This window comes from Varroa destructor, unplaced genomic scaffold (assembly GCF_002443255.2).
Source record: "Varroa destructor unplaced genomic scaffold, Vdes_3.0 BEIS01000005.1, whole genome shotgun sequence".
In the NCBI taxonomy this organism is placed as follows: Eukaryota; Metazoa; Arthropoda; class Arachnida; order Mesostigmata; family Varroidae; genus Varroa; species Varroa destructor.
Window position 1 is genome coordinate 33,891,609 of NW_019211458.1, and position 53,771 is coordinate 33,945,379.

The 53,771-nt window shown below is 38.0% G+C and overlaps 3 protein-coding genes and 1 long non-coding RNA gene across 12 annotated transcripts; all 4 read right to left on the minus strand.

Moving 5' to 3' along the window:
- Positions 1–567: 567 nt before the first annotated feature.
- Positions 568–2,951, minus strand: LOC111251130 (exosome complex component RRP43-like). 3 transcript variants are annotated; one of them, XM_022807437.2, is made up of 5 exons: positions 2,878–2,951; positions 1,994–2,143; positions 1,618–1,794; positions 1,135–1,399; positions 568–1,034 (listed from the first exon to the last, which is right to left on the minus strand). In XM_022807437.2, exons 2-5 carry the CDS (start codon positions 2,083–2,085, stop codon positions 792–794), a joined length of 777 nt encoding a protein of 258 aa, XP_022663172.1. In that variant the 5' UTR covers positions 2,086–2,143; positions 2,878–2,951; the 3' UTR covers positions 568–791. The 3 variants fall into 3 exon arrangements, with proteins under 3 accessions (XP_022663172.1, XP_022663173.1, XP_022663171.1); XM_022807438.2 differs by having other exon boundaries at positions 2,836–2,898; XM_022807436.2 differs by having other exon boundaries at positions 2,741–2,879.
- A 3,995-nt stretch (positions 2,952–6,946) lies between these two features.
- LOC111251773 (uncharacterized) lies at positions 6,947–13,805 on the minus strand. Its single transcript, XR_002673964.2, has 5 exons — positions 13,670–13,805; positions 11,843–11,940; positions 10,990–11,098; positions 9,270–9,420; positions 6,947–8,942 (listed from the first exon to the last, which is right to left on the minus strand). It is a non-coding gene; the product is annotated as an uncharacterized LOC111251773 (long non-coding RNA).
- A 10,001-nt stretch (positions 13,806–23,806) lies between these two features.
- On the minus strand, positions 23,807–42,886 carry LOC111251293 (putative glutamate receptor). 2 transcript variants are annotated; one of them, XR_015328664.1, is made up of 13 exons: positions 42,758–42,886; positions 39,866–39,957; positions 38,965–39,065; positions 38,525–38,615; positions 34,405–34,518; positions 33,909–34,012; positions 33,167–33,249; positions 31,442–31,659; positions 30,990–31,151; positions 29,702–29,826; positions 28,888–29,125; positions 28,450–28,558; positions 24,272–24,300 (listed from the first exon to the last, which is right to left on the minus strand). XR_015328664.1 is itself a non-coding variant. In XM_086990461.1 (12 exons), exons 2-12 carry the CDS (start codon positions 39,941–39,943, stop codon positions 24,142–24,144), a joined length of 1,344 nt encoding a protein of 447 aa, XP_086846587.1. In that variant the 5' UTR covers positions 39,944–39,957; positions 42,758–42,886; the 3' UTR covers positions 23,807–24,141. The 2 variants fall into 2 exon arrangements, 1 of the variants encoding a protein (XP_086846587.1); XM_086990461.1 differs by lacking the exon at positions 28,888–29,125 and having other exon boundaries at positions 23,807–24,300.
- Positions 42,887–45,415: 2,529 nt separating this feature from the next.
- On the minus strand, positions 45,416–47,706 carry LOC111251068 (uncharacterized). Of its 6 annotated transcripts, none has more exons than XM_022807311.2 (2): positions 47,571–47,706; positions 45,416–46,858 (listed from the first exon to the last, which is right to left on the minus strand). In XM_022807311.2, exon 2 carries the CDS (start codon positions 46,844–46,846, stop codon positions 45,725–45,727), a length of 1,122 nt encoding a protein of 373 aa, XP_022663046.1. In that variant the 5' UTR covers positions 46,847–46,858; positions 47,571–47,706; the 3' UTR covers positions 45,416–45,724. The 6 variants fall into 6 exon arrangements, with proteins under 6 accessions (XP_022663046.1, XP_022663045.1, XP_022663047.1 ...); XM_022807310.2 differs by lacking the exon at positions 47,571–47,706 and adding an exon at positions 47,503–47,547; XM_022807312.2 differs by lacking the exon at positions 47,571–47,706 and adding an exon at positions 47,380–47,521.
- Between the last annotated feature and the right edge of the window lie 6,065 nt (positions 47,707–53,771).

The window sequence follows — 53,771 nt, forward strand, 5'->3', positions numbered from 1 at the left end:
CTTCACCGTATCTCGCTGCAAACAAAATTCACCATGTGAAAAAAGGTTTGGTCAGTTTACTATTTTAAAAAACTTCTAAAAGAAGTATGCATCACGCCTAGCAGAACTACTGTAAGGTTGTGCATGTCTTGGATAAACAATATGTCTCTAAAATGTGTGTTTTCATTGTTGTGCAAACGTAAGCTATGCGCGTATAAGTATTAGTAAACTTAATATTTGGCGCCATAATAAACATTTCTATTTTTCTCTATACGAGTCACGATTTTAGGTGTTTGTTGCTAGCCCGGAAATAAGATTACTTAGCTTATTTTCTGGTAGACAGGATTTGCAATAATGAAGCGTCTAATATTAAAGCCAACTCTTTTTAGATAGCTTCGAAATTTCCGGTTTGTGTAGCCTGCTAACTCAACGATTTGTGCTATACATTAGAAATGACATATGTGAGGAAACCGGTTGGCCGAAGTAGGCACCTTAACATAGAAGTAGTTCGAGCATTTTAGCGGTACACCCATTTCAACATGCATACCCACTGCCCATCGTGTGAGCACGTCGAAAAAACAACACGAATTCACGAGTCAGTAAGGCAAATTTTATTTTGACATCGAAAGCGAAGACTATATAGATATAGTATATTAAGATATAACTTAATAAACTAACAAACTTCTACGGAAAAAAAAATGTACAGAAACAGGACATAAAAAAGCAATGGACAGTATATTAGCTTTCGTTTTTACCTAAAAGTGTACAATTTAGGTAAAATTCCAAAATGAAGTGTATATTTACATCCTCAATTACTTTAGAACATTCCGTATCTCTTTGGCGTGTTCTAGGGCTTTTGAGAGCATAGTAGCAATTTCTGTCGCTGGCATCGGTACGCCTCCCAATTTAGCCAAATGAACTACTTCGCCCTTCGAATCCAACACCACACAGCTTTCACCCCTTGCAAGAAGCTGTTCTTCGTGCGTCATATCGACAACAAGAGACTTGTTGATTATACCAAATGTCACTCCAATCGGCAGTTCAACTAGGGCCACCTAATCAACCATTTAGACAATGAGTATATTAGAGATACAAAAGAGATAACAAGACAATACAATCATAAACACATATGTGAAGTAATAAGGGACTGCCTACTTTTTCGTAGTTGTTTCCCACGACAAGTGTGTCTTCCTCCTCGTCGTGGCGTGCCGCTGGCAATTTAAGACATGAGAGTGCACCAGATATAGCGGCTAAACTTGCCCCTAGAAGATTGCCATCAGAATCCAGGCAGGTTATTGTGACATGCAATAACCATGAGAATCGTTCTGAGATTCTTCGCGATGGAAAAGCGGAACAGGACAGAAGAATATCCTGCAATCGTTGGGAGAGTGCTTGCTCCTCTTCAGACGGGCCAGAAGCCCTTTAAAACGAAGGCACCAAAGACAAATAGGTCAGCTAAAAGTTAAGACAATAGCAGTTGAACCAGATTTTTTGAACATCAAAATAAATTCCCAGAAATAGATAACTAAGTATTAGGATACAGCCATTATTTTGTCCGTAGCATTGGTACAGCAGGGTAAACAGAAGGCAGTAAACAACGTCAAAGCATCAACAAAATGCTAGCTGCAGATTACCCACCCGATATTCTTGAAGGGTAGTTGTGCTTGAACACTGATGTTTATATCTTGGAATGGATCGCCCAGCTGCTTTTCAGCTATTTCAGCTCGCAGCCCACATAGTACGCAGGTATTACCAAAACGGACGAGACAGGAACCGTCCGCGGTTTTTATTGGATCAAGGGTCACCTCTAATGGCCTACAACAAAAAAAATCTGCTTATGTTATGTAGACTTAACGCAATGTTTGGCAATATTATATGCTCCACCTTAACTGAGCCTAAACTAGCCTAAATTGAAATCATTCCAGATAATGAATTTTTACAATAGTGATCCTGTCTTCTCTTGATTTTCTGTACTAGATTCTTTGGTAAGGCAAGTTTAATGCGCTACCATTACCTGTGCGAATTAAAATCTCTCCCGTCTTTCCGAACAAACCTTCCTTCAGCAAGGTCAGCTTGAGCCTGAAGAATTCGGAGTTCCTCAGCCATTATAGTGTCTTTGTGCCTCGAGAAGTATCTTACGATACACAGTTGGTGGGGCACCGATCTGTGAGAATGTATAATTTGTATTAGTTCTTTCTCTGTTTTATTAAGATACTAAATACGCTAAATAACCACACGCATTTTGGTTTATTGAAACACGTAAAATTTAGAGATGGATCTTCAAATTGTCTGTGGCTCATGCAGTTTGCAAGTGCAACAAACCAAGCTACAGTTAAGAAGATGGGCTTGGCTTTCAGGAGAGTTTCTTCTGAATTTAAGAAATCAAAATGGAAAATACACAATAAAATAAACGCAACCTATACTGCTCGTCATAGTTTCCTATGCAGTTGATCACATTTCAGGACGCACAGCTTTGATAGAGATTAGTCGATGTTTATGGCACTAATATGCTAAAAAATAACATAAAAAATCCAAAGTATCGATAGGCACTCATCTTGATTTTGTCAGGTAAACAACCAACACAAGTTTTGAAAAATATTTTCATGTCAAACAAAACCGCTCTAAACCTTAGCTTCATTGCTAACTATTTATTTAGTTTGTTATCCGCGAGCACTTCTGACAAAGTTAGGGCCTCAGTTGTCAACTATACATTCGACTGTTTGTCAAAAGATATTATGAGTTTAAGAAAACTGAAACGCACATTTTTGTCTCGCTCAATTAAAGACTAGTTGGTACATCACACGGAATTATTTACTAATAACAATTCTGCCTAAGTAGGAATATAAATCATTTTACTTTTTGTTAAAAATCCTGCCACTAGCATAATAATTTGAATACCTATAGCGTTCAGAGGCCGACCCTTCGATCCAACTTCTAAATGTAAATAGAAGGAGAGGCGCGGAAAATTTCAAACAAAACACATACCGATGATTTAGGACAAAATGGCGGCAAGTAAATCAAACGTTTTCATTATCGCATTTCTTCGATACCTGTCGGGCCCAGAAAGGGAAAACTTCATAGTTACGAAAAAAAAAACATATGAGCTATGCATAGATTGCACATATCTTATTCAAGTGCGCCGGTGTGACATTGATGCATAAATCCATACCTATAACAATTGCAATCGTTCTACGAATCTGTATATATATATATATATATATATATATATATATATATATATATATATATATATGACGATTTTTTTTTAAAGCAAGTTATCTAATCCCGCTTACGAAAATAAATAAAGAATACAACATTGAAAGAATATAGAACCGATAATCCTCTGTCCCTTTATTTGTATAAAGGTAACCAAAGAGTCAGCTAAAGGCATGCAAATTTTACGACTTTTTAGGCCTTCGTCGAAAAATGAACGATGCCCCAAAGTAGCCGTAGAAAAACAAATGAATGAAGAACGATCACGAGAACATAACTAAACATACAAACTAATTGTATTTGAGGTGATGCAGAGGAGAAAACTGGCTCGCACTTAGTTCTTGCCCACCAACCGATTTTACATCATATTTTCGGAATATAATTTGTTTGGTATGCTTGCCTTTTACAGTCAACCAAGATTTGATCAAAAACTGTTATACTTTTGAAAGAGTCTTTAAGCATTTGGTGTTGAAAAGTTATTCTTAAACATAATAATGATAATCCTAGCTGTATGACGAAATGCATAGCACTTATTATTACATTACATGCATTTTCAATGTATTCAATTTAATCAATAAATAGAAGAGTGAAATTCGACATGGTGTTCAAGTAGGCACTGGCTTGTCTTCTGTTCGAAGTCCATTCATACTGCTGAAGAACCAAGAGTACGCGTATTCGGCTATGAAGGCCAGACTAGAGAATCCAAGCTTAAGTGAGAGAGAAGCAATCAGAAGAAGTAAGAGAAGCATCAGGTTCCGAAACATACCGCTTTGTGGTAATGCCTACGCAATAACTGCCATCGAATTCACAAAATCAAAACTTAACCGAATTATTGGCAAGCGTTCTTTTAAATCCAAAGAAGATAAATGTGTATATCTTCTGATAGAATTCTAAAGAAGAGAAGGAGAATAGATGCTAAAGAAGATATATATGTATATCTGAATCCTAAATAACCCTGCGTAATTAAAACAGCTGGCCTATTTAATTAGTTTATTTTAGCGAAGAACCTCATCAGATTCTCCGTAATTAGCTTAATTAATCAAAGCCTTGCAATATCCAAGGTGCATGACAAGTAGAGCAACGTTTGTTAATAATTTCTGAAGTTAACAGTTCAGCTTGTTTTCGTGCATGCCGGTGTAAGTCTGTAAATCAATGTAGCAATTGTGCATTTCCCATTCCATACTTTTTTCATAGAGGTAAGACTGTCGGCATACCTGAACCCTAGCATAGAAATCATAAAAAGGAAATTAAATCGCCAGAAATATGTTTTAGCATTTCTGCTTGACATGTAATAAATACTAGTTACGGTCCAGGAAAATATTAGTCCCAGATATCAAGCAAGACTCGTACATTTTTAAAAGCAATATACCCTTCTTTTTCGACTAACTGGAAAGTCTCGAATGGTATTTTAATTAAAAAAAAATATTATTTCTAGCCCACAGCTGAACATCCTGCTTCTGCAACAATTTGCTAAATAGAAGTTATAAATTATATAGTTCAGAAGCATTGTGATGACTCGCAATAATTTCCAATCCGATTTATTTGCGATTATCCTGAAATTGGTATCAAAATAAGTTTGTTCATCTCATGTACGTTTGCTCTGAATCAAGAAAGCCTTTTACATTTTTACATTAGGTAAATGTTTTTTTGTTAGCATTATAGAATTCTAGAGTGGTATAATGACTATTTTTGCTAGTTTATATTGCAATTTAGACTATGTCACGCTACGTCAACGTAGCCATAAACCATGCAGGCCTTTTAAGATAGAGGATACGGGACAATACAAAAACGAGGATTATTCCTGTTCTCATATGATCATTTAACGCCAAGTAGTTATGTTTTCTCTCAGGCCACGATCCAGGCTAAGAGATAAAAGCACACTTGCAGGGAGGATCCCGAATCCTCTCGTAGTAATCCGCACCTTGAAGCACTGGCCAAACGCCTGCAATCCTTGAGAAGAAGTATAGTTTCGGTGTACTCTCACAACGGGGGGTACACTTTATTACGAAACGCGTAACGAAAAGCTAAGCTTCACTTTATATTCATTTAGATGTCTCCTTCAATAGAGGCAAATATATATATACAAACAAAAAACACTTAAAGATTTAAAGTTAGACTATTAAAATTTGGTAGATAATGCGATTTATCTATATATATAGGATCATGGGATTGTGTACGTGTATATCGAGTCAATACGATTCTATATGACCTGTATACGTTTGTATATGTTTGTCATATAAAATGCCATATCATAACGAACGTAATATGACTAGGTTTTTTTTTGAGAAGCCGCAGCAAACCTAGTGGTGGTAGAAGAACAGAATGAAGATTTTAACACTCTTAACGTATGTAATAATTGCAAGTATGTGTACAAAAGAATAAGGCGACAGCAAGTATTGTTAACGTGGTCAAGCTGCTACCCGAGTGTGTGACCGAAATAACAATTGTGCAGCTAGAGAAAGTTAATCAGTATAACCTGCAGTATGAGTCCGATGCATATTTTTTCGGTGCCAACCATGACACGCTCTTTAGCCGACATTTCTTTTAGCATATCCAAAAATCGTGATCTGTCGCGGGAAACATTCCGCGCTAGCTCATTGCGGTCGGCTAACTGTCTGAAAAGGTCGGTCTTTGGATCCTAAAAAGCTAATTGATTTATTTTCTGTCGTGATAATATTGATAAAATTACATTTCTATTTGATAACAACTACAGTCGTCTATTTTTAACTGGTACACTTTTACCATACCAAGTATTCACTGCTTCATCACATTATACCAAGAATAAACGTTAGGCCAGAACAGTATCGAAAAGTGCAGAGCAACATAGTGCCTTTGCATTTAGGGACATAGATCACTGATTATCCACTGTCACCGTCAGTACGATATTTACCTGACGAAAAAAAACTCACTTTCATCAGTGTAGGCAAGAGAACATTAGGGCTGAGTTAAGTAGCTTTGGTATAATAGCTATAATGAATGACTGTTCTTTCGAGTTAATCGACTATGATCCTTAGAATTGAATCACGTAATTGATATGTTGCAGCTTTTACTTTCGCTACGTCAGATGCTAAATAGGTATGGTTGTCAAGGATGGACTGTTCCAATTCAAGTAACCATATTTTAAATTAAGACGGTAGATTACATGGGATTATTCATATGAGATTATGGCACAATTGGTTAAAACAGAAATCCAGTATTTACCGTAAACAGCTGTGACGTAAGCGTTTCTGCCTCTACGTAAATACGTGTTTTTTCAACCGCAGTAGATCGTAATAGCTGTTGATAAAATCATCGTTACTTTTTATAGTTATCAAAGACGTAAGTTGCGAATTTAAGAAACTTATGAAAGTTACTGAGATACCTATCAGGGAGCCCGTTAGACACAACCAAAACCAGCTGCTCCGACATTTTGGTTCACCTGAAATAGGTACGTAAAATAGAATCAGCCATACATGGTCACGACTACAGTGAGCTTGACGGCAAGTAAGCCCGGTTCGTAGTTGCAGGGTTTGTTAAGGGGATCGTAATTTTTGGGATAAAGTTGCCCACAAACTATAAAAATATTGCATCTGGGATGTATTACTGTGCGTCGTGATCACAGCTTGATGCAAATAAGAACCGTGTAGGTCGATTCGGTCGCGGAGTCATTTACCCTTCTAGCTAAACTAGTTTTTTTGTACAAGATAGTCTTTAATAATAATTCGTATTTGCTATACGTGAATAAAGTTTATTGCTTTGAAAAGCTAACACCACAAATATGTAATTCATACGTGATTCTTATTGTTGCAGAATGAAGAACTGATGCCATCTTTAGTCAGAGAATAGGGCATCTGGGTTCTGCTAGGTCTGTGGAGTCAACAGTTTTCATTAATCTAGCTGCATATAAATGAAGCTTGCCATCTTCGTTTTTAGTATCCCCAGTTGGCTGGGTTGTATCAAAAAAAAATACTTTTGCTTACTCGATAAAATCATACAAGTTAAAACTATTACTGTATACTAAATTCGTGTACACCTATATATTACAGTGTTGCTGCTATACCCCACACAGTGCATCGCATATATGTGGTCTAAATAGATAAAATAATATATGTATACATTATGTTACATTAGTATATGCATGTATGGTTATATTTACATTGATAAATACATTGTGTGAGTTTACCTTGCACCTCGTACCTACGGTGAATTCCGGTTTGTACAAAATAAAACACTGTCAAATAATTGTTTGTTTCTTAGTATTTCATTAACTCCTTTAATATAAGCCGCCTTCCTTCTGTCACAACTGGCAGTTCTATTTTATGAATGAATCTCTGTCGAATTTTTTTGAGCAACTAAAAATATCATCGGTCCAATTATGTTCTATATAGGAAGAGCACGGGTAAACAACGTTATTATTCCATATAGTAGCAAGTATATCCAAGGCGGCTTGGGGCCAACGATCTTGAACTTTAACTGTAGACGAACTTTAATAAGCAAAACACACATTCTCGATTCGTAAATCTCTTACAGTTTGTGTCGCAATCTTAGTCGGTAAATGTTTCGTATGTTTTTGCGACTGTATTGAATCGTCCCGCATTTGGGCGACGAGAGTTTTAGCTTCATTTGTTTTGAGCAGTTAAAAAAAAATATGCCTAGAACCTGCCACAGATGATTACAGTTAGTGACGTTTCGACAAGTTTTATTAGTTTTATATTGTTTGCGCAACGTTGAACCGCATTCTGATGAACTGAATTGGGTCAATAAAGAGGAAGAGACAGTACCGACCATGACGGTTGCTAGCTGTCAGGGCAGCTAGTAGTTATGGACTCGAGTCTCGAAGGTGATTTTCCAATTTCCTCATTAAAAAAAAAAAGAACAAAGGACCCATTCGGCCAGCAGAAATCCGATTCCTATCAAAAACAGAATAAACATGATGGCCTTGTAAAGCACGGTCGCAGCTAGGTTTCTGACATACGTGACCGATACATAATCGTCTTCGTCGAGACGGCGTCGGCTAGCAAAGCCGGTAGACAATCGATCATAGAATGCTCCTTTTTATACATGAGTTATAATCACAAAGTCAGGTTTGGTTCTTTAGGTAAGAAGTGATTGAATTCCAAATTATCTCTCTGTTTACTGTGAATATAAAAGACGAAGAAATGCTCAACGTTTGGGAACAACTTAGCAGCTTGGAGCAGACGTCGTCAATCGAGGGAGCTATATTAAGAAATCGCCGATATAAATAACGAACTAGTTAGCTCATCTTGAGGGAATATCCAGGAAAAGGTCTCCCACAAAAAAGTAAAATACGACGCAACGACTATTTCACTCCGATGTTTGAGACATCTAAGAAGAAACAAACGTCTTGATTGTCAAGCGATGGCTTTTTATTAAACTAAACTACTTGGTAAAAAAATCAAGAGTCACTTTGAGTCGTAAATAGGTTGAATATTGTTTATATCGCATATGCGTCACGATGATAGGAACACAATATATGTACATATAAATACCTGGAAAATAACCAACAAATAAATGGAAGCGTTGCAGTAGCTGTTAATGCGGAGAGCCACATATCGAGCTTGAAGGCTAACACCAAGTGGAACCGGTTGATCACCTAGTTCATATTTTGCAATGAATAAACATGGTATTTATAGTAAATAAATACTGAAGACTTTGAAGACATCTTTCCCCATATCTCTCGTCTGCGCTTGTTGACTTCGGCCCATAATGGCCCATGCGGGATTTTCATTATTGTTTGGAAGCGTGTTATTCTAAACAGAAGAAATCAAAAATAGAATTACAATCGAAAGAAAAATGTAGCAATTTGTATTTAAATGATTGTAAGTCTACCGCTATGACTAACTGTAAGCGCATATTTTTAACTAATCACAAGTTTTCTGTTCTCCTCTGCGTTGGCATTGATGCTTGTAGATGAGCGCCCGAACACAGCTGAGCCATAATGAAATGCAAAAGGTACTTTTTTGCTTACTCATTCACCAAACAGTAGGAAGAACGTTGTTTGGCATGACTGAATATATACTGGTTTAAATAAAATTGGCCCTTTAAGTTGATTAAGTATTTACTCAAGAAAGACTTACCACTAGCAACACTTTTGTTGTTTGTTAGTGTTATTTCCTTCGATGGATTAAAGCTGAGCAATTGGTATTCACTGTTTACAGCATCTGCTTCGTCCAGCCACAAAAAACGATCAAGTGATACGCCTCCAGGTAACGAAAACCCATCAGTTTCCTAGATATGTAAGGTGAACGTTAAATAATTGCAAGCTACCGTTTATAGCGGGGTCAGGGATAGCTAGTTTAACGAGCATATAAGGAGCAAGTGAATTGTATACTAAGTGAAAGTATTCACTTGTTTTTCCAAGTTATCGATCCATCAGATCGAGTTGCTCAAAGTTACCCATGCCTTAGTCATTAAACTATAAAGTTGGCACTTGCGCAATGTTGTTTGCCTCACATAACGAAAGACGCGGTATTTGGCTTGAATTCTGGCAACAAATCACTTCATTATGTATTCGTCGTCCTACATTTTAGAACAAATTCATTCGTTTCAAATTCACAGCCAGACATTTTTAAATGCGGTGATGGAAAATTCGTCCTGCCGATCTATGAGATCCTGTTTATTGTCAAATGTTGAGTTACTAATTTACTTGTCAGTTATCACAAAAGGCAGAACTCTGTCGACACAAGAATACGGTGGGTAAATATAGCAAGCTTTTTTAGAATGGCTTTAACGATCTTCGTCGTAGAAACGACGGTTTTGCCTTGTCTATTGGGTCTTTTCTGTCCTTTTTGGGTAGCCTCGCTCACTCGACGTAATTCTGTTATATGTAGACCCGTGTCGACTGTCTCGTCTTTTCTTCAAGCAATTTTCGGTATAAAAGGTCATACCTGTTCTATAAGGCTCAAATTATAGTTACTTTAGGGTAGAGATGTAGGTTGACTTCAAACCTTAGGCGCATATCTCGGAATTATTTATTCCTTTTCTTATCGACACACTGACGCTACTTCTTGGCGCAGGCAAGAAATCTGTGTACGAACTTGTTTCTAGCGCCTCAAGTTATTCGATGCTGTGCAACATGTTGAGAAATAACCCGAAGCAATGGCTTCTTGTGCGCGCCTCATCCCCTTTGTGAGGTGCCCAGATGTTTAATTTTTGGTAAAATTTCGTGTTTTCAGCTTGTCTTGTCGGCCAGGTAATGAGATATTTACCATAAAAAGTCCTCATTGGACGAGGTAAAATACATTCTCTAGCTTCAGAATCCCATATTTTCAAAAAGTCCTCTTAATTATAGTGGTCACTGTACACGGAACAAACATCTAGGGCTACGCACGCAGTTTTTCGACCTAGACAAAAGGCAAAAACTAATACGTATAGCACATGAACCGGAAATATCTATTTCTGGACCCTGAACTCAAGATAAAATTTCGATTACTGCAAAGCCAACTCAACGAGCCTATCGAAGAGAAAAGAACACTGTTAAACGGTATTTAGAAGTTTTTTTTTTCTTTTTATATATATAAATGAATAATCAGTGGGAAAAAATAAGAACGTAGTATTGCTCGTGTATTGGCCTAATATATTGAAAAGGAACACCGGAGAAGAAAGAAAAGATACGTTTAACGTATAGTCATAAAATGGGTATACTATAATTTCAACTTGGATTCTCTAGTACTAAAAGTTAACATGATTATTATGAATGAAGCGTGAGCAAGAGAGACTGCTGAAAAACCACCAGAAGTATAAAGTTCTAATTCTAATCTAATATTGGCTCTATGTAACAGGGCAAGTATGAGGTACCTTTCCTACGTTGTCCCGTAGTAATGCCGTAATAACGTTTATATGCTATTTTTGATGATGTTTTTTTCATACGTTTCGTTGTATCATGCCGACGATTCCGCTGAAAGTTCTATATCATGTCCATGTGGAACATACCAGTTTGAAACAATGGATAATCAACAATAAGTTAGCTAGATTTTTGAAATAGTATGTGACATATTGTATGATAGATGCAGTAGAATTGCAAGAATACATGTCATGAATTATAATACATTTATAGAAAATGTTAGTAGCAAAAATTGAATACTCATTGATTCGTTTACTTAATCGTCTCTGTCAGATAAATGACAAAGGCCCATGTTAATAATGGGACGATAAAGCTGTATATCAAGATCATTCATGAAAAACACTAGAATCTAGTATATAGGATTTAGTGATTTTATCCAACAGATATTATGTAGAAGAATTACCTAAACAAAACAAATGTATAATTGATTGATAGATATCGCAATGACTTTTGCTCATGCACTTTGTGAACGTGAATAAACCTTTCCCTTCCCTTCATTGTCTCAATTACGAAATGTACACTCGTTAATATTGAGATGACATTAGAAAGCCTTGTACAAGGCCATTGTTACCGATGCTTTTTATTTGTAAGAAATGGCGTATTTGGCAGCTATTTGTAATGGCCTACTAGTTTTATTTTTTTTTTTTGTTTCTAGGCATTTTTTGGAGAATACGGCAAATGCTTACAATAATCGAAGTTAAATTAAGCTGTTAAACTGCTAAGTGTTAAAGAACCGTTACAAGTTCTTACGACATTAATGTAATGCGTATGCGTATCACTGTAGTAACTATCAGCTTGGGTACTTACATTAACAATAGCAAACCGGAGGAACTTTTCACTCGCGTTGAATTTATTTCGATACGGAAAGCTTATAGTAACATACTGAACCGTTGGATGTTCATTATCTGTAAATAAGAATAGAATTTGTCAGTCTGCATTATAAACGAACTATGATCAAGAATTTACCAGCAATATTTTTTTAGGCTATATAGGTTTTTGACATATTCAACTGAATCTGAAGATAGTCTGCTGCATAGATAGGATTCATATTTGTTATATTGTTGTTCAGCCGCTATTTATAGTTTGCCTTTGATGTCGAGACAACAAGGATACTTAGTCAACCTAGCAGAAAAGCAAGCTGGATCAATTTTTACGCGAACATCTTCCTATAAGTCATCAGAAAATTCTTTACAGAATTCGAAATGGACTGAGGTGACATAGCTCATCATTTAGCCGACTTGTCGAGCCTGTGAACTATTCGTTTGAGAGAGAAGGTATTCAAAGAAGGATTACGGATTTCTAAGACACATTTTTACGTGATTTCTAAACACGGTACATTATTGTTTTTCATCTTTTGATTATTACCGCATTTTTGAGATTAATAAAAGAGAGAAAAAGGTTTTTAATAATAATTTAGAAGTCATATTTCCTGTTCCGTACACACTATACTCCGCATTCCGTTATTCTTAATAGCGGTGTATCTATGTCTATGAAATGTTTACCATATATACTTTTGGTATTTTTTTGCTTGAATAAATCTGATATTATTTTCACTATCTTGAACAGCGGTAGCTAAAATGACTAATGGACTAAAGTGTTATTAATTAACAATAACGTAAATTTATTATTCAGCAATGTTAACCTCAATCCTGTTGGTCACTGTAACATAACGTGAGGTCAGGCGTTTTCATTAAATATGATATGTATTGCTATTTATCCTCACTACGTCATTTATTAATGTCTCCTTGAAAAAATTTCCATTTTAACAAAAATATATTTATTATATATATATATATATATATATATATATATTGTCTTTTCGTATCAAAGGTAAGTATTACGATTACTAGAGGCTCACATTTGTTCAGAGTTACTGTTTAGTGAAATGTTTGTACTAGAGTCTATCTAAATTGAGCTGTGCCCCATTTATTAATAAATGAATATACTAGAAGGGCTTTTCGTGCAGGCTATAGTTGCCTATATCGGATGTTGATTCTACAACAGGAAATCCTGTATGAATCTGAGTAAGGTAACGAACAATGCTACCCCCATTAAATTTTTTTCACGCACAGCTTGTTTGTATATTTGTAAAATCCTTATTTCAGAGAATAGTTTTTTTAGCTAGTAGCTTGGATATTACTTCATTCAACAGCGTCCTCCACATTTTCGAACCGTAGGTAAAAAACCCTGACTAGACCTGCAGTCGCCTGTGCGACAGCCACATCGCTTGTCAAGGCGGGTTTTCTAGCGATGCAGACTTCAAAAGTGATGTAGATTTAAAAGCATGACACTTCAAGCAGCGTCCCTCGATACTATATGTTCACTGGCAGTTAATTTCAATTCATTTATTGAACTCACTAATTTCTACATCCTTGCTTCATTTAATAAATAAATGAATTTAGATTCAAAATGTACGTTGTAATTTTACAGAGCATTACCTACATACAACACATCTATCGAGCCCTAGGTATGTTTGTAAACAATATGTATATTTAATTATATAACATATATCTTCTATGGCGAGACTCATCTTTAGCGAATCAATCGTAGAAAAGCTTTTGTTGTTTGGGTACGCTCATTACAGGAAAAACTATACATTCTAATATACGAGTCATGTACAATTAACAAGCTTACAAACGCAGACGAGCTTCAGGGTGTATGGTCGATCCTTCAGTGTGGTTCCTTGTTATTTGTTTCTCCATCACGTAAACCTGAAAACTATACTAGGCCTTTATGGATATAAATGTAGATAGCATGATTCACTATGGAGTGCGCCACGTATAATGTTTTAAATCTTTGTTTGGTTCATTTTATAGCCGAAATAATAAGGCCTTCAACAAACCTTCTTATTTACGAGAGTGGATTGGCGAAGGTGGGTAAATAATCAACAATCAGGAATCTGCTGTGTAGATAAATTATTGTAAATATTATAAATTGTTTACGCTAGAATAGGTCTAGGAGAGAGAAACTGGGACGACTGTTTGCCAAGTGTTGCGTGAAGTAATAACCATACCCGCTCATTTGCATGGCTAGTCCGTTATTCAAAGTTGTTCTAGATATATAATTTATTTTAAGATGATGATCTACTGCGTCTTTTTTGTTTATCGATAAGACACATGCATCGATGTAAATGATGTATGCGTTTGTTCAGCCATAACTTACGCATTAAGTTGACCTTAGTTGACATGTTTACACAAGATAAACCCTATGAAAAATGTTTTCCAATCTGTACGTCGGTTAATGGAGTAACAATGGTATAATACAGCACTGCGAAATGTTGCGAGTTATAGAGGCCCTATCCTAAAAAACATATCTTATTCTAAATTGAAAAGAGCCCACAATCGGCATGTTTTGTGCCGACCTGCATGCTCTGAAAATTGTTAAAGATTAATGTTAAAATCAAACACTATTTAAAAAAAGAATATTCCGCTGTTATTGGATAGATTTGCAAAGCACAGCCCTTTTATATATGTCCAGCTCATGTGGTATATGAAGCTTGCGACTAAAATCACTGACGTATGAATAGAACGCCTCCATATCATGACACAACTGACACCTGGAGGGACATTTGTGCTTTTAAAATAATATAATGTTACATCTATTATTCACGATACAAACATATTTAACACTCGTGATTACTAGTGGAGTGTAATGTTTACCTTACATTGTAGCAATTCAGATGCAGGAGTCATCTCTGTTATCGAAGTTCGGCTCTGTAAGTATTTTCATTATATCAATGTGTATGCATCCGTATACAGACGAATAAACATTTCGTCATTTTGGCATTTGAAAATATAAATACGAGATGGCAAAGAACTCCTACTAGAACATGCATTATCCGTCTACTATTTTACTGTGATACACACATTTGGCAGTAGTTGAGATAATGATTCTTATTCAACAGCTTTATATACAGCGTGGAGTTTTTAAATTTCGCGGGCTGTTTGTAGTAGTAGTAGTAGCAACAGGCATGCGCTTGACGGCCAGTTTTTTGACAAGGAACCTCGAAACTCGACATGGCGAAAAAAAGTAGTTTGGTATTGGAAGTTAAGCAAAGGTCAACTGTTGTGCAATGTCCTTATACGATGCAAACATTAACTACAGAAATGATCGCTGGCTCGCTCACGATCTAAAGGATACGTCATTGTCAGTAAAAGCAAATTTTCAATCAAATTTCATGAGCGGTGCCCGGTAGAAGAGACATCATGCCTCCGTACTTCTTCCAGGAGAGCAAACGTACTATGAAATAATCTACTCGTTTTTATGCGACTGTGCGTAGCTAAAGTGTCTAAATGAAGACAATTTGTCTCTAGAAAGTTGAACCGGCTTACACTAACCGATTAGTGCAGCGTAGGCTGCTCGTGAGTACAAACCCGCCCTGGGTCGACTATGCATCAGATCAGAACCACGTCCCTCCTTGTAGATTCTTTTATCATTTAAATACGGCTGCTCAGATATACTCTATTAACAAAAAAGGCCTGCGGTCTACTTCAGTCTAACAGCAGCGACAGGTGTTCAGCGCCCAATAACTCGTCGAAGGCGTGTCACTGGTCCATTCATAGGTCAGTATAGTCGCTTGTTCCGCCTCATGTGCATAGCCGCACCGGTGCATATATATATATACCAGTACAACTTCGTACATGTATGAAACGGCAAGATGGATTTTGATCGTTTTTAGCGAAAAAATTTGTTCTGACGTTAAGATTTTTTTACGGAAATACTTAGATGTGGAAAAATGTTATCTCGCTGTTTGTACTTCCAGCGATTGATGACAGTGGTTTGACTGTCTGTAAATATGATAAAAAAAAAAAAAAGAAAACAGTAACAGCAGCCTAAAAGCCATCTTTGTCGAAGCGAAGTGGAAATCGAATGTAGTTGTAATGTCCCCTATAAACGGCTGCTATATACGTAATGTCCATGCTATGACGAGCTCATAATGACATGTTTCGAAAAGAACGAGCGTCGGTTCTAATGAGTCAAGCTGAAATTATTACTAATTAAATATCCAATAATTCTTCCAGTTGGGATCTACCGATAGATTCACTGATTGCTAACAGCCATTTTTTCGATAAGTCGATTGATGTGTTTGAGGTTCCAGAATTCCTGTTATTACGACAAAGAAAGTGAGGATTATTCAAAATTAATACTGACTATAGTGATGGACTCTTTTGACTAATATAGTAGTTTTTATTCAGTTTCCTATGCATTGATATTATCTAGGTAGCGTAGGGTTTATAGCTCTATTCATATGTAAATGCTCCAAATAATATATGTTCTGGACATTAATTTACACACTGCTTAAAGTTACCTTCCGTATACTATATATTTAGCATATGCAACGTATGCGATCCTATTCAGTATGTTTTACAATCTCAAAAATAAATGATGTGGCGACTTTGTAAAGTAGGTTAGCTTAGCGTAGAACCCAAATGCTAATAAATATCACATTGACAATCGAAAATTGAATGCTTTTCTGTGATTCCTTTGCTTCGAAATTGTAGAGCATGGCGGTGAGGTCTGACGGCGTCATCACATAACCGGATTGTTTACCTTCGATTGCCATGTTTACAGGCCATGAGCCTATTGAGGGACATTTATTGTTTCATCTTCAGCAAGTATCTCATAGCAGCAGATACTCTTGATGTCTACTACAAACATTACTGTCATCTTACGTTTAAATCTAGACGACACTGCTGCTTCTTCTCCAAGGCGAAGCCATTATCTCGCCTGGACTCTTTCCAGCTGGCAATAGAGATTAGATCATGCCTTATCTATGGCGACCGTACGCTCTAGGTGGTTTTTTTATTGATCAAAAAATTCACACGTATTTCCAACCAGTCTGGTGTCAATTCATAGGAAACCCCTTTTTTACCCAGTTTCCACACTCTCAGTAGTTCAGTTATAATTCTGTTTTAAGCGCGAGTTTTGGCCGACAAAGCCAAACCTCAAGCAGAGCAAATATAGCCAATATTTTTTGCAAAAACTGTTTTTTTCAATAATTGGTTTCTGTCGTATTAATTGATTCTTCTTAACATACAGTGTCCCTAAGCGCTGCGTAAAAAGGCTTTTTATAAATATTTCTTTAGGCTAACTGTAATAGTCGCGATAATATCTTTGAATTTCGTCAAATAGCCGCTAAAGGAGCGAACTTGCGTTCCTTCGACATCGCTAAGTGTTTATCTTAAAAAAACACCTAAAAATATGAAAAATCGACGAAAACCGTACAGAATTTCTCTCAGTGAAGGTCTACGCCACCCGTAAATAGATTCACCAATATTTTTGACAAAAAATATTTGGAACTGTTATACGCTAAAATTCGCACCTATCTTTCATAGTGATAATATTTATACTGTAAAATTATGTTTTACCTACAAATATCCGAAATCTGTTTTATGTACTATTCGCTAGTACTGGAATGAAGAAAATTTATACATTTTCAGGTATCTTCAGATCATGCCTCGACTAGGTCGTTAGTATCAAGTAATTTTTGCAGCTGTCATATATTATAGGTTAAATCTCGTGAAATTTCTGCCGTGCAAAAGAAGTTTGATACCTTTAAGGCACTTTACAGAAGCAAGAAAACTTCTTGATTTAGGTGTTTCTAACGGTAGCATGTCAGTAACGGCATGTAAATGTAACGGCATGTCAGAATAGATTTTTCTGCTCTGGTGGCTATGGTTTCCTACTAAATTCTATAAATTAAAGCATCGTGCCTGCTTAAAAGGTCAGGCCACATACTCCTACCTTGTACAAAATAATGTACAATATACAAATGGGCCGTTGCCTTAGAGCGGCGCTTAAATGGATTGTATTTGAATTGTATTTAAACCGCGAATTAAAATCAATTTGGCATAGTTCAAAGCTCATTCTCTTTTGGTATCGCCTGTCTGATTTTATAGGATTTCTGTTGTGGGTGAGAATCTGAATTACGCGTTCCAGTGAACTAATTTTAAAGAGTAGACAAGATACGATCAGCGCTTTTTAGGACGTCTTTTTTTTTTTATATAAAAAAGCCTTTACCGAGATACATAGTCGCAAGAAAAAAAATTTAGGTAATCGGTCTATCAGATTATCATATCTTCTCGTCTCTATTGACTCTATAGATTTCTTAAGAGGATCAGAATTGCATTATGAATTTCAGATTCATCTGATTTGTATACCTTTTACTTGGATTAATTCCGTATTAGACAATATGCAATATTCGAGGATAAATGATAAAGGAGATTTCAATAGGACAACAAGGAGGACACTTTTAAGGCAAATTCGCATGATAAAACAGTTTCGATCAGTATAGTCACCCCATAACCTATCCGTCAATTTCGGTTTGCTCTTTAACCATAATAGTGTCCCACTACGAACACTGGCGGCAAGAGTCAACGCGATTCGGAATCCTCTGATCATTAGAAAAGCGAACATTTTCTGTATTTGCCTTAAGTCAACTCTATTAATTTGATATAGTTTTTGCCCAGACGGGAATTGTTAGAAATCTATGGAATTAGTCATTGAAATGAATAGCTTCTTGCGTTGTTCATCCGATCCCCATATTCCCGGCATCAACTTGCTGAGGTTTTGTACGGTCAGGCCCAGCATTTGCTTCATATGTGTTTTCAATTGAACTTTGGTCAACTTCCGATACCCAGGGTGGTATTATTTAGAGCTTACGCTCAAAAATAGCGGTTTGCTTTGTTCTGGTTCGCTTATGGCTGTGACTATTAATGACGCCATCTAATAACGCATAAGTTGTTAGGATCATTCTTTTTGGCATAGGTGTTCTGCTCAATCTGTTGTCGGCGAAATTCCGCAAAGTAGATAGAGCTTTGTGTAACTTTTTCCGTGATATCATGGTTGAGCTGTTCTCTTCTCGAATTTCTGGGTTATTTAGAGATTTAGCTGTAAGGTGTTAAAGATAGTTTAAGATCATGTCCCAGTTCCTCGAGTGAAAAGCATTCCTTACGGCCTAGAGCATAGCCAAACAAAATTATTGGTTTTCGAAGGATCTTACTCTTCTCTTTTGGGACAGACTTAATGGCAGAAAACGTAGACTAATCCCTCTTAAGCTAGAACTGTTTTTTTTCCAAACACTTAATTTTCTTCCGTTTTTTTGTTCAGTTTCTACATGCTAAGATTTCCTAGCCACTGCTGTAAAAAGGCGGAGTGACCAATATCAACTCGATGCTTCAACAGATTTAGGCCAACAGGTTTCGCTAGTCCTTTTTCATTATTTTTGGGAATTGACTTCAAGCGACATCCTAGCAGCCATTTCTCGAAGGGTTCTCCGATAGCTGCTTGATATATGCCCAGCAGCGTTCGGTGGTACCCCCTATAGTACTGCTTCTTTTGCTATTTTTGTTTTTCGACTTCAATAGACTTTTACCGATTCTTCTTTTTGGTCAGCTCAGTCTTCTTGTGCAAGTAGGTTCTGGGTTTTCTAAATTACTTTATTTAGCCAATTACCCTATTTAGGCTACGTGGCTTCCCTGCTTCGTTGAGGGCTTTTCTTGATTTCACGATATTTTTTGTCCATTAGTACTTAGATTCTCGCCTATTGTTTATGGGGTATAATAAACTTTTTTTTTTACTTCGTTTATTCTTGTTTAAATTGTGGTATGAATTATACATAGTGAGTATCAAATGCATCATAATATTTGCATTTATTGCTTGCTCTTAAAGTGTAACAATTATTTCAGTTGTCTAGAGGAAGGTGAGCGCGACCAGCTGACCAAATGAGGCTTCCTTTAATTTTGCTAAAAGTCCCTATAAGTCGTTAGTATATTCTGATGTACCTGTGTACATTTATTTATCTAAAATTTATTTAAAACATGCGCAGTTTGGACATTCCATAATTTTACATATTGGTATTGTCAGGAACAGATGGTAAACGACTGTTTATTCGGACGCAGTTGGGCTATGGAAGCCTCAGCCGCTGTGTTGTCAGTCTTTGACCAACTGCTTAGTCCCTCCCTAGTAGTTCCTTCGTAAGTTTGTAGCAATTGGTGATAATGACAAAGCCTATGTGTTACCGCACCTATAAAAACGACCGAATCACGCAGCCTGCCAGGCGTCTATTGAGGTAGACAATATATGTATTAAAGGGGAATGCTGAAGCCACTAGCCAGGTTATTATAAAAAGTACGTTGGTGAAGGGATCACCGTTTTTTCGCAACCGTTTGTGTCGGTAATTTATATATAGAGCATCTGGTCTTGGCAAAGATAGGGATAAGCTGAAATGGATTAATAATGCTGTCCTTTATTCTGTATCAAAATGTTCTGTATCTATAAAATACAATCATAAAAGTTTCGATTATATAATGAAACCATCTACCTAAGCAGTACTGCGTCTAAAAGTAATAAGTAAAACGTATTTTTTTTTACTGTAAACTATTGAATACAATGCTTTCAGGGCATTTCGCAAGGTTACGGATCCGGTATACAAAGATATGTTTTAAGAAATGTCTTCAATTATTTTGTACTTAACTGGTTTTAATCGAAAAAAATAAGATAACTGGGCTGTTATTTACCGATATATATATATATATATATATATATATATATATATATATATTTTTTTTTTTTGGGACAGTTTTTCTGCGCTTAGTACTTGGAGCATCCTTCCAATGAGATAATAAGGCACCGATATTTGATCCTAATGCAAAAATAAAAAGAGCTCTATGCAAAGAAACGAAGCGTCTTTGCGAAAATGAACCTAAGCGTGAAAAGCTGCGTCGATTGACGTGTACTTGTAAAAAAAATCTGCCCTTTTATCTGTTGTGCATTTCAGTAGTCAGTTGATTAAAAACAAGCTGCAATGAATGACATGTTGGAGCATGTCGATCATCTTTGCCACTTTTGCGGTTTCAAGCCGAAATTCATAATCGTATATTCTCGTTGGAGACCTAAGAGTATTTACACAACACGAACCCAAAATAAGGATTCAGTTATGGAGACGAATGTGGTCTTGGCGCGATTCCGAGAAACGCCTGGTCATTTTTTAAGCCATGTTAGCGGGCAAATGTTCGAAATAAGAAGTAATAAGCATAACGCATAACCCATGAAAAAAGAGCAATACATATTTTCCATATATTCACGTTTGAGAGGAATACAGCTGGCTTGCTTAAAGTTTAGGAAATGGCGGCACTGTAATAAGGTGCTGCCAGTTACTACTAATTTATAATTAATAGACAACTGAAACGTGATGTAAGTGTAAGAACAAGTTTCACTCAACCAACAAACTTACTTCTTTAATTAAAGCATATTTTTACCCACAATTATGTATTTTACAGAGCACGACCTGAAAAGTTCCTTTTAAAACGGTTGTCGACTCCTTCCTGTAAGGGGCACACGGACTGGAAAAAAAAAAAGGAGGTCTCAGAAAAAAGATGGGTCGCTTTTGTCGTGTATTATGGCTATTGTACTTGTGCTGTAAGTGTGGGTATGTACAGTTGTAGGTATTTGTATAGATTAATTGTCATAATTAGGCCGAATATTAGATATGGAAAAACACAAAATTCCATAGCCTGTATGTTTAGTGTCGTTTTTTGCTGTGGTAAATGGTCTCATTGAGTTGATATCAATGCGCGAAGTAACTGGTCGTGTTGTTGATGTTGCACTCTACCTAGAAGTACTAGTTAAAGTACTAGAAATAGCTATACCTCTAAATGCATTTGTGTTTCCATTAATTATCTCCGATTAGATAAAAACGTGTGTATATGAAAGTACATTAATAAAACAAGGTTTCAGTTCATTAGGAAACAAAATTCAAAAGGAGATGATTTTTAATTGACAAGTTACATTAGTTTTGGCTCCCGTCACATGCATTTACGACTAAGTGTACTTTGTTTTGATTTTGTTCAGAAACACAAATCGGAGCAATTTCGATTCTGAAGTTTTTTTGTTCTGTTGCTTTCTCAAAAAGTTCTTTTACCAGAACCTATGCAGACAAGGCAAGTTACTGCGATAGTTAACAGTCTGCAGTCGTCTGCTACGGTACTACGTAAATCATTGGAGCTCGATAACATGCAGAAAAATCAGGAGACTTTCAAAAGTGGCCTCGAAATTCATTTGTTGTATATTATTGTGCTCATCGCTCGTATAATCATTAAACACCTATAGCCCCAGCTTAAGAAGCAGCGTTTCACATTGATCTGCTGCGCCACAGGGGCGATCATCAATGATCTACATCGAATTAAAACGGGAAATGGCGTATAACTCCGGACTAATTGGACATTTCCATATTGCTCTTAGTTGATATTATCTTAGTGAAGTAAATACGAGGCCAATTCACTTGAAATGTCATCGACAGAACAAATGGTCTAACGGGTTGCTGGTATTCATAGTCAAATTCTAGCATTGTCTCTAATAAACCATGTACGTACCTCATATTTTATTGATCGAATTTTTTTAAATAAAAAATGTATATAGTTTCCGAATTTTTTTTTTTTTTGGCTATTTCTGTTACTCTCTGTATACACAAGTTGAAAGTCCCCGCTTCCTTAAGCTTCACTTGTAACCAAGTCAGATTTTTATTAAATAGTACTTCTGCCGAAGAGATGGCAAGCGCCTACCGTATTGATTGGCCTACTTTTTTAGATGCACCTTACCTTTATTGGAGTCGTGAATAACCCGTTTAGTCATTCTATCTTACGACAGAGCGGCATCGTCTGGATGTACGATGTTTCTTTCTAATAGCATACAAAGATCGCCCCTTTTCGTTTGTGAGTCAAACTCGTTGCCTGCTCGATTTACTGAACTTTCGAAGTGCCTACAACATCTTTCCGCTAAGTATTTCTGTGACATTGCCCTTTTGTATGCGAACGTTCTCGCGTATCGCGGAGTATGTTATGTATTTTAGCTTACTTTTCAATCGCTGATCAGCAGTCATTGTACGTTACAGTTTACTTCCAGGATTAAGTGGTCATCGCTTTCATCCGTCGTTCATTGAACATACGTTGGCATCTGGATACTAACGATCCTATGAAGGTAACTTCGGAAGTATCGTGACCTTTTGGAAAATGGAAAATCTTGCAGTATCTCCTGTGTCCACCTAGTTAATATCGCTGAGATGGTGTCTCGACAAGTCGACTATTATTCAGTTTTATAGACCGCGACGCTCTGTGCTCGCACTTGCCTTTCTATCGATTTTACCATAGCTTCTTGCGTGTTCGTAGATTTATGCCGATAATATGGAGCATAGTGTCGTCGATACGTTTACGATATACGTCGATACGAAATCGATTACGATTAAAAATATATTTGTCAGCAAATTGCATCACTCACCGTTGCTCCACTTGGTCCACTTGATCAATAACGGACTGCCTTATTTTTAAACCCGGTTTTCGAGAGATCATTTTGCCATCACTTTGCCAATTGGTAGCAACAAAACAATCCTCCTAGCGTACGTTGTTCTGCTTGCTTACTACAGACGTCAGGCTATCCGATTAGAGTTTTCTGAAGCTATAAAGTGAGTGCATTGTACGTAAACAGAGTATAATACATGCACTACGTTGACTCACTAGTCATTGGCGAAAGCGACTTTGAATTCAATTTGATATATTTCATGGCCGCGCAGAAATGGGGAAGCATCTTAGCGCCAGTCTGAGCGAGGCAACTGACATTCAACTGCTTATATAAGGCGAAACTTCAAGCTCGAGACCCACTGATTCAAGCTTCGAAGACGAAACCTTAAAGTTGAATGAATCCAAGGTCTTTCTGTTGTTGCGTGTTCTTCTGTTTCACATTTAGCGCGATAATTTTAAAGCGTATACTCTAGAATTAGATAAATACTCTATCGGGTTACATCATTTTATTGAATAATATTGTAATATCATGTTCGTTCGTTTTATACCGTGCAATTATAAGCAGACAAGTAAAGCGTTTTTCTTTCCTCTGGTTTTTTTTTTTCTCAAGAAGAACTTTCTTATTGCGGCGTATACAATGCTTTCGCATGGTTGCTCATTCAATATTGTATCGATTTTTCTTTTATTTAATAAAGATTTATTTAATGGTATTATGTCTAAGTGATTCAGATCGAAAGGGGTAAGAAACTCATGATGTTATTAATTCAGTTAAATTGAAAAAAATGTCTATACTTTTATGAAATACGTGAAATTTCATTGTACCACTTCTTGGGTTAGACAACGTGTAGTTGTAGAACGTTTTCGATAGATGATTGTACGAGATATACCCTCGACCGTAAGCGCTACCAGAGACACTCCAAGTCCGATCGCAAGCAATACCAAACTGCCAAGTATGTCATCCGAAGATAATGGCTGAAATCCAAACATACAGGTTACTATTTGATAGCAAGATCTATCTTGATAATGCACACACGCAAGGACTCATTAATCAGGTACTATCATTCTGAGGGTAACGGTGCGCTGCTTCTTCTATAATCCAATATACATATATATATATATATATATATATGTTTTTCTAAGTTTCATTAGAATCACGCCGACACAACCTTCGACTCTTTTGATGGCCTGCGCAATTTATAGTATCGACGGTATTAACAGCGTCCAAGCTCCGCTAAAGATCATTGTATAGGTGTATAGCTTTAGCTAGTATACTATTTTTCGAGGCTCCGATTCTTAAGGGATGATGGGCATTAATATTTGTTTTACACAGCTGAACAACCTTACAAATTCTTACTGAAAAAACACTCGGCAGGTATCCCTTACACAAATGTAATATATGTGAAAAGCTACCTCGATTAAAGAAGGACGAATAATTGGTTGTGATAAGTCAAATAACGAAGTATTTTTACCAGTCAGGTCCGATTGTTGCTATCCTAACTAAAGTTGAAATCATTTAAAAACGTCCTGTTAATACCAAAGGCCTTAGAGTATTCGCACGAAGCTTCTATCTCTTCATCTGGCCCTATTAATACATCACTGCGAAAACAATAAACCTAAGTTCAATTTCAAAGGGCAATAACGTAATGTACTCATAAATACATTCTAAGGTCACACTGCAGTTTTTTTTTTGCCGATTCTATGATGTTACTGTCCATAAGAATACGACAACTGGAAATTTTTTACAAAAATAAGTTGACGATGCAGCTACAGCCGTTGGGAAGCATTTTGATTAGAACAAAAAATTTAAAAAGTGCGCGCAGAACCCAGGTGTACTGAGTGGCCCATTAATGACAAAGTTTTCTACGGAACTGTTCCGTATTTAGAACACAGGCTATCACCACATAAGCCCAGCAGGACTATCTAGTCTTATCGTAATATTCTGAGAAATAAATTTCTTAGTGTTGGCACTTTTAAAGCTGTGACCCCTAACATCAGGAAAAAAGTTGTCACGTATGGCCTCAAGATATGCTTTAGATACACTGGCGTAGTTTTTATTATCTTGTAACTTTATACTAGCGAATATCTCTGGAGCGGGCTTGAGCCGTTTTACATGAATAGCATTGCCAAAGGCACTCGTTAATTCAATACATTAGATAAAAGAGAAGACTAATTTGTAGATCACGCTAAATTCATATAAAATATAGACAACAGAGCATTTCCTCGCGCCACCAGACCGGTTAATATAGTTTAGAAATTTTTTTTTTCGAATCGCACTAGATAACGCTTGGGATGCAGCAGATTAATTATACGAAAATAGAAGTTATGCATGATTTAAGGATTGCCGTAACTTTCGCCGTAATAAAGTTATCTCTATAATATAGCTCAACGAGACATCGGTACGGTGTTGAATTAGCAGATAATTTGCAACAAGGTTGCAATAAGAACTGATTGCAATAAAGGCATTAACCAGTATGCGATTCAACGCTATTTCTAAAAAATAATTAATTTTAACGTAGAGACACAAACAATTTCGGCGGGAAACAACATACGGCCTCGTATCGTACCTCAGACAGATGGGCAAACAAGTGGAAGAACCTAGACATATCGTCATTCTATCCTAAAATTTGGCTGGGATTTTTTCACGCACTCTTAAAGCTTTCCTACATGTGGAGATTCCAGCCTGAAATTTGTGCGGAAGTTTTCGTGTACCGACAGATTACGGACTTATTGTAACGGTACAGTTGGCAATGGAGATCATCTCCAAGTAGATTAGTCTTTCACACGAGACCTAATTGTTCGGAGTTTTTACGCCCGATACTGCAATTAAACATTGCTCCATGTGGCTAGCTGCCGTATGAAAGGACAAAGTGTCTCTGCCCGATTTAAAACCAGAGCATGCCCTTAACAGCAGGCTTGACAATGTAAGATATAGATTGAAGGTCGTAAATTTTCAATTAAAAAATGAAAGGCCTTCTGCGAGAGTATACAACGCATAGCCGAGAGCTTTGGTGGAAGTCAGTCCATCTCAAAGCTCATGGGCGTTAGCCTTCAGATTTGGTAAATGTAGAAATACAATACTTGCCCACCTTAAACAAATTAGCAAGGGAAAGCAATCAGACAAATGGACATAGAGATGCTTGTTTTCCTCTGCTCACAATTTCAAAACCTGTTTGGTGATCTAGTGCACGCCTTATTCACTACAGTTTTATGAATCTTAGCTTACCCGGTACAACTGAAGTATACAGTCAACTATCGACTATTAGTAAACATTGATAAGCAGTCGACATTAGTAAACTGAAGTAAACTAATAACATTTAGTATCGCACCATAAAAATAACGATCACGAAAATGCAGGAGATACAGTAAAGGCTCCTTGCCATCGACCATACAAATATTGCTCCCGTAATTATTATGCATTTCAAAATCTCGGTAGTCTCTTAATAGGTAAGTTATTTAAATCTCAACATGATGCCGATATTGCCTCTTATGGCTTTATCTCTCGTATCCCGAGGTTACCATCCAAATAACAGAAAGCCATAGATAATGACAGTATTTCAATAGAAAGTAGAAAAAACAAAAACGGCTAATTCGTGGCAGAAAAACCGCGAACTCATGTTGTGAAACGTTCAAGGATGCACGAAGAGAGAGTCGCACGCTACAGGCCTAGCTAACATTAAGCCGATAGAAGCCAGCCCAACGTCGCTGGTAGACCCTATTGGACGAAGGACCGCATAAAAGTAATATAATGGCAAACCTTGTCAGTAGGCTGTAAGCTGTTACTCGCCTAGCGCTTAAAATCATTTTCCTACTACAGAAGCTCACGAGACAAATATATTACGCTGCTGATCATTGAACACACAGTTTCAGGTAGAGGTATTTTCACGGGCAAGGTGTAGGCGAACCGATAATTCAGTATGCAACCTTGAAAACGAATTCAACAATAGCTGATAGTATGTAACTTGTATGTATGCATTGTATTCATGTTGTGCCTGATTCGTACTAAGATATTACCCTAACTATGTTTTCTGTCAAAAAACTTGTCAAAGCAGAAGCCTCATTGCGGGCAATATGAAAAGACGAAAGCATTATGACTATAGTTGATTATGTATTTTGCCCCTTTTACTTGCAGAAGTTAGGTAAGGTGTAAGTAAATGTACAAGAGGAATATATGGTGGATTAAGTTACTTTGAACAGCACATTTTCAATATCACTGTTTGGACAGGTAAATTTTCTCACTAACAAACATGAGGCGTAAAAGCGTATCTCCTATTACTGATAAGCAAATTTGTGTGTAAGAAAAAAAGGGGTTGCAGTGTGTGTATTAAATCGCTCGTTCTCGAGCTGACAAGCGTAGGTGACACAAAATTCTGAATTAAACCCAATGATTTTAATCATAAACAGCCCGGGCTGACGCTTGCTTACTCTTGTTCCAGAGAGGAACATCCATAGAAAGGTTGCCTGCACAGTGTGCAGCTGTCTATAGATTATAATGAAAAGCTAGTTTTTTGCACAATTCACGTTCCGTCCTAAAAATATATATCGACACTAGCGCCAAATGACTCTATACCTACTTGTAGGTTTAGAGTCGTTTGGTTATTAGATTTAGGTTGAAGACATTGCAATAGCTTTAGGATTATAGCGTCTTCTTGGTTTAGAACGGCTTGTTAGAATAACAGCAAGAAGAGTGAATGATTAAGATACGGAACAAAACAACGACTGACGCCGACGATGCGCGGGCCCATACCTTCAACAGGTGCTCAACACTGTCCAATAAGCGTTTCTCTTACGGAGCTGACGCATATGAAGCGTCGTGTATTAATATACTGTATTATTTTATGCTCAGCTTGTATATGCACCTGGCAAAGATTTAGGTAATTTGTACACACACAGTGTACAGGCACAGTCTTCTAATGAAGTACAAAGGATTAGGCCAGCCTGCTCAAAGTAAATAACGAGCTGGTTGGTAGCTGGGCACGAAACCGCACGTTAACGATCATTGAACAGTGGATGGTATTTTATATTAAAAAAAATGTACACTTTCCTCGTTGTAGCTAGAAAAATATTTTGACCCTATATACTTCACCTACAACTCGACGAGTTAACGGAAAAATTGTTCCTTACCTTGGGTTCATCTTTGTTGCTGAACGTGAAAGCCATACATTTGTAATAGTTATGTACTGTCCAGAGTAATTTCTGTCGATATAGGTTCGATTCTCGGCAAATATGTATTCTGAAATTAGAATATAAACGTTCTTTTGTTATCATCGTTACCTTGTATTATAGACAATGATCAAACATTATTAGTCAATTGAAACGTTGCCAATTAGGTTGGCTGACGAGATCTCTAGGTATTCGAATGACTAGGTAAGGACCCGATAAGTCTTACACGTCTTGCTACAATATTTATGAAGGCAACCTGTTATTGGTATAGCCTAGGTAATATTGGAGTCTCTTTTTTATTAGTGGATTTTCTTAAGACTCCAATAAATATTTATTAACTATCCTGTATAAAGTTAGAAAAATATAAATATATATATAAAGATCCGACTATAGGCGTACTTTAGCTGTGTGATGGAGACGCCGGACGTCAAACTTCAATCGTAGAGGGTCGTAAAAATATGGGTTCCTTTGAAAACGTGTAACCAAAGTCGCAGTGTAACATTGCCATGTAAACCGTCACTATTTTTAAGACGATTAAAAGTTCTGCAGTTCGTGCTGTATGCTCTTTTGTGTAGTCATAACTGTGCATGGATGTTTTGAAGTATTACACGCGTTCCTTTTCTCTGGGCACATTTGTCTATAAGGTTACCAACATAATTTTATTCATCATATTATTATCATCATCTATAAAACATAATAATTTAATTTAGATCCCAAAAATAGGTATGTCTGGTACTAAACAACAGCTTCTTTGACATGGCGTGCACGACGAAAATTCTACTGGCTTTTAGAAGAATTTTACCCAGAAACGGCTTAGTACGTTCAAATGCCAAATTTTTGGCCTAAAAAATGAACTTGGCTAGACTCGTGAATAAAACGAGCACTCTCTCACTTTTGAAGGGAGATAATTGCTTGATAAGTTCGCACCCTTGGCTTCCGCTTTTCTACTGTACAAATTTTCTAGGCTAGCTTTTTCACGGTGGCAAAAACCGCTGTCGGCAACCCCTTTTTCTTGTTTGATATACCGGTTCTTGTTAGTCTAAATTCAGGTCACAACCTTGTGCTTCAAGGAAATAGGTAACAACAGTATCGTAGAATAGGAAAAAAAGCAATACAGTATCAGCAAATGAAAAAGGAATAATAAATATCGAATAATAAACAATGATCTCTTCAAAACAAATTATTACTTCATGTAATTAAGTGATATGCTCACCCCTTATTTATGTTTCTTGTCAGTTCCGAAGGCAAACTGCGTGACAAGAAAATGTCTCCGCTGAGAAGTCCAAACCCCTTTGTGGTCACCATCGTTTTGGGGCAGTAACCGAAGACCTTTAAGCTCTGCGTTGAAACTTCTACTTAGTTATACGAATAGCAATAAACAATTTCCGTATTGTACGTTTTTTAGAACTAAGTATTAGGAGATTGTATCGATCACCGCCGTTTTTTTGCTCGTATTTAGTGATTAGTTCTGCTGCAACAAAATGCGCAAGGGCTTCATAAACGTCTCCAGGATTAGGACAATGTTTTTTGCTACTTTTCTGCTATAAGCTGAATTTCTCGTTTGCGAAATTTCTACGAACAGGAGAAACTGAATTTCCTAGCGATTTAAAATGACCAATTGTCGTTGGTGCGCGAGACTAGTGTTCAGATGCGCCAATCCTCGTTGGTGACGCTTGAAAACAAATAAGTTTTGCTCGTCGGGCTCACTTAAACATGGTCATGCAGATTTTCCTGCATAAGCAGGTAGTGATGATTGAAATCGGATTTACGTTGCAATAATTGCGCTTGACATTTACATGAAAAACCATGTGACACTGGCATTCAGGCATGTGTAATGTCTAACGTCACATGTAAAATGAGCTCAGTTTTCTAAAATTAATGTGACCTCTAGCATTTAGTACGCTACATAATTAACGTCGCTAGTTGACTTTTTGTTTGTTTTTTTTTTTTTTTTTTTAGCTATTCAAAGGAAGTTTTCAAGCTAGTCTAGCTGATAATTAACAACAAACCTTTCGTTCGATAAATAGTGTCCAGTAACGCCCGTCAATTTGCGTAATATCAGAAAGTAACTGAGCATCGAAATTGCTCCGGTTTGTATTTCTGAACAAAATCGAGTTTAGTCGTAAATGCGTGTGACGGGAGCCAAAACTAATGTAACTTGTCAATTAAAAATCATCTCCTTTTAACTTTGGTGAATGAACTAAAACCTTGTGTTATTAATACGCTCTCTATCTAATCTAATCGGAGATAACTAATGAAAACACAAATGCATTTAGAGCTATAGCCATTTCTAGTACCTTAACTAGTACTTCTAGGTAGGGCGCAACATCAACAACACGACCGCTTACTTCGCGCATTGATATCAACTATTAGAGTGACAAAAAAAATGTTGCTGGACATGTCGCTGACGCGTTTTTCCACAACTGCTATTTTGTCCAACTGTTGAAATCAAACCCTACACCTGCCGCATGCTACCTGCATTTAGCTCTACACAGCCATACCTGTAGCATGAAGGAGATACCCATATGTTCGCTACCGACGAGAACCCCTTGTTTCTCCGAGACCTTTTTTATAAGTGAGAATAGTTCCGGTCCATATCGAAAAGTACCTCTCACAGGAACTAAACGGGTCGACAGCCGTCTCAGAAGGTCGGTACTTGCTTTCTGAAATAAATTCAACGTTTAGCCAAAAATAATTATGAATCCTTTATGCTTGAAAACGAATAACAGTATTCTCAGTATAATGTCAAGGGCACACAAGTTAGACGTAACGGATAGGCCGACAAGGTATCCAACAGGATTCGCATTTCTTATATAAAAGTTCTTGAGATAAGCGTAGCACAACTATAGCGGTCTTAGACGTCTTGGAAGTAGCGGCCAACAACTATTCAAGTGGAACGACGACGGTTAGGACAATTTGAATAGAATAAAAAGAAGGACAACTTTAAACGTACCGTGAAAAGCGCTGATAGAGTGGAGTCTGCTTCAGCATAGATCTGCATCTTTCTGAAGCGTAGTATATCTGAATAGTCATTGATGAAATCTTCGTTCTTTTTAATTGCCATCGACGAGGTGAGCTCCGAGTTGAGGAATGTCATGAAGGTAACCGATATACTTAAAAGAAAACTTAACTGACACAGTCTGAACCAATCGCGCTGATGTTTTGATTCACCTGAAAGTGTACCAACTAATTAGTGAACGCCTTTAGTAACTACTACCACTTACTAGCTTACCCTCAACTTTTTCCTATTAGATCCAGACGGCCAGAGAATCAGTTCCGGACGTTAATAAACAGAGATTTGAAGGTTACACTGAACTGCAATGTATTATATCGTGAGTTTTACGCCCGGTATTGCCATTAGGCGTTCCACCGGACGGTTGACTCCCAGCACGAAACGAAGTCCGTCCACGTCCGGATTCGAACCTATATTACAACATATCCCAAAGATTAGCTGGCTACCTTAGAAAATTATACCGACAATGTGTTTTCATAAAAATTGTTATAATATTTCTAGATCAATTTCAAGTGTAGATCTTATGATGAACATGCAGCCCCATCAGGTCAATCTATAATCTCACAGAACTCCCAACTGCTAGTCAAACGCCAACGAGTCCGAACATGTTTTACTAACCAGGGTAACTGTTCTTGAGGTAGTACGGGTTGCCACTTCGGCCATCTCGGCAACTCGTCGTCTTTACAACATTTCAAACATTTTTTTTTTTATCTATGTCAGTATTCACTGTCTAAACACCTAGGTGACCATGCCTTTAATTACCACACGCTATCAAAACACGTCGTACAACTTTTTTCTCCCACGTAAAAAGGCTTTAACCGAAAAGTTCAACGGCTCATTAGATTTGATATTTGAACGCGAGCGATTAGCACATACAGACGCCCATTCGGCCCTAAAATTAAAGCTAAGAAAGATATTTTTGACTACGTTAGCGTGAATACAAGTAAATAGATGCATAGTTTACAAGTACATACCACCTTATCCGTTTAGAAAGAGATTGAACAATGAAGCAGAAGTATTATCATCTTTCCAAAGCACCATCGTAGAAATCTATAGTAACTCGTTGTTGCATTTGTTCCGTATGGAGCCCAATAGCTTTAGGGTATGACAGTAGATCGAGAGAATCTTGATGGACTGCATTGAAAGAATACCAGGTATATTGGAGGAGAGCTATTACCAACATCCAATCCGAGCGTTCATAGATTATTGAACACCTTGATTATGCAGAGACTTAACATCCAACATACTGGAGTGTAAATTTATGTGAGAATTAGAACAAAGTAGTCTAACGATGTAAACTTTTTTCCATATTATCATCTCTTATCTACACGCTTGTCTTTGTAGTCTTAGTGGGTAGCAAACATTTTTCACTAACTTAAGACATCAGCATTACGGGGCAGTCTAGCAAAATGTTCCGTTGTCTACCATTGATAGCGTCGAATTCTTGATCTGTAACTGTCTCTGACTGCTTTAGATTTCTAATAAATTGAATAGATTGATTATTACATAGTAGGGAGGTATTTTTATACCATTCCTGGCGTACTATTTTTACTTACCAGGACGATTCACGACTAATCTTAGTTACATGTTCAAGCACCAAAAATAGGTGCAGTAAAAGGCATTCACCTGTATAGTGATTCACCTGACCCTTATTCGTTATCCTACCTTGAGGGAATATACGGGAAAATATTTCCCACATGAAGCTGAAGTAAGATGTGGCCGGTTCTTGATTCCGTGAACTGAGGTACCTGGAAATTTGCAGAATGAGTACTATAAAATCCGTTGAACATAAGCTGAAGTTTTAGCTTTAACAAATATTTTTGGCCTGGTAAGTGGGCTACAATTCCAAGAACTACAAGAGAGCAGTATTTTCCTATTGAGACGATACAGAATCAAGCGTCGTATTGTCCTCAATGAAGTCGAGGTGCTCTCTGAAACTTTCCACTGATCAAGGACTTATAATCGTCTACTATGGGGCTCATCTATGCAAGTACGGCTTTGAAAATAGTTTTTTTCTGGTTATCGAGCCTTCATTAGGTCGTTGAATATCGCATGGTTTCCGTCTCAGTCAAAATGGTTAAGAATGGAAGCGGGCATCAGAGAATTTCTGCCATTGTAGATCATCTCATAATCTCTCATTATGTTGTTAAGTGAAATGTTCATCGGTTAGCGTTGATGAAAAGTGCCAATGACAAATCATTGTAGCATGTAGAAAAATCTTACCCGTTTTTGAAGTGTCATCTCAAACAGTTATAAGTTTCTTCTATTATATTAGGTTCTGGGCATTGCTCAAAGGAAAAGTCACATGTTGCTGGGTTCTAGTCATCAATACCTCAGTCTCACCGCTTACGCAACAGAATGATATATTTTATTTAAATTTAGACCGAATAGTGATCAGGGAACTTGCCTGGTGATGATCCAACAAACTGCTGGAAGTAAGACGAGACTCACCGCCAGTGAAAGCCAAACGTCTAACTGGAAGGCTTTTGCAAAATTGAAAGGGTCGATTACCTGAATTTTGTTTTTCGCAGGAAAACACAAAAGATTGAAACGTGTCGACCAAAGAGATGTCAATAGCTCTACGTCTAGGAACGCTGGTGTGTATATATATAAAAATGTAGTAACGTTTTGGGTCGAAATGAAAAAATAGAAATTTGGTCGCATTACCCTCCTAATTACCCGGTCTAGGCCTATAGAATACCATCTGAATTCGACCTCACAAGTAGATACGCTGACATGAAAACCGTAATCTGAAACTCTCCTTTCAGCTTCAGTTCCTTGTAAATTGGGCGCAAACATGCAGATGCATCTGAATGTTTTAGGTGCAAATATCGTGCATGCGTTTGATGATACGGTAGAGAAGTCGGGCGAACTTTGCATGGGGGGCAGATGTGGTGTGGTACCTTTGATGGAGCAAACGTCAACAACCGGAAATCGACGATATCACATGTCCCCTGTCCAACTGTGGAAAAACGCTCTGCCGTTATCGTTGATGGCCCGAGAAATCCATCAATCTCCTAAGAATAAATTTATAAATAAAATTCATTTGTGCGTTAATCATTACGAAAAAGTATACATTTTCAAAAATTCAAATACAGTAAACATGTCCTAAAAAACATTTAAGTGATCAGTTGAAGATATGCGTCTTGCAAGCGGCCAGTTTTTTTTCAATATCATTCTGCTGCCACGAAATTTACAACAACTGCCTAAAGATACCCGCGTAAAAACATCTTTGCTAAGGACACTCCGTGTTAATATCGATCATTACTTAGTGAATGAAAGTACTTATTCTATAAACAGATTTTAATTCTAGCCAAGAAATTGATCGACAACAATTTTTGTTAGGTCATGAGCTAATGCCATATGATTTAACGATTCTTTAAGTTATCAATATCATAAAAGAATAGGTAGCTTTCACTACACGACCATGGGAGGCGGCGTAACGTAAAGGTTCAAAGAAATCTAGGGAGATCGATTAGCTTAATTCAGATTGACGGTCACCATCACGATAGAAGGATCACTGCTAGATTCTTCTTCTTCCATTGGGAAAGGCTGAAAACCTTTGGAGGGCAAAAAGGTCGACCAAATTAGGCAGGCCGAAAGGAGTTACAACACGGATAAACACGGAGTGTGTATTAAGCAGCGTGAAGTGCTATCGAACTCTTCAACAAAGAGAACAAGCTAAGTGAATCGTGTGTTCGTAGAGGAGTAGAGCCACATGACTAGCTTGAAAATGGCGGGTTATATTAGCCTGTTAAAAGCGAAGCTGGCGCACTTCGAAGTTGGGTCACTTCTAAACTACCTTGGCTAGAATGATGATTTCTTATAGGTGTCATTGCTTTTATTTCGTATGTAGTTGCCTGAACGCCCTGGCAGGTTTTGGGCAGCTATAAACTATTTTCGTTTCTATACGTAATCCCATTTATCGCGTTTTACGTAATACGCCCGCTTACCAGCTGCCTTTGCTTAGTTCACGAATTAATTGAAGCATAACTATGAGGTCTGGCATTGTCATCTAATAATCATCTTATTCTCGGCTACTATCTCATAGTAGCAGATGCTGTTCGTATTTATTGCAAGTACCAGTGCAGCACTATGTCCGAATCTGCTCGACGTTGCCACCAACTTGTTTCTCTTCAGGTCGACGCCGTTCGTTTTCCTGACCTTTCCTCGGCTAGCAGCAGAGATTGAATCATGCCTAGTCTATGGCGATCATATGCTCCAAGCGAGTCCTTCTTGATCAAAGTTTCGCAAGCTGCGCATAGAGTACACCCCACGCATTTCCAACTGGTCCAAAGATAACTTACGAGCGAAGTAGTTTTACTTAGTTCTCGCATTTTCAGTTCTAATTCGTAACGAAATGGCAATTTCGTGGCAGATAGAGCCCTTAGAACTCAAGCTCTGCTTTCGTGAAAAGCCTGCTCGATTGTGGCAACGCATTCCTGTCCTTCGGGTCTCGCCGTGTAGGCGTTTCGTTGTTGGCCTTCAACATCCTGGGCTGTTCTTGAAAGGTTTGCATTATTCACGTGCTGCGGTTTCACCTAAGGCCTCTTTGTCTAATGCCTTAATCAGTAAATTTCCAATAAACTTCCGGGAAATCGTGGCTTTTAAAGTGACAAAAACTTTGGTTTTTCCTTTCGAACGCTTCTCCTAGAGTAAACGCAGTCGGTTTCCACTTACAAGTTCGTCGAAAACCGCGCTCTTCTACAGCCAAATTTAGTGTGCTAGCAGGTAGTAGTTTTAAAGCTATTCAATTTCAAAGTTCGCCAAGTTCGCCTGTAACTACATCGTCGAGTAAGACAGTATGCGCAACCGTTAGTTCCTTGTAACAGAGTTGCCCACCCTGTTGTAACAGAGAGAACACCCTTACCTTCGTAGCAACTACTGAGGTTCAGTTGTCCTTGCCCTTACGTTTCTAACAACTTAGGGATCTAATTCGTTAAGTTAAAAAGCATCGAATCTGCCTAGCCCACCGTCAAGCCTAAATTGCAAAGCTTCTACTATTTGCCTGTGTATTTCTAGTAGAACTTCGAAATCGAGTGCACCGAGTCCTATCTTAGGAGATATCAGCTATCGTTATGTAACGGTCATCTGAGACTATCATTATGGGCTTTGCTGATGCATGTCTACCTATCATTTACTTTGGAAAGAAGGCAATCAGTCAAGCGAATACCACCGTAACGTTACCTTTTTTTAGTGTATGTATTGACCTGTTTAATAAGCTTATGTTGTATTACCTTATCATCTAAAAGTGATATCATTGGTCTGTAGTGTGGCTTTTAGACGAGGGCAGCAATTGTTTATGCATTTGAATACGTATCAACAGCAAGGCTTTACGGCCTTCAAAATATCGTCAGGTTGTGAAGATCCGCCTATGCATCAAGCCCTTTCTTATAGAGTGATGCGCGCACTTTTTCGCGGTCACTTAGGTCCGAGTCTGTTACATAACTGATGCATGGATAGATTTTTCATCAACCAAATTCGATCTGATTTTCGCGACCATCAGTCTTCCGAAGGCTTCTCACCGTCAGAACCTGCTGGGTCAGTCAATTCTACATAGTGAATCTTCTAATATATATATATAAGGCTTGTCATCTTTGTCCGATGCACCGAAAACTACTACGTTCGGTTTCAAGTCAGTAATTCTCGCTGTTGTCGTTACTGCGATCGTTATTATGATTATTACCATCCTTATACGCTGGTTAGTTACATGAAATTGCCAGGTAATTCTTAGCTGGTGCCACCCGTTTCAAGTCGATGCCTTTTTTTTTGGGCTTGTATATCTTCATTAACTAGCATTTCGTTTTAAGCTTTTCATACAGAGTTCGTTAGATGAACGTGAGACGCAAAACGGACCTGTTGTTTGCCGCGGTAAATACCGTTAGTCATATATGGCGGACCACGACTTACGTTTATGATAGCAACCCAAGTGTAGCTCAAGCCTCTGTTATCAGCTGATTATTATGTTCCTAAGACAAGCGAATCCTTGCACCAGTTCTACAAGCTGGAGCAATGATATTTTTCAACCATTTTTTCAAAATGCACCGGTCTTGGACGCTTCCTATACTGATGAACGCTTGAAAACAGGCTCAGTGGAAAAGTGTAGGTATAAAGTGACGACGAAACAAAAATGAAGAATAAGCACGCATGTTGAATGTTGGCTGATCAGACTCTGCCGTGAATTGAGACCGATCTATTTCCGGTGATACATCCTAGCCGGCACACCTCTAGTAAATGTACCAATGTCGAAACCTGGGCGTCTATCTGTACCACAGTGGATTTACTCGGTTCGACTGTGAGTTCTCTATTTCGTACATAACTAGTTGCTTTTGAAGGCTGACGTTAAAGGTTCTCAATATAGGCAAACACTTTGTGTGTCGAAAATGCTAAATATGAAAGAAAAACACAATGTTCGACTTTGTTATTTTATCGACCATTTTTAGAAAGACCCAATTTGTTTGGCTAAACGAATAAGCTTCCAACAACCAGTTTTCCGTTGATCGGCATCGCTTTCATCGAAATTTAATGATCTTCTTTTGGGCAGTATTCATTCTGCTGGTTCAATATTGCGGAATTTGTCCTAGTTCAATTAAAACGTTAAGTATAGGTGGTGCAGTGATCCACAGTGCGGCATGTTGAAAAGAGTCAGGCTTGCTTGACAAAGGGGTTCGCTTCTTCTTTTAAGAGGTGGTTTTCGTTAAGTAGTATTAGACTAGTGTTAAGGTGTGAATCTACACGAATCTATGCATTTATATGCGGTTATTCAATAATGGCTTGTCTCTTTAAGTAACACATTGTTGATAAAAGAATGATATGGCGATATTATATTTTGAGACCGATGTCTGGAGCAGCGCAACAACTGCACAAAATGATCAAACGAAGTGTAACATTGAGACCATGTAGTACTTCAACGTTTCTCAGGACGACGCTTATCAAAAACACCAACATATCGTGCTTTCAAACGCATGGCGTGCACCGAATACTATCTATACTATGTACAACTCACGTATAACTAGCTCATACATTTCTTTGAAACATGCCCATGATACCGGTGAAGGTTCCGTTCGGTAGCTTACGTCCGTGGCTCATGTCCTTGTCAGAAACAATTGATATTCTGGAAGTTCACAACGAGTACATATCTAGAAGCACAGGTAGCGGAACGTTAAAGAATTCGCGAAGCCAATATTCTTCCTGGCCGCAATTACATTCATCTTGCATTACCTAATACAGGTTCAGATCGCATTTTCCGCAAAACACTACATTTGCTTAGCAGGCTCATTACGGTGCGTAAAGCAAGCGTCATTAGGACAATTATTTCCTACTCTGTAATCGATTCGTTTCAGTTAAAGGCTTTGTGGAAAATACAAGAAGAGCGATACTCGGGACTATTTCTCCAATTGCCTATCGCACGGCGTCTATGGTATATTAAATGCTTAGGTTTCATCGCTTGCGTACACACCTACCTGTACTTCGATAACGATTCTATGCAGCCAAGGAACTCTGCCTGAGCCCCAACGAGCCGAACATAATTACCCTGTCGCTCGCGTTTGACGTACGGAGGAAACTCAACACGATCAACAAACGGTAGTAAAAAACAGACCTCACATTATTAAAAGCTTCACTTGGAGAAAAGTTAAAAATCTCCTTCTGTCGAAGGTATGTTTTTCCTTTGGGTTAATTTTACGTCGCCATATTATATGAAATGAACCAAGGTGATATAAATTTCAATTACCAGTTATCAAGGCCTAAGGTTTTTGTCAACGTTAGACAAATTGTAGCCATATAGTAAGTTAGCCAATGTTAAACCATGAAAAACGATTAGTCTATACGGTCAAGTTCTATACGACGCATATTTTTCTAACTTTTACACAGAACACTGTTATTTTTAGCATGGCATACGTTTTTAACTTAATCCCAAAATGCTTTATGTTTATAAGATAAGAGCTCTATTTATGTAACAAAATAAATGTCTTCGGACTAAAAGATCTAAATCTTCTTTTTCAATTATGCGTAATATATATTTTTGAATATCATTGATGTCCTCCATAGTGTGACAAGGTATCTTGGGCAAATTTGTAACGTAAGCGCTTCAAAGAGTGGCGAAAAGCTGTGGTCTTAGTGGCTATCCGCTTTAATTGGTAATATACGAAGTCTCATAGCTATGCTGCAGAAACCAGTTTCTTCTCTCAATTGACAACACAACCAACATCGCAAAACACTCTCTTCCATATAATTAATAGATAATTCCAGATAATTAAACCGGACAAATACTTAACAGAGATTCAAAATAGACGTTTTTTCGCAAAATTTTCGTATGAATTAGAGATTCGAATTGGTAACTTGGCTACGCATAATTGAACTTACATTGATAACAGCGAACCGAAGGATCCTGTCTGTTGCATTGAACTTTTTTCTATAGGGAAGCACGATAGGCTTGTTCATACTGGACTGTAAGGCTGTAAACGCGAGGACAAAAAAGTTCGACTCTGAAACACGTTCCCGTAACGAGTGAATTTAAGACCTAGAATTGTTCTAGTTTTACGGGTAATTTATTTCGTAATTGAAGAAAATATCTCTATTGATTCGGCGAAATAACACAGTTGCACCGCGCACGAGGATATATAGTTCATTGTCTAATCGATAAACGTGCGTTTGTAAAATCTCGATGACTAGATATATCTATATATATATATACATATATAGATAGAATTTAGATATATAGCAAATGGATAGAGTTATAAAAAAGTTACGTTTTCGGGTATCATTAGCAGAATCTCATAAACTTCTTATGCTCGAGCTGTTCATTGGACACACATCGAATCATCCATTCCCGAAATTCATACGTTTAGGCTATATCTAATTTGCCTATACAAACGACAAACTATTCACAGGAACGGCAATAAAATGTCGCTTTTTCATAGAACCAAATCACAGCCTTAAGTTCAGCAAGCTCTTCTCACAAACACGGTTACTCAATGGCCGAACGATACCGTACCGCGCAAGCTAATGGTTAAAAAAGTTTAAATTGGGCCATTTTGCAGGAAATTGCAGACGAGTCGGTGCCTGTTCTCACGCGCTTCAAGGAAAGCCTAAACGGGGACAGCGGTTAATGCAATAAGTGACCACACGTTGGGGAAGCCAAACGTCACTGAGCTCCGCGCCGATCGAACATCTCCTCTAGCATAAAAGTTGAACGAGTTTACCTCGGACAATATGTGGCTTTAAGGAGACAGTGTTATTTGCCATTGCATATTCGAAACGCTGAAGTAACTGGAGGAAAAGTTTGGCGAAGCGATAATTTTACGTGGGATACGCGTACCATAACCACACCATTTTTGTGACGTAATATTACCTGATTTTTTCATGCGGACCTTATAAAATTGTATAGGACTGGGTCCCTTACAATTAAGAAGTTTACAAAGTGTATCCAACAATGCGTCACACAACTTCCTGGCCGGCTGTACAGGTGTACGTGCTCCACTTCTGGGGTCTTGGTTGGACAGACCACAAAAGCTAGGTAGTGAATGGCTGCAAGATACCAGGACAGGGTACAAGTGGTTGACCTTATTCGTTTTTACAATCGACTTAAGTGGTCAGACATAAGAAGACCGGCCAATCAGACATCGAAATTGTTCAGTTCCTTTTACTGAAATCTTGCTCTGGTTCATATGCAATGGAAAAGCTGCTGATAATAGTCCATATGTGCAGATAAAATCATCGTATCGAGTACACTTTTAATACTTACGCTTCTGATATGAAATATAGAGTATCATAAATTATCCTCAGGAGACCGGAATATTAGATCTTTGGAAATTCACTTCGAAGAAAATCAGCTAATAGAGTTCGGTGCAACGAGAAATTTAAAACTTTTCTCCGTTGCTCAGCACGGTTATTAATAATGTCAACAAGGCAGTACCTAGGGGTCAACATTTGGGTATAGTGAAAGTAGGAATTTTTCGAGGTCGTGGTGAAGCTACAAGGACTAGAAGGTGTGCACAACAATGGTCCGTCAAAGCTCTGCTTTGACTGTGACGACTGGGGCGTTGTTATGCTGGACTGTTATTGACATGCTCCGGAAAAAAATTGTGATGGGTCTGTTATGGCGGGGGAACGACCGGGAAGGTACAAAAGTGAGCTTCTAGGCTCTAAAACAAACAGTATGACTTGGTTTAAGCTTGCATAGTTGCAAGTTCCCAAATCCCGTTATCTCCAAAAATTCAGTCCGACAGGAGAATATAGCGAAATACAGGGCCACGTAGCAGAGCTCTTCAAGAAAGTAATGAAGCACAACATTGTTTCAAAACAACAAGATTACAGAACGGCACAGAAAGAGGCTATAGCGCATTAATTGTTAGGCTTTGTCACGGTACTATCCACGGACGGCCAATGACAATATAAACTTTTGGAGATTTTCAGATGGACAACATAATATATATAATTAATAAAGAGTAGCCCAGCTAGAAGTACACGTCCTTGATAATATGATTCCATTTTTATGTTTTAGACGATATCGGTGAACAAAAATGGTCTCGGCAGAGAAGAGGTAGGAATTCGGTAAACGTTGCTAGGGGCTGTTTACTATGGTGGGCATCCGTCCAGCTGCTAGTTTTACTACCAGAAGAAAATCTACTCATCTTAGAGTAATACCACAAAGTTACTCGACATAATAGAAAACTGTATGCCCTTTTCGGAACTCGAGCAAAGGACAGCTACGGCCTACTATCTTCGCGCTGGCCGAAGCTTCAGCGATATTGAAAACCTAATTTTCATTCTAAAATCCATTGTTAAATTCGATACGGCTTCTTAAAAAAGTCGAGAAAGACCTCTATGAGGCAAACCAAAAATTGTCTCGCAACTCCTATGTAAGTCGATTAGGTCAAACGCAATGTTGGATTTCAAGCTTCAATGAACTGTGGCAACATGAGCGCGTGTTCGACGCTTCGGTCTCTTACACCTTCTGAAGAATGTGTCTTCAAAGTTGTGAAGCTACAAGCTCTAGCGTGTCTCTGTTCATCGAACACTTTAAACATAAACTAATAACTCGTCTTGATGCGGATTAAGTAGCAAACATATCAATTTTTCCGTAAGCACAATCGCTGTTTTTAACGATGAAAACGTAGCAGTAGTAATCTTTGTGAATTAGATGTCCTACTTTATATGTTTGAACAATTTTAACGATAAGCTATGCCTAACTCTATTATTGTATGGTGTAAAATACCGAAAATTGTAATCATGAGTGATCCCTATCATGCGTACCATAACACAAAGCTGCGAAGTTCTCCGTTCCCGATGCACCGATTTCGAGCTGTGACAAATGACACGACCCTGTCAGGTATGTACAGCATCGAAACTGGGTCGTAAACACTAACGCTCGCTGTTATGTTTTAAATATAGGCCAAAGAGGTGACCGGGCCAAGACTATCTCAAATAACCATAATGAAATACGCCGACTACCTGTTTTTACACGAAAGATATATCATACATTTTAAATTTGCTATTGCTTATTCTCTAACTGTACGTAAATTATAGACAAATTTATCTGGTGGTTTAAAATTCCTATTAGAAAGGTCCAGTGGCTTCGACCATATCGCGTAGACGTTGTCTACGTAAAACGAAGAGCCCACTGAAATTGAGAATGTCCCATTGAAAGCAAAGTATTTAGTGCGATTTTTTCAAACAACAAGTTCAATCTCCTCAATTAAGTCTAAAACAACCTTCTATATATATATATATATATCCGAGCTGACATGCAACCAGCAAAGGACATGGTTCGGTAGCTTGTTGTAAAAAAAAAAGCTTGTAAAAGAAGACCGCAACAGTTCAGCGCTTAGGACATGTATGTTAAGAGAAAGATATTATACAACATAACAAAAGCTTAACTGTTTCGTCTCGGACGCCGACTCTGTCGTGGCGCGAAACGTTTGAATCGCATTAATACATCGGGAGCGAATGATCAGGATTCTAATTGCTCACTGCGCCTAGAGACGGGCCTGCTCCTTAGCTGTTACATATTTCAGGTTCGATATTGTCTAGAGTAGGCGCACATATAAATGTAAGCTTTTAGCTCTTCGTATTCAAGTACATCAATCATTTCAGGAGTCTCCATACTATTTACGAACACGTAAGTTATCGGTGTAGAATTGCCCACATTGTCGAATGGCAAACATACTGTGCCATGCATATCTGCGATATAAGATGGATGAAGAGACTGATACAGAGTGGTATGTTGTCCTACTTGTTATGCCGAAACAGATCCTTAATGAATATGCCCTTCGCTGCTTTGCGAGCGGAAACCCATCGAATCGAGGGAAATAGAATTCTGAGTAATGAACAATGTACCTAGTCACATAATTATGGTTATGGCGATGTCGGGTATCACAAGAGACCGGAAGGAAATCAATTGTAAGAAAGGACAGTCAAAAAGTGATGCGATACTCCGCTATAAGCAGTAAAGGGTTAGGTATACTTTTTGCGAGGGTTGGACAACGCTGGGTGTAGATTAGATATAAGTAGAGACGAGACTGTCCTCGCTTTCTTCACAGAGCCACAATATACTGAATAATAAAGTTGAGCATATTTCAACTATATTTCTATGTATAACCGAGCTGCCCACGATTCGACAAATCGATGTCGTTCTACCTCATAGTTGAAACAACATGGAATGATATGAAGTTAGGCCATCTAACAATATTTCAAGTTGCAAAGTAGATGGCATCAAGATGCGTTTCTGGGAATCAGTAAACATGAAGGATACAATAGACTTAAGGGTGAGAAACAGGTCCGTAAAAATATGCCTCAGATGGAGGCAGCTTTGAATGCTTTTATTAGTACAATATATGTAGCCCCGAAGTACGATCTTTTCACGCAAACGGAAATCATAGTGAACAACATTAAGAACAATAAAATTGTTTTTAATTATAGCTTATTGATTAGATTTGTCGAAAAATATAACGCGGCAAAAAATCTCTTAGTAAGAAGACTGGATGGGATAGCTATGGTTAACCGCTTTTTGACTACTCATATTGTAATCTAAGTAAAAATCTGTTACCTCTCTAATCCTTTTTAATGAGGATTGATTTGACTGTTCTTGAGGGCTGATTTATTCTATGCTATTTGAGATGAAGTTGAAGGAAATTTGGACTCAGGCTGCTCTGGTACTACACCTACATCAAGCACATTTCCATGCTTGCAGAGACCAAACACCCTTTAAACTTCAATAGCTAATTCGTCTTCAATAGCTGGTCTCCAGTGTAAACCCTCTGAGTAGCGATTTTTCAGTAAGAGCGATCCACAATGAAGTTGAATGGCGAATTGTACTCGCCGTAAACACTTTCTTTGCCGGCAATATTTTTTTATTGGCAAAAAATTGTCGTTTCCCAAAAATAAACCTGTAGCTAGTGAGCTAGTTTCTTACATAATAACAGTTATTTCACGTTCACGTATTCAGAAAACGTTTGTTTTCAGTGTCAAAATTTATTCGTAACCCCCGTATTAAAGAGCTGTCATAAATTCAAAACTTTCATACGAATTTCAGGGTACGACCACCAAGAGGAGTTAATTTCGAAAATCCAATTCGAATTTTTTGCTAGCAAAAAACCTCTTGGAGATGATTTTCGATAAGGTGCCACGTAGCGCAACTACATCATTTTGCTGCCATGGTAATAATAATAATAGCAGCCAGAAATGCTGTCGATATTAATCTGGGCCTCCAATCAGCAATAGAAAAAGCTAAACGAATCTATGAAACCCAACTTTCATGTGGAACAACCACTTGCTTGAGCTTACGCCATTAATAACACCAGTCATATGGTTGCTTATTTAACCTAAAGGATACGAAATAGTCATGACAAACGCTGCAGACTTCCCAGCGGTGCAAATCGATTGTTTGTCTACTAAATCAGAGGCTATCCTACGTACAACAAAAGTGCAGTGGATTTTGATTTATTTGATTGTCAACATAGTCTTGCTTGCTCCATCAAAAGATCGTTTCAATGCTGCCGGTTAGTTCAACTCATGTTAATTCTTCGGCATGCATGACGGCCTAGACATGGCGGTTTTGTAGGACTATTTTTACTCCATGCTTGAAGTGAATTGCACCATTATGTTTGACAGCCGCATCAGGCCCATGACAACAGGCCACAGAAGTTTACCTACCTTCTCCTCAAGAATTTTTACGATAGCAAGCAGTTCTATTCCGAGCCCGCAAGTACCTTACGTGAAGTTCTACGAATCCATAGGCTGTAGTTCAATCGATGTTAACATTTTTCCGTTGATGAGGCAATTTTTTGTAAGTAAGCTGACCTCGATCAGTTTGGTAGTTCTTGAGAGGCCAGCTTCTTTAGACCCAAAGCGGAATAAGTACTGTCCACTAATATAGGAATTGCAAGATTTCGTTGCAAACACTTTCCCGTTGGTATCATGGATCGTTAAGACGACTTTTCGGTTTAAAGGCAAGGGTATATCAATCTCGTGGTGATCCGCGCGGCCTCCGCATATATCGAGATATTCTTTCTTATCAACTGACCACAGTTTAATGCAGGCTTGGAAGGGTATACCTCCTATGAACGAATGTTGCAGCTCACTCTTCACGCCGTCATGGGCATTTTGGAAGCGTTTGCTTAAGTCATCAAAGTCGAACCAAAAGTAGGCTCTTTGTGCTGTTGCGGGCCTGCAGTGCTTCAGGTTTTCAATATCGTCCTTAAGCGCGTTGACAGTCTCCTGAAGGTGTTCCACGTTAACAGCAGATTTCGCTCCGACGCTAGCCTTCTCAATAACCTGCAGTAATTCCTTTTTATCCTCTTCGGTTTTTTGCAGTATTTCCGTTCTATCTGCCTCGATTTTCTGCAGAAGTCCGTGCTTCTCGTCTTCCGCTTTCTCTGGATGCTCCAGTTCGTGTTTAAGCCTTTTGAATTCCTCTACTGCGATAGCTCTGAGCCGAGATTCAACCATCTCCGGTTGTGCGGATCCGGTAGGTAAATCAGGTGAGCTGACTTTCCCGGCTGGCAGCTCGTGAACTCCTTTCTCTAAAACATGCATTCTTAGATCAGGCAACGTGCGCTCTAGGCCACACCTACAACGGAACCGTAACTGGGCCAACATGTCTCGATCAATGGTTACCGCGGTGACCGTAACGACCTGCCTGCACATCGGGCACCACGCCGAGCTCGCGGACGAGGTGCTTTGCACTGAACACGGCCTGCATATTATGTGATTTTTAAGGCACACAAGGAACGATGGATTCACGTAATTGCAATTCGCGCACGGCAGAAGTAGTACGCATGGAGTTACTGGCGTCAAGTCAGACTCGGCGACGTGTAAATCAACAGGTAGGCCCCTGAAGCGCATTATTAGTCCCGGCTAATGGTGAAACAACACAAACATCATTACAACATCAAATAGAAATCAAATTAAAAATGAATCACGCAGACAAAACCAATAAACAAGCGAATAAAGCGATTTGCAGTAAGCAACAAACCTGCAATCTTCATTTGATGATATTCTTCCCCTTTGGCACAACGGTATATCAAAATTCACAATGCTGTAGTTAGAATAGTTTCGTATGTAATTGTCAACAACACGGTCCTACGATGTTCTTCGTTGCCAAAGACAAGAAACACTCATCAGCCGCAACTGCCAAGTGTCGCAAGAAGACGCGCTAACCTTTTTTTTTCTTACAAAAAGACTCGACACGCTGACTAGACTCAAACGTTTTGCACAATTAAGCATCTCCTGTAAGGGGTATTATGTTGAGTTTCATTTGCAGGTTGTAACGATTTGTAACATGTGCATGTTGGCAATGTCGAGCGGCGTGCTTTCCGTCACTGACTAACCGGTTTACACAATAGAATTACCTAAATGTACATACGAAGTACGCGTACATCACTATCACAGTAACCCGAAAATATCAACGACAGGCCTTGCTAAAGAGTGAACTGCCGATACGGAGTACTTGGTACTCAATTTGGGTACATCTCAAAGGTACAGAGGCCACCTAAATTCACCTTCATCGTGCCTAAATTTGTCAACTGGGCTGGGACCGAAGCCCTCGCATAGACCACTAGTTACTTACCAAGCGATAAAGACAGTAGACGATAGCTTCATTGTCACTTTTACTTGGTGACAGATTAGCAATGAGTGGTCAACGTAGAAATCATGCAGAGGACATTCGTTACAAAGTCATCTCTTCACATGATACACTGCTGGTGTCATTAGATAAACTTACGTTTGACTATTTTGCGAAATGTAAGCATAATTAACAGCAATGTAATAAGACTTTTATTAACTATCTCCATTAGTATATCAGGCAGCATATTTCTAGTAGATTCAATCGTTATATCGTAAACCAAATACGCGTGTGGTAGATGGAGAGAGTTCCAATTTAAAGCAAAGAAAAAGAGCGCTAGTGCGATTGATATGTACGTGAACTCTACTTTTGTTCGGTGGAAAGTGTCGTATAGTTGGACTGATAATGGAGAGGTTTGGTACATTCGGTGTGTCGAGCTTCTTAAAAATGGCGCCAATTAAATTATATAGCTTCGAGCAAACTTGCATTATCGAGTAGGACCATGGCTAAAAAGCGACAGGACATGTTTTATGGGCTGTTCCTTACGTGCCTGCGATGTGTTTTGACTCTCATCTCTGGAGCCTCCTTGCATAATACCGAGTGTACCATAAAGCCGAGTGCGCCAGCTTCGTAGCCAAGCGACCCTCATGTGCGTTCCAGTTCGTTTCATTCTTTTTTTTTTTTGTAAAAGACGTACAATTTTGCGAAAAGTACTTGCAGATGACTCTATTTGAAAACGCAAGCATTCATTTTGGTAAGTTATCCTGGCGCTGACAATAGTCAACAAAGAACTTGACTAGGGAAGAAATCTGTTTAGACTCTTGGTGAATTACTGAGGTGCGATTAGATGACAGTCATCCAAATACGAAAATGCATCCGGACCCCTGTATATCGCATTGAGCTGTACATTAGCTTGGGAAATTCAGGGTACTCTATGCACAGCAGGACATCCCACCTCTGCATATACCTTGAACGGTTCAGATCTATATATGAGTGGTGCAGTTGATGTTTAAATATGCTGAAATAAACTGTAGTGCACCTTCTCATGCAGAATTTTTATTTTTTAAAAAATAACTATCCAAATGGCTTTTTTTTTTTTATCTTCAATTAAAGCTAACTAACATAGTTACAACTTATGAGAAAATTACATACGTATATATAAAATATTAAAAAAAGACAGCACAGTTGAGTAACTTCGTTACGTTTGCAATTATATCTAATAATAAATAATCATAAGGTATATTATATCGTATGCAAATAATGGACTCGCCAATGGCAATGGGTTCAGCCACAATAATATCAAGTTCGACCAATTGCCTCTAACTTTTCGAGAAAAGTTAGCTGGGAGCGCATATAAGACGAAACTAGAGTGAGTAGTTCAAGCGATAGCGATCTTTGGGAAAATGCCGGCGGAAGTTGGCCTGATTTAACTTATTTCCACAAAAAATGGCACGTATAAACATTCAGCACAGTGGTCCCAGTAAGTGATTACTAAACAATGTTTTTATTGCAATTGTTAAATCGACTTAATAACACCACCAGAGCATTAGTTTCCGAATATTTTTTATTCTATTTACGAGCTCCATATACAAAGTAATATATTTCTATATTAGCCATAATATTTGACCGTCGTAATTGAACGCTTCACCTGAAACAATGATCGTGAACGCTGAGACGTAATTTTCTCTTGCTGGTCACGCAGTGTTTCACCACATGCGTTTATATATTGTACGTTACGTATAGTATCTAGACAAACGTGTACTTTTTGTAGGAAAACCGGCTACATCTACCCGTTACAGTTCTCTAGATCCGAATGTCGGACATCGTGTAAATCAAAGATGACCTATAAACGATGCTGCAAGCTTACTTCCTATTTGGGCGATGCCTTCTATCGCTTTAGTCTTAACTTCCAAGATCGGCAGTAATCTTTTAAACAAGACTATCTCTTTAGGCATCCAGTTTTTAACTTAACCGATCCTATTTAGCAACTGTTCTCCGTAGCTTTGATTTCTAATAATTAGACTTGCCTTTTGAATTAAAATCATGTCTATGTCGTGATTCTCGTCCCGGCCACATTGCTCGAGTTTCTGTGCTTATTTACGATGGCTTTTTTCTTTGTTCCATTGGAATTGAGGTCTTTGGTGTTTCTGACAAACGTCGAGATTACCTCCAACTTATATGCTTTTGGTGCACTCATCTTTCAAGTATACACAATTTCATTTGCGGTAACGTACCCTCAAAACTGCGGGGGCAGCGGAACTGTATTCACTCGAGAACACGTTCTCGATCGCAGCGCTAGATCGGAAGATAGAATGCCAATTTTGTACACAGAGTGACGAATTTACCGTCCGAAGAAGAGAGGCTTAATGATGCCGATCGTTTACGGTTCATCTGTACATGATGCTCCACGTTACCTTGTTTTCGTTTCGTTGAGGCAAGCGCGGAAATTTAAACGATGTATCGATGGGAATTTGATTGTAGATGGTTTTAAATGAAGCACCCATACAGTTATTTAGATGGCCTATCTCTATGAAAAATGGATCTGCGAACGTTTAGGTCAATACCAAGCGCACACAATATGCAGTTGATATATTTTAAAAAGCCAAGAGTGCACTTTAAAAACAATGAATGAGCCTGTTTATAACGATGTTTTTTTGAACGATTCGACAGTAAATATTGTTTGAAACCCCCTGAAAACCTCTAAATGTATATCTGTCAATCAGTTTAATCCCAATCAAACTAAATATCGAGGCCGTTTACAGGATCTTAGAGCTGCCAAAATTGAAAGCATAGGGATTTATGTCTGCTAACCCAATAATACAAAATGTAGCACCAGCTGAACGACACTTATGTAAGAACAATTGAAAAAAGCACACAAGTAGAATCAATATTTGTTAGAATCAAATGTAAACGTCCCCTAGCACTATACCAAGTCTTACAAGCACGGTACATAAACTCCGCCCCTTAAAAAGCATAAACATCGTTAACAGAGGGCTATTGAATACGTATTGACCATTTTAAGCCGAAATTGAAGCAAACGTTTTTTTTTTTTTTTTTATTATAAGATAGCATCATTAAATTAAATATGCGCCAACTTGCACTTTTTTCTGGCAGCATCGTAATTCCATCACTGTCGAACTATATGGCTGGAAGTTTATGAGAAGTAGTTTTTATATCCCTACATTGAAACTAACTTGTCGCCATTAAATAAGTTCTGTAGAGAGCGAAATAGCCGATATACAATCCAGGCTCTACGGCGGATTTCCCTTTAAAATTCTCGTACTAGTTTTTCCTGGGTAACTGACATGTATGTGGTCTGGCATTGTCATGCTAGGGAACGACGCGTTTGCTGTTAGGGTTGTTACCAACAATAACTTGTTAGTTGTTGTTATCAGTCGTTTTGCCGGGTGATGGCAACTTATAGTGGACGATCCCTTCCCAATTTCACCTGATTTGTCAATCTGAGCTTGCGACAAATATTTTCGCACTGTGATTATGTGTGACCGACTTTTCATCACTCGTAATCGACCGTAAAAAGGGGGCTCGAGTTCGTTGCGATTCTGTGGAGTTTTGTAGGTGAAAATACGACCGAGTCAATCATTTTTCGCATCGAGTTTTTTGTTTGTAGCCAGCTTTTTTTTTTTATGTAATATAAAACCGATTTTTAGTTTCTTGGTGGAACTTCCTACGCAATTGGTCGAGGAGTATTTTTTGCTGCGCAAAACATTTTATCAGAGAACAATATAGAAAGTTTCGAAATTAAAGCCATTTTTAATGAAATTGGACCTTATTTTATCGTCATAAAATTGTAACATAGAGAAAATTCGCTCATTTACGAGGCGTTGTGCCTCAAGTCAGAATAAAGACATTTGAATCTTCCCACATCTATTACCGGCAGATTGTAGCTTTCAAATGATACCCACGTCGACCCGACTCCTATTCACTTAGATATGGAACTTTTTCCACAATTGAATATATATATATACGTATGTACGAGTTACTTTAGCAGTTAATAGCAACTGATAACGTATCGACTAAACTAGTTTGTATTTAGAAGCTAAAGTTTAGAAATAGAACCTCGATATTTTCTTGTGATGATTACCTTCTGAGCTGACTCCAAGGGACATCTGTCAATTGAAGAAAGAACAGTATATATCGATATAAGACGATACCGGTTGAATCAAGGACTACGAAACGAACGAAGAAGTGTTCCTCGAGTTGGCAAACTCTAGAGAAATGCAACAAAATGAAAAAATAAAATCAAACTCAATTTCCGATAACATTTAGGTACAACATCAATTTAAATCTTAATGTTCCTTCATCGATTACCAACCGTGTGACTTGAGGCAGACTCCGTCATGATATTCCTCCGTTACTAGACTCTCAATGGCTTTGATGTCGTGTCAGCTTTTTGCAGTATCAGGCCAAGAGTTGTGCGGGTCGTACGTAGTCATGTTTGATCTACGCTCATTTTAACATCAACATTCACCGTTATGAAATAACCGAGGAGCAAAAGTTGTTACAGATCCTACAGTATTGTATATTCTGAGATTTTAATAGCTTAGAACTGCTGGCCGGCCAAATATCCACCGCAGATATCGGTGAATTCATTGCAAGCCTGCCCTGCATGGCATAGGAAACACGATAAGGAATGAACGATGATGCTCACAAATAAAGCAATCTAGTTAACTTACTTACGCTTCTGTAACGTTAAAGTTTGTAAAACTGTATCTCGTTCTTTATACAATACAAATCGGTCCGCATAGTAAATTGGTTATCGTGCAACCTATCTCGCAAAAAAAGAAAATCTGTCTAAAACGTAGCGCATAATTTTGTATTGCGTATTTCCAGAAGTATATTTTTGAGTGAGTTATTAGATCAAGCAAGCTAAGCTGGGTGAGAAGGAGCTATCAACTTCAAGCAGCTGGCCATTATTCACTATAATACTAAAACTATAATAGATATAATTAGTTGTTAATTTCTACACAAGTCAAATAAAGTGTGTTCAAAAATAGGACGCTAAAGCTTGCGCTCAGACCTGGCCGTCTTCGTATCGCAACCGTACGGCCATCACCGTAAATTTAGCATCGTATCAGTGTTTACTTAAATACAAATAGAATGAAAACGCGTTTAGGGGTATTTTTTTTAAAAGAATTCTTTATTGTCAATCACAAGCTCAAAGCGATTATTTTAGAGTTGATTTTAGTGCGGAAAAGTCCTAAATCATTAAGTAAGATAAATAAGTAAAGTAGAATGCCGAAGTATGTAATGAATAAAATTTTTTTTTTTAAATTACAGAAACCCTTGACCTTTAAGCTGACGTTTTAGAAAGAGAATCAGTGCAAATAACAATATTAAATCATCAGAAAATGTCTATTTTCTACACTGAGTGTCAATGAATAAAATTACTTAAATCAAAAATAAAATAGGCGCGAAGCAAAGGCCACAAGTTGCCTGTTTTATATATATATAAGCACACGCGAACCTGACCCACAATGGCTAAATTGTGAGCCTAGACATCATGTGCTCCGACCAACTCAAATATCTTAAGTTCCTACTGATATATATCGCAACTACAAGGGGGCCTTCACTAAGCCTTTACGATGCGCAGATGCTCTGTATTTTAAGGTATTGAAGAACTACTGGCAGCACAGACAAAAAAGAATAGTCATGCAAATAAGTCAGCTAGGCTGACTCCTTAACGGAACGAGTTCTATGGCTGATAGGTACTATCGTGAGTAAAATGCAACACGGGTAGAAAGTTGGCATAATAGTGACCCATACTCCAAACTTTAAATGGAATTTAAGCGTGTATACCAATGTTATATTATTTAAGCTGTACATTTTCGTATAACAAAAAAAAGCGTTCTTGAAACGTTGAGACTTGTCTATTAATCGGACTTTTAGTTTAATTGTATGCTAAAGCAGGTTAAACTCCATTGTTTTGTGTCACTGATTGGCGGCTTGCTTTAAGGTAGCGTTTATATAAGTATAGTGCAATAACATTTGTGAAGATCATATGGTAAGTAAAGAGCCATTGAGGTCCTAGGCGCCTGAACCATTTCCCGTTTACCTTTCGTTACGTTGGCAACCACACGACCATCTTCAATAGCTCGCACAGTTATTTTATGATGAATGAAAGCGGTGCTTCAAACGTGATCATTTAATCGTACTACTTCAGTAGAAGCCCTATGTACTAGTGTGCCA

Bases quoted from the DNA above. Each gene is read 5' to 3' on its own strand.
- LOC111251293 (XM_086990461.1), bottom strand. From the start codon at position 39,943: ATGAACAAGCCTATCGTGCTTCCCTATAGAAAAAAGTTCAATGCAACA. The intron at 39,066-39,865 runs GTAAGTTCAATT...GATCGTGTTGAG, and splicing joins TTCGGTTCGCTGTTATCAAT to TTTCCTCCGTACGTCAAACG. The intron at 31,152-31,441 runs GTACGTTTAAAG...AATTTATTTCAG, and splicing joins CTCTATCAGCGCTTTTCACG to AAAGCAAGTACCGACCTTCT.
- LOC111251130 (XM_022807437.2), bottom strand. From the start codon at position 2,085: ATGGCTGAGGAACTCCGAATTCTTCAGGCTCAAGCTGACCTTGCTGAA. The intron at 1,795-1,993 runs GTAATGGTAGCG...TTTTTGTTGTAG, and splicing joins AGAGATTTTAATTCGCACAG to GCCATTAGAGGTGACCCTTG. The intron at 1,400-1,617 runs GTGGGTAATCTG...TTCGTTTTAAAG, and splicing joins CTACCCTTCAAGAATATCGG to GGCTTCTGGCCCGTCTGAAG.
- LOC111251068 (XM_086990462.1), bottom strand. From the start codon at position 47,227: ATGCTTAATTGTGCAAAACGTTTGAGTCTAGTCAGCGTGTCGAGTCTT. The intron at 46,859-47,161 runs GTTAGCGCGTCT...TTTCACCATTAG, and splicing joins TTTTTGTAAGAAAAAAAAAG to CCGGGACTAATAATGCGCTT.